Source organism: Lactuca sativa, chromosome 7, assembly GCF_002870075.4.
Source record: "Lactuca sativa cultivar Salinas chromosome 7, Lsat_Salinas_v11, whole genome shotgun sequence".
Lineage (NCBI taxonomy): Eukaryota > Viridiplantae > Streptophyta > Magnoliopsida > Asterales > Asteraceae > Lactuca > Lactuca sativa.
The window spans coordinates 128,569,037-128,641,125 of record NC_056629.2 but is presented as its reverse complement, the minus strand read 5'-3'; positions in this window follow the sequence as shown (position 1 = coordinate 128,641,125).

Sequence of the window (72,089 nt, the reverse complement as noted above, 5' to 3'; positions counted from 1 at the left end):
CTTTTCGGGTGATCGCGAGGGTAGGCAGGGTAGCCTACCAGTTGGAGCTACCTGCAGAGCTAGGGCAGATCCATGACATTTTCCATGTGTCACAGCTGCGAAAGTGTATAGCCGAGGAGTCGGCAGTAGTGCCATTAGAGGATATTCAGGTGGATGTGGGCCTGAACTACGTTGAGAGACTGGTGGTTATTTGGGATCGAAAGATCAAGTTTCTGAGGAACAAAGAGGTGCCTCGGGTGCAGGTCCAGTGGCAACACCGGAAGGGGTCAGAGCTTAGTTGGGAGCCGGAGCGCGAGATGCGTGAGCAGCATCCGGAGTTGTTATCAGAGTGAGACTTCGAGGGCGAAGTCTGATTCTAGTGGGGGAGAATTGTAACATCCGGATATCCAGGTACGGGAATTTGAGTATTTGACATTGGGGAATGAGGAGACTCGGCGAGTTGATGCCTCAACTTGTCGAGTAGGATCACGTTTTGGGGACCAGTTTAATGATGGGACTCGACGAGTCGGGTATTTGGACTCGCCAAGTCGGCGTTGTCAAGGAAAACCCTAATTGTCCGGGTTTGGGACCTATTTAAAGGCCCTTATGGCTTTCAGTGGCGGCCACCTACACCTTTGAGAGACTCCTATCAAACCAGATAGCTGAGAGAGTGAAGAAGAGCCATTTTGGAGCATTCTTGAGGTGTTTGTGCAATGGAGTAGTCATTTCCAGCAAAGGGAGGTCAAGGGGGTGTCGATTCAGAGCTTCTGAGCTTGAATCTTCACAATTGAGGTATCAGATCGTTCTCCCTTTTCTATTTTGGGTAAGATTGTTGATTTTAGGGTTTTCTAGCTTCTTTTATGGCTTGATTTGTGGAGTATAGTGTCCCATTGAGTGTGAAGCCATAGATCTGGACCCAAAGAGGTCCAGAGAGTCCCTTCCATCCTGCTTTATGCATTCTATTTGGAGTTTTGAGCTAGGGTTGTTATGTAATGGAGGGTTTCACCCAAATGAGCTTGTAGAACCTTGCATGAGTGCCCAAGGTTCGACCTTATCGTGGTTATTGGCTTTGAGGGAGTTAGATCTATGGATTGGTGAAGCAGATCTGACCTTAGAAGGTCAGATGAGGGTTGTCATTGGAGCAACTCGCCGAGTCCATAGGCAAACTCGACGAGTCGAGTCGAGGTTGCCCCGTATTTCGTTGCCGAGTAACTCGACGAGTGGAGAGGGAACTCGTCGTGTCTAAGAGGTTTAAAAAGAATTTAGAGAACCTGCATGGACTCGTCGAGTCACTCTTGTGTACTCGCCGAGTCTGGTCAATGTTGACCGTTGACTTGAGTTGTCTTATGTTGACTTTGGGAGTTTTGGTCAACAGAGGTAATAGAGGTCAGGGAGGGGTAAAATGGTCTTTTACCCATTACCTGACTAGAGAGGGAAAGAGTAATCGCCGGTTAATTAGAGTTGGGACTTCGAGTACTAATTAGAGATATTTTCCTTATGTGTTAGGCGGTGGCAAGTCCGAGGTTCGCATGTGCAGATAACTGCTTTCTGATTTCCAGGTGAGTCTTCTCACTATACTTTACCTAGAGTGGTAACAGAGTTATGTGACAGAGTTATTGTATGTGACGTGTGGCACCACATTATTTCTATGTGATTTATGTTGTGTGTATATCAGAGATAGGACAAGAAGGTCCACAGAGCTAGGACCAGAGGGTCCGCAGAGTTAGGGCCCAAGGGCCCATAGAGTTATAGCCTCGAGTGGCTAATATGTGCTATATGTGGTTTTTTTCGTATTATGTGCCAGTATATTTGTATGCCATTTATATGTTGAGATTTATTGTGATATGTGATATGCATGATTCAGAGTTAGTACCCTTGGGTCCATAGAGTTAGGGCTAGAGGGCCAACAGAGTGCTGGGACTGGAGGGTCCCACTGAGACCCACTGACCTGAGGGTCAACAGAGTTATAGCCTCGAGTGGCTAATATATGTTAGAGTGGTATTTTGGGGAACTCACTAAGCTTCGTGCTTACAGTGTTTTGTGTTATGTGTTTCAGGTTTCTCTCAGGATCACGGGACGACACCGGCTCGATTGTACCCACCAGAGAAAGAGTCATGTTTTGAGGATCCTGGTTTATTATGCAGGTGAAAATGGAGTTATGTTTTGTAATTCGATTAAAAATGAGATTTTACGCAAAGTGTTTTTAAGAATTAAACGATTATTTTTAAATAAAAAATTGTTTTGAAATTTTCGGTGTTACAATATTTTCTAATAAAAGTAGTCTTCTGCCAAGACTTGGTTACTTGTAAGTTTGATCGTTTGAGTGTGTAAAAGTTTTCCCAACTAGACTCATAATTATAAAAGTATAATTTGGACTTCATTTGAACAAAGTAAAATGGGAAAATAATGTATTGTTCTAGCAGTGTTACTGCCGACTGGATGGTAATTAACCAAAGACTCTAGGTAGCGATATGTATTTAATACACCTCGGAGAGTCTACTTTGCCCTTAATTCGTAATTTGCTAAATTAGGGTTCCGAATGTGAATATGTATGTAACCATGCGGATAGGCGATTGAATGTATCATGACCCTCCAGGTTATATGTAGTGTGGTAGTATGTTATCATCCCTGGTCCTAGTCGGCTCGGACTGTAGCTAGCAGTCGGGATGTGTAAGTGTCCGCCCTGTATAGATCTATACACGTAGAGCCTGCTCTCCCTCCAGGAGACTAAGGTTACACAGTGAAGGCGCAGTAAAGTGACGTAGGGAGAAATAGTGTATCACATTCTGTATTAGTATGTTCTGTTGTATTGGTGTGTAGTATACTACTTGGTATAATGTATTTAGTATTCTTCTGTTATAGCGTATAGTATTCTTCCTGTATAGTACTTAACATGTAGTGACTCATAATAGCACTAAATGTGGTAAGTATCATAGTAATGGTAGCGAGGAGTGGTAAACCATAACTATAACTATTATAGTTAACTGGCTTGTAGCAGTCGTTCTTGGATACTCATAAATATTGAAATAAACGAAGGGATTCATATCCAACACAAATACATACAATATATAACTAAGAATTCAACGACAGTCGGACAGATAACAATATACCCTAAGACCCCAATCAAACAAGAACAAGTAATAAGGCGAACTATCAGTCCTAAATCCTTCAAGTCTTATATAAATGTATTGGTGTGGATATATTTTAGAAACATAAGAAGTTTAAAAGAGTTTTGAAAATAGTTTTTATGACAATTTACATGAAAATGAGTTTGATGAACATTGAAAACAGTTTTTGAAGGCAAAATGGTGAAAAGCATAGAAATCCCTTTTTGATTGTAGGTTACAAATCACATGTGATTGATACTCTAAATTGTTGGATTTAACTTGTGCTCCCCCCATAAAAGCATTTAAAAACAATTGAAAGGTTAATTAAGGGCTATGAACTCACCTACAGCGAGTGGAGTGATGGAATGTCGGGTAGGATGCTAGGTGTCAAGTGAAGACTTGAACACACTCTATGACCCTAGAAACATATGAAGCCATATGTTTACATATAATTAGTGACTAGACACTAATTAAACACGTATATGCATCCTAGGGTGAAGAAAAACGCTTTGGTCAAGTGTTAGGAGGCTATTGAGTTGCAAGGAAGGAGTGTAAGGCCTCACTATATAATTTACTCCTCAAATACTCACCCTAGGTGAGTTTACGGTTGAGGGACCAATTCCCCCATGAGTTTACAACCGTAAACTCATGGGAGGAGTATATTTGTGTTCTTTAAGGTCTCTTGCATCACTAAGAAGGGTTCTAAGGTTAGATCCATGGCTTGGGAAGTGGTTAGGGTTCAAAAGGGGCACTCCCTTGGAGTTTGCGGTCCTTGGACCACTCCTTGGGAGTTTACGGTCGTAAACACTAGGGTTTACGGCCGTAAACCCTTGGGCACACCATTTCCTTTATATTTTGTGGTCCTAAGCTCAATCATACAAGTTTCTAGTCCATTATACATGCTAAGGAAAGAGTTAGGGACACCAAAACACCCTTTATGGTGTTTACGGTTTTGGTGTTTACGGTTCATGAATGTTCATGGACTGTAAACTCATGTTTACTCCCTTAAAGGCACAATTTTGGGTTTCTAACTTCATTCATGCAAGTTTCTATGTCATAGATAAGCATTTGGAAGGTTTTGGAGGGATTTTAGGGCTTCAAAACCCCCTTATGGGAGTTTACGGTTTTGAGGTGTTCCCAAACCGTAAACTCGAGTTTTTAAGGTGTTTGGGTGATTAAATCCTGAGTTTGCATGAATACAAAGCTAAATAACAACCTAGTGAGGATTACTTACGATTTTGGAGCTTGAAAGAGGTGATTCTTGACCAAAGCCAACTTCTAGAGAGAGAGTAGAGAGAGAAAGATTTAGGAGTGGGGGAATGCCTCAAATGAAGGCCACTCAACCCTTAAACGGAGTTTAAAATTTTACCTAATTAAATGGTCGTAACCTGGCTCAGTCGTAAACTAAAAATTTTTCCTAAAAACTTTGAGAGTATTACACGTGTTTTTATTTATTTCATTTCGACATTAAAATAAAATAAAATAAAATAAAACATTAATTGGTTTGTCTAACCCAAAGGTTAACGGAAATTTTAATAACAATAATAAAAATAAAAATATTCCATTAACGGAAATGGGTTACAGCGACAAAATAAATTTCGGGTTGTCACACCAGTTCCTCATGGAACTTCTGCCAAAAACGAGATGTAAACCTAATACCTCGATCAGATACGATGGAGAATGGAATACCATGTTGAGAAACAATCTCGCATATTTATAAATCGGCCAATTCTTGGCTGAAGAAGTCTCTCGAATGGCTAGAAAGTGGGTGCTCATGCCTAGATGGCCCCCGATAACCCATATCGCACCGAATCCCTTGGTCGTCTGGGGTAACTTAGTGATGAAATACATAGTCATATGTTCTCATTTCCACATGGGAACCTCCAAGGGCTGCAATTTTCCATGCGGCCTCTGGTGCTCGGCCTTGACCATCCAAAAGGTCAAGCACCTCTCGACATATCAGACTACCTCTCTTTTCATGCACGACCACGAATAACTAAGCCTCAAATCCTGATACATCTTAGTGGCTCTCAAGTGTATCAAAAACCTGGACTTGTGTGCCTCCTCCAACATAGTCTGTCTGATCCCATTAAAATCTTGCACCCAAAAACGTCCATACCGGGTCAATAATCCATCACTGTCAGTAGGAAACCTGTCAACCTCACCCCTGAGTCTATCTTGTTTCCAATTGTCCTTCTTGACTCCCTCGGCCTCAGCCTCCCTGATCAGATCAAGAAGTAGAGAATCATTTGATATCCTCATATGTAGACTCTCAATAGCAGAACAAGACATCTTGCGGCTCAAAGAATCAGCTACCATAGTCACTTTCCCTGGGTGATACAGAATCTCACAGTTATAATCCTTGACCACATCAAGCCACCTAAGTTGTCTCATATTCAGAGTTGGCTAATCCATGAGATATCTCAAACTCTTTTGATCTGTGATGATAGTACACTAGAACCCGTACAAGTAATGCCACCAAATCTTGTGAGGAAACACTGATGCTCCCAACTCCTAATCATGAGTTGGATAACGGACCTCATACAGCTTCAGTTACCGAGAAGCATAAGTAATAACTCTCCCACACTAGATAAGCACCGTTCCCAAAACAGTGATGGTTATTGTAACACCCATAAAACTCAAGCCAATTTAAAACTTTTTAAATCATTCTAAAACGAATAATTATTACAAATTTTTTTCAAAATAGTTTAATGTCAGGGTATCCCAAAATCAAATCATAAAAATATAAGGAGGTGCACGATCACACCTTCGCCTTCCCACGATCATCAGAAGTACCTGAAACATAATCAACAATTGTAAGCCCGAAGCTTAGTGAGTTCCCCCAATATACCAACGACATACAAACCACATCAATATCATATAAACAAATAGCATGCATAATGAGCCATCAGCCTGAGTGGACCGCCTCGCAGGGCCATCAGTCTATCTAGACCGCTCTCCAAGCCTTCGGCACGTCTGGACTGCCTCTTAGGGCCTTCAGCCTATCCGGACCGCTCGCCAGGCCTTCGACCTGACTAGTATGCCCTCCCGGGTCTGCAGTCTTTCTGGTCCGCCCAGGGTATGTTGATCTTCAGCACAAAGCAGTTCTGTCTCAACCCAACCCCCAAATCAAACAATCATGTGCACATAAATATCATACGCTAGCATATATAATAGTCAAACCGATCTAACAGATCACTAATCATAGCAACATCCTATAACCAGGATATAGACCTAACCGGTCACTAACATAGAATTATCCTATATACCAGGATACTGACCTACCAGGTCACTAAGCATATCACCATCCTAACTACTAGGATGCAAATCAATAAGCATATCATGCAATAAACCCAAATACAAATCCGAAAAGGGTCGACATTGGTGCCTTCGACCACGTTAGTATAGTAAGGAAAACTCACCCCACAAGTAGCTCGGGATGATAATGTCAAGTCCTCCAAATACAGCTCCAACTTAAACACCTACATCCACCAATGATCCACTTCCCTAAATCCCAAAATTACTAAAATACCCCCAGAAGTCAAACTGGTCAACCCTTGGTCATAGTCCAAGTCAACAGTCAAGGTCAACATTCCATGTTGACCCAACTCGTCGAATGTAGCCCACTGACTCGTCGAGTTCTTCCAGAACTAAAGAAATCATGAAAACCATAGTTGACTCACCAAGTTTCTAGGAACCTCGTCGAGTCCATGCGATGTCCAAATGTCGGGAAAAACCCTAACTAACTTATCGAGTCTTCTCACTGACTCGCTGAGTCCATGCAGAACCAATACAGGGAATATTCATCCAACTCCTTGAGTTGGCCATGCAACTCGTCGAGTCCCTTCAATCAATTTCTCATCTAGACGTTTTTAAGTTACCCCAAAGCTCCATATTGCAAATCTAACCTTCTAGTGCATGGTTTCCACGTAAAGTTGCAAAATTTACGTACATGCAAGGTCCTAAATGCCAAAACCAAGATAAGGGAGAGGTTTAAGCCAAAGAGAAGGGCCAAAGCTTGCTAAATTCAATAACTTTATGAGTATAAGGACTTAGAGGAGTCCAGATCACAATACCATAAATAACTCAAAAAACACACTAGAAATAGCTTTGAACCTTTGCATGAAGACATCTATCTGGGGGAAGTCAAGGTAACGAATTCTTACCTTTAAGATGATGCTAAGATGAAGTACAAATCAGATCCACAAGCTTCTTAACACTCAAAAATGTAGAGTATACGCGATTAGGGTTTTCTGAGCTCAAGAGGGACAACAAGGGAGGCAGAGGGTGGCTAATGACCCTTTAAATAGGGTGTAAAACCCTGGAAATTTTGTTTTCATTTTCCAGCTCCTACTCGTTGAGTTGGGGTCCTCCAACTCGTCGAGTAGACCTCCTATGAAACATCCCAAAAACACAGTCTAAAAATTTCGTTTAATTTAATAATAAAAACCACAGTCGATAAACATCATATAATAATCATACGCAATGTATCTCAAAATAATACAAATGTCAAGTATATTAGAGTATAGACATCGCAGGATGAAACAAATGGTGTGTGCACTACAATCTTCCTGAGCCCCTCTTTTAAAAACTGAGCACCTGAAACCAAAACCGAAAACTGTAAGCACGAAGCTTAGTGAGTCTCCCCAAGCTACCACATACCATACAATAGCACATAAAACACATACTGGGCCTTGCCCATGGCGTCGGACTAAAGTCCAGACTAACTAGGGCCTTGCCCACTGCATCGGACCGAATTCCGAAATAACTAGGGCCTTGCCCACTACATCGGACCGAGGTCCGGACTAACTAGGGCCTCACTCACTCCATCGGACCAAAGTCCGGACTAACTAGGGCCTCACCCACTACATCGGACCGAAGTCCTGAATAACTAGGGCCTTGCCCGCTGCATCGGACCGAAGTCCGGACTAACTAGAGCCTCGCCCCCTGCATCGAAACGAATTCCGGAATAAAACTAGACACAACATAAACATGATCATAAAATATAACATGATCACATATACATGCATGAATCACAAAGACATCAAGCATACAAACTACTTCTCAGACTATCCCGACATTGGACCCAAGTCCGGAAACTATCATCTAAATGGCCGACATTGTGGCCATAGACCCGCTCCTACTTGAAGGAAACTCACCTCACATTACTGGAGTCCTGCTGACAAAACCATAGATGCTGGATGACAAATTCCCGAATCTGTCAACATCAAAATAACACCCAATTAATAATTGGGTTCCACTACATAACTATAAATACATACTTTGGATAATTACTACATTACCCCAAGCTTGGCTTATTTAAGCCCAAGGCCCAATCCAAAGGCCTAAAAGTTCAACTATGGCTTAAAGCCCAAGATATGTCCCAATTTCATACAACCATCTAGCCCAAATAGACCATGCCGGGTCGGGTCAAGTACATACCAAATATAGTTATGGACTTAGACATTAATCCAACAGTCTCCCACTTGGATAAGTCTAAAACTATTATTGAGTATGACTTCAAAACCTAACTGGCAATCGTAGCTCTTAAAGCCGCTGTCGAACTTTGATCTTTTTCAACGAACTTGTCCATTAGATAAGGGATCATATATTCCTCCATTCTAGATATCATATAGATTGAGACATGGATAATAATCATTCTCTCAATCCATTTGTTGTTTCCCGATTTCCGATTCATGACGATTGACTGATTGAATAAATCAAATTAGTCCTGGCTTGGCCAAGCACTCACATGTGTCATCATTAAATCATCAAGGGGCCCACATATATCGCTTTTATCCCGAAGGTAAAAGGAATGGATAAACTTCGACTCATATGGCTTATTCTACTACTTGTTTAATCATACACAAAGGGACGTTTTATAACATCGAGTTACCAATGCGTTTTTGTGCAATCAATGTACTATCAACTCATAGTAACAACTCATATCTCTTGGTTTGAAGAATATAAGATATTATTGTCTCATGATCACTCGTGATAAAATCCATGAGGTGATTCAAATGAGCGCGGGTTGAATCCAATACTCAAAACTTATGAGCACTCATGAGTGTTGTAGCATAACTTTGTCCACCAACTTGGACCTCTACAAGCCAACCCACGACAGTCTTGATTCATATCTACTTCCAACATATGACCGACTGTGGATGGTTTGAATAACTTAGTCATTCCAGAAGAATAACCTAGTTATTATGGAAGTCAAAACATGCAAAGTGAAACACAAGAATAAATGAATCTAATATGGTATCAAAACCTATGAATATAAATAAAACACTTTCTATTTATCACCATATTGATTACTCATTATTCATTGTTTCGGTTTTATCAACTTTATACTTGAATTAAAACACTAGGTGTCCCATGCTCCAAGCATGCACACTATGTTTTCTAAATAATAGCTTTGCATACACCAAGTATGCATTCCATGTTTGTATATGATCTTTACTTTGTGAAATAGACCAGTTGAACATTGCTCCAATGATTCTCATTTGACAGTCCCAATTCCTTACTGCAAATGCAAGAATTCCAAATTCATGCCATTTACTGAAATCTGTTAGAATCTAAACTTTTATGCATTGATCCTCTTGTAATGATTATGCAAAATTCACAAAGACTTGGCAACAATCATTACAGAGTATTCCAAAGGAGATCATGTCACAACCCAAAACCATGAACGGCGGAAACGTTCTGGGGTGGAGGACGTCATGTACAGTATCACAACAATGAAAAGTAGTAAACAAGAAACAACATCATCCATTTCATTAATAATATGATTTTAATACAAGTGTGTTTAGTTAAATTATAATAGACACTAAAGTATAAAACAAAATGAGATATGAGTCTTGAACGAGCTCCATCTTCTCTAAACCTTGCATCGGTACCTGTCTACTGTTGACCTGAGGATACAAGTTATTTTGAAAGCGAGTATCAGCTTTAAGCCGGAGTGATCATAAGTATTTTAGTGTCATAATTTGTATGTAAGTATTTGTACGAATGAAATGTAAGTATTTGTACAAATGAAATGTAAGTATTTCTATGAATGAAATGTAAGTATTTGTACGAATGAAATGTAAGTAAAGAAAATGTTTGAACATCCTAGGAAAACCCTATGTTTCCTACTAAGAGCATCCTTCTATCAAGGCATCTTGTATCTGTGTGTGTGTGTGTGTGTCTTGTAAGAGCGTGTATTTTCCCAAATCGGACTATCATTATGAGAATATAGTTTGTACATTAATGTTTAAGTGACATGATCACTAAATGTATGTAAGGGTAAATTAATGTAGTACTGTAGTGTTGTACTATAGGAACTACTGTTGTACTAACTACCTTAAACCGGATTTATATCAAGGTATTATGTGATTAATTGTACCATACTATCGACTATGAAACACGACAATGTAAGTCGTAAAATGGTATGACGTTTGGCATCTGCAGACCTTCAGGTTCGGCTGTAGCTAGCAGCAAGTTGTAGGATAGTCAATCCAGTATAGGTCTATACGCAAACTCACGCTCTCCCTCCAAGAGACTCTGGCTACAACTCGGGCCATGACATTGAAGGCATGCTCCGATACAGTGGATCACATTTCTGTTAATGTATTCATGTATATGTAATGTATTGTTACTTGTTCTAGTATTGTTGTATATGTTCTCTTTCTCGTATAGTTGAATATGTTCTCTTTCTAGTATAGTTGTATATATTCTCTTTCTAGTATAGTTGTATATGTTCTCTTTCTAGTATAGTTGTATATGTTCTCATAGTAATAAGTACTGACTCATGAATGAACTGACTCGTTGTATGACATCGCATTCTAGTAATAGTTATAGTATCTTCGTAAACTACCCATATGGTAGCTTACTAGTAATGTAACTGGTACGTATTAACATGGAAGTATACCCTTGCTACCCAAGGGTATTGAATGAATTGGAAGAACCTTTATGACTATATATGTACACATGATATATAACTAATATTTAAACGACCTTCGGACGGATGCCCGATATCCCACCAGACCACATCTCAAGCGCGAAAAGGAAATAGGGTGGGCAGGCCTTCCTAAGCCTTTTAAACATTGCTTCTATAACTATACACTCATAGACATGCAATTGATAATAGGTATAACGAAGCTTAAGTAAATGTATTTGATAAGTATAAGAATTTGTAATACAGTTTGAAGCATAACAGTTTGATAAACAGTTTAAGTATAAAGAAACATTTGTTTCAAACACAATTGTAAATGAGTTTTAACTAAAACATACAGTGTAGAATGATAGTTTAAATATGAAGTTTTAAAAATATAAAACGTTTACGAAAATTATCTGAAGAAATCCGTTTGGTAAAACGGCTAATGAGTAGTAAATCGTTTGAATGCTGCTTATTAATCGCATGCGATTGATATAATAACTAGCATGATTCTGCTTGTATCCCCCCATAAAACATTTAAAAACATTTAAAACGTTGATTAAGGGGTATGAACTCACCTACTGTGAGTGGTACGGATGAACTGAAGAGGTAGGATGGCTAGGTGTCAAGTGAAGTCTTGAACACATGCTATGATCCTAGTTAACATATAATATCATATATATGTATCAAATTATTCTATAAACAATTAATAAACAAAGTCAATACACCTTAGGACATGCTAAACACCTTTATCAAGTGTTATTAGCCTCTAGGATTGCATCTAAGTGTTGTAGGGACAAGCTAGTGGGTGTAGGGTTCAAGAAAAACTCCATATGGGAGTTCACGGCCCTAATGTCACTAACAAATAAGTTTACGGTCATAAACTCACGAGTTCACGGCCGTAAGCTCATATTTACATGACCAATTGATGTTTGAGGCTCTATAAGACCCTAAGAAGCATTTCTACTTAATGGCATGGTCTTTGGAAGAGTTTAGGGCATCTTATAACTCCTTTGAGGAGTTCATGGCCCTGGGACCAAACCCCTTGGAGACTACGGCCGTAATCTCCCATGGAAGGGTGTTTTTGGTGTTTTCAAGCCCCAAAATTAACTAGGAACTAATCTAAGCTAGTCTTCAAGGCTTTTGGATGGTTTAAGGCACCATTTGACCCTATTGTTTGGAGTTCACGGTCCAAGAACTCCTTGGGCCGTGAACACCTTACTCTTGGTGTTTCAAGGGTGTTTTCTAGTCCTAAACACATTAGGGTACAAGTCCAAACTAGTTTCAGTGTTCAAGGAAAGGACTAGGGCATTATTTAACCCCTAAAGAAGGGTTTACGGTCCAAGAACTTCTTGGGCCTTAAACTGTTAAATCTTGATGATTTCCTATGATTTCTAGTGTATTAGACACATATCAAGCCTTATAACACACTAGGATAGAAGTACTCATGATTTGGGATGAAAGCCCGAAGATCCTTGAGAGAGAATTCAACTTTTCTCTAGTTGAAAATGTAACAAATGAAATGATATGGCTCAGAATCCTATATACACTCCTGGGGTTTTTGGCAGAAAATAATTTTATTCAGGCATTAAACTCTAATATCATAGAGTTTTGGAATAGTAGAATTGCACAATACCCTGGTGCATCCTCTCTCCTGATATCCCTTAAAGTGTAAATCCTGAAATACTCCAACTTATACCAAAAAGTCTGAAAATTTACTGCTACTATTCTAACTTCTATTGACTTGATATGGCTTGTACATAATGGAAATTTCAGGTTGTCACATCATCCCCCTGTTAAAGGGAATTTCGTCCCAAAATTAGAATTTAGGTAAGGAAGTAGGTAGGAATGATCGAGTTATGAGGTGGGGAACTTCCTAATCGATTGGTTCTCACGCCCCTAAGTGAAGGCGGGTCCTCATTCGGAATCCCAACGAACCTTCACTAACGGGCGACGGCGTTGCTTCGTCCGCTTGACCTCTCGGTCGAGGGTCACTACAGTTTTTCCATGAAGGCGAGGATCTTGCTAATCTCGATCTCGTCGAGAGTCCTGACGGAAAGGTACAGTTTCAAGATCAAGACGCGAAGGGTAAAACCTACGTTATTGAGTTTGCAGAGTAGATCTAGTCTGCGAGATATAGGAATGATTCGGGTAAGAATCTCGGAGGTCTTGACTATCTTGGATTTAGCTTTTCACGCGATGTGAAGCGTATTCAGCCATTCCCAGAGTGAGTTTTCCTAAAGGACTTGGTCTCTCACTTGGAATTTCCAAGGTTTCTTTTTCTTGCATAACTTCCCAGTCAAAGGCCACCCTCTACTGGGTCAAAGTTGTAAGGGTTTCTGTAATTTGCGAGGAGTTCTGGATGAACTATGACAGTAGGTCTGTAAGACCTAGAATTTGACAAAATTCTGTTGTTGTTTTCGGTGCCGACAAATTCTCAACGGTTTTGGATCAATTGATAGAGTACTCAAGGATTCCCATGTCACTAATAGTGCGTCTTCGGAATTTGACTCTTCAATTCCAAAACTCATGTTTAGGGAACTTCACGAAAAGTTTTCCTGAGGGTAATGTTTCCATGGCTTCCTTCTTACTACGAGGGTAGATAAGTAAGTCATTACATGGAGAATGATGAACTGATCCAAGTAAGGAAGGCGTACCCTACACATTAAGCTCATGAATGCTACGGGCGTATTGGTCCTATCCGAGAGGTATCACTACGGACTCGAAGTGTCCACATCGAGTTCGGAAGGTAGTCTTCAGGACATCCTTCCCTAACACTCGAAACTGCTGATATTCGGATCTCGGTCCATTTCTGAAAGTAATTCTTTCCTTCTGTTTGCTCAACCAATTCATCTATGCGAGGCAGAGACGACGATTCGAAATGGCAAATCTTGACGGAGTCCTAGATTTCCGAGGTACATACCATGTAATCCGTCAACCTCTGGAAGAATAAGACCGGAGCTCTCCAGGGTGAGAAACCTAGTCTTCCGATTCAATTTCTGTGTAGTTCGCTAAGTTGTCCGGACTGTCCTTGTATCTCTGTAGTTGTTTAGACTGTAGGGCGATCTGTTTACGGGAGTCATACTGGGTTCTAAGTTTTTTCACATGACGATGCGATTACTCGTAGTCTTGGGCAGTCTCCGTCCTGAAGTTCATAATAGAATTCATACATGGTTCAACGATCACAATCTCGTGTATACGAGTCGTATATAATTAAGATTGAAAAGATAGTCAAATAACTGATTCTTCTTTACGTCCACATCCTAATGAGGAAAGGAAGTTAAAGAGAAATCATAAATTCTAAACCTGTAGAACCTTGATTATATAACACCCTTATGTATACATTCTTCAGTGATCAATCAATCGTATGAATCTTTGGATTGAAGTTGATGAACTGTACGAGTGGTACTTCAGGGAGGTCTGCTGAGTTTTCTTCAAAAAGGATAAGAGATGTGAGGTACTTTATGCAGGAGTACTTCCGAGTTCTGCCATGACGGCTTCGCTAATCACGACATTTACTGAGAAAGAGATGTACGTATGAAGCTGATATTGAGTGGATCAAATTGAATCTAGTCGTATGATAATGTCGGAATCATAAGGAAACTTAAAGATATTAGATTTGAACATAAGGCGTTACAGACCAAACATAACTGTGCAACCATCAACAAAGTTTCAGTATCATAGGCTAATTACAAGACTATTGCTGTGAACAGGGTATACTATAAAAGATAAGTACACACAGCACGAGGATCCCTCTACTGGTGGGTTCTCGCAAAAGATATGACTCGAGTTACACTAGCTTTAAATAGTTTGAAAGCATACTTAAATACTGTCAAAAAGAAAGTGAACCTATGCTATAGCAAGGTTCGGGGTTCAAACTCCTCCTGTTCCCCCGTTGTTCTTCTCTGATGGGCAGTCCTTCTTGAAGTGACCCATTACACCACATAGGTGGCATACTCTAGAAGTTCCAACATTTGTGGTTGAAGTAATGTGCCGGATCGGAGTATTGCAGTAACGGATGGTGTGTCCCTTTTTGTTGCAGTTTAAGCACGACATTTCCCAACAAAGTCCATGATGGTGATAATTGCATTTGATGCATTTTGGGAGCTTGCCCGCATAAGGTATGACTGGGTTAACTGGGATACTAGAAGGAATGGCAGTGGGAGGTACAGATGTCGTGGCTGCGAAGGCTGCCACTGGTTATTGCCTTTTGTTCCTTCGTTGGGGTGATTTTCCCTTGACTCCCTCCCTGAACTTTCGTTTGCTATTCTTGGTCTTTAGGTTCAGAATGTTGTGGTAGTTCGTTGTTCCTGGGCGTACTTGGTTGTCACTTGGATTGGAATCGTTGATACCCATTCCGCCAACATTTGCGTTGTTAGCGTTAAGGTGGGTCGGAACAGCTACCACGGCAGCCAAGACTGCGACTAGAAAGGTAGTTGCATCTATATAAAGGGTAGGGGTTTCGTTGTTCGGGTGACTATTTCCGGATGGAGGCATGATTCTGCAATACGAAAGAAAAGGACCTTGTGAGCAATTTTGGGTTGACCCTATATGTACTTCGATTGTTCAAGAAAAGAGTAAGAGTATGTTTTCAACAGCTTGATCTACATCCCTATGATGCAGTCCTAGTAATGGGTGGAAGTAAGTTTGTAGAATGGTCTCAAGACGTTTGTCGTTCAAGCCGAGGTATCGTTGGTTGGTGAATAACATGATCCAACCACTAAAAGAGACATGGAAATGTCTCCAAAGTTAAATTACTATACTCCAATGACTTGACTAAAGCATGTTTCAGGTATACTCAAATGAAAGTATAATGAGAGTATTTGAATAAAGAAATGACACAGAAGTTAGCCGACTGTCAATATCTTTGATATTCATGACGTACAAGTTCAGAAAAAAATGACCTTTTAACAGGTCTTACATCGTATCTAGAGAAGATAGTTCTTGACAGCATAAAGGCCTAACTAAAGTACTTACAGGACAAGATAATTTCATAGAAAATGCCACATTGGGCATAGAAGGAAAAATGATTTTCTTTTTAACGAGGCAAATAACATAAGGCATCTACTACTGGCGAAGGTCATCCCTCTAGTGAACTCTCAGTTCAGCCAGTTGGCGTTCCATATCAAGTAGGTCTCTTTCATATACCCTCTAGCGTACGCATAATTCTATGACTTCGGCTCGTGTTTCAGCCAGTGCTTGAATCAGGGCTTCATGGTTTCTCTCAGATCTCTCACGAGCATCTTCTAGACGAATGGTGTGGAGGGTATGCATTCTCGCATCGGCGATAACTTCTATGATCTGATGTAGGGCTGTCCTGCCTTGAATATCATTTCGGGGCACTCTGCGGACCAAGATTGGCAAGATTCTGTCTGCTAAGCCCCCATTGCTCAGGTCATAAAAGCTTCGGTCACCATTAAATGGCATGGGCAGATCTTGTCCTTGGCTCCATCTTTCCAAACATTCCACCCACTCAGGCGTCGGGCCATGAAAAGGGAGCTGCCTGGGGTAGGTTGTCAACCTCGGGTTCAGAGTTAGCATCGTCCGAAGGGTCTTCATCGTGGTGATCATTCACAGGGATAGGATGATCATTCTCTGGTTCTTCTCCAAACCAACCAGCAATGACTTCGTTCGGAAGGTACTGGTTGTCGTGGGGATGGCGTCCAGCCATGTTATCTACGCGAGAATTGGGGTATGAAAATAATTATTAGATGAACTATCTAGATAATTATTTATAAATTATTCGTTAGTTACATCGCTATTTGTGAAGTGCATACCAGTTATATGTAATCGAAACTGGATAGACCTTTGAATAAGTGACCTTAACTCCAAATTCACACAGAATAGGGGTATATAAAGCAAAATTTTCACTGATTCTAAGTCTATAACATCCTAGTTACATATAACTTAGTGTATCCACTTAGGAACTATCAACTTAGTAATGAAGATCCCGTTTTAGTTCTCAAGTATAAAGTACCTATAGTATAACCAAATACTCCTATAGTATTTTAAGTTTAATGTTATGTTCTACTGTTCTCATTGTGGTATTGTTAAGATTTTAGACTTTTTGCAACCACACAACTACACTTAGGCACATGCTACTCAACCCTCAGATAATATAGTTGATCAGGCTATATCTTCCCAGTTTTGACTATATGTCTCTAAGTCCACCTATGTTGCCCAACAATCGTAATTCTTTTGTACTGTCCTAGTGACACTGATTTTAGTATGAATGCAGGCACGTATACTAAATTAAATATTTTACTATTTAAAGTATAAACTCTTAGTCAGAGTATTTTTAATCCCTATGTATTTATAGTTAGTATATCTTTTATGGGTTAATATACTTAATTCACTATAAACAATGCTCTGATACCAATCTGTCACACCCCAAAACCATGAACGGCGGAAACGTTCTGGGGCGGAGGACGTCATGTACAGTATCACAACAATGAAAAGTTGTAAACAAGCAACAACATCATCCATTGCATTAATAATATAATTTTAATACAAGTGTGTCCTGTCAAATTATAATAGACACTAAAGTATAAAACAAAATGAGATATGAGTCTTGAACGAGCTCCATCTTCTCTAAACCTTGCATCGGTACCTGTCTACTGTTGACCTGAGGATACAAGTTATTTTGAAAGCGAGTATCAGCTTTAAGCTGGTGAGATGATAAGTATTTTAGTGTCTTAATTTGTATGTAAGTATTTGTACGAATGAAATGTAAGTATTTGTACCAATGAAATGTAAGTATTTGTACGAATGAAATGTAAGTATTTGTATGAATGAAATGTAAGTATTTATCCGAATGAAATGTAAGTAATGAAAACGTTTGAACATCCTAGAAAACCCTATGTTTCCTACTAAGAGCATCCTTCTATCAAGGCATCTAGTATCTGTGTGTGTGTGTCTTATAAGAGTGTGTATTTTCCCAAATCGGACTATCATTATCAGAATATAGTTTGTACATTAATGTTTAAGTGACATGATCACTAAATGTATGTAAGGGTAAATTAATGTAGTACTGTAGTGTTGTATTATAGGAACTACTGCTGTACTGACTGCCTTAAACCGGATTTATATCAAGGTATTATGTGATTGATTGTACCATACTATCGACTATGAAACACGACAATGTAAGTCGTAAAATGGTATGACGTTTGGCACCCGCAGACCTGCAGGTCCGGCTGTAGCTAGCAGCAAGGTGTAGGATAGTCAATCCAGTATAGATCTATACACAAACTCACGCTCTCCATCCAAGAGACTCTGGCTACAACTCGGGCCATGAAATTGAAGGCATACTCCGATACAATGGATCACATTCCTATTAATGTATTCATGTATATGTAATGTATTGTTACTTGTTCTAGTATATTTGTATATCTTCTCTTTCTAGTATAGTTGAATATGTTCTCTTTCTAGTATAGTTGTATATGTTCTCTTTCTACTATAGTTGTATATGTTCTCTTTCTAGTATAGTTGTATATGTTCTCATAGTAATAAGTACTGACTCATGAATGAACTGACACGTTGTATGACATCGCGTTCTAGTAATAGTTCTAGTATCTTCGTAAACTACCCATATGGTAGCTTACTAGTAATGTAACTGGTACGTATGAACATGGAAGTATACCCTTGCTACCCAAGGGTATTGAATGAACTGGAATAACCTTTATGACTATATATGTACACATGATATATAACTAATATTTAAATGACCTTCGGACGGATGCCCGATATCCCACCAGACCACATCTCAAGCGCAAAAAGGAAATAGGGCGGGCAGGCCTTTCTAAGCCTTTTAAACATTGCTTATATAACTATACATTCATAGACATGCAATTGATAATAGGTATAACGAAACTTAATTAAATGTATTTGATAAGTATAAGAATTTGTAAAACAGTTTGAAGCATAATAGTTTGATAAACAGTTTAAGTATAAAGAAACATTTGTTTGAAACACAATTGTAAATGAGTTTGAACTGAAACATATAGTGTAGAATGACAGTTTAAATAAGGAGTTTTAAACATATAAAACATTTATGAAAATTATCTGAAGAAATTCGTTTGGTAAAACGGCTAATGAGTAGTAAATCGTTTGAATGCTGCTTATTAATCACATGCGATTTATATAATAACTAGCATGATTCTACTTGTATCCCCCCCCATAAAACATTTTAAAAAATTTAAAAAATTGATTAAGGGGTATGAACTCACCTACCGTGAGTGGTACGGATGAACTGAAGAGGTAGGATGGCTAGGTGTCAAGTGAAATCTTGAACACACGCTATGATCCTACTTAACATATAATATCATATATATGTATCAAATTAGTCGATAAACAACTAATGAACAAAGTCAAGACACCTTAGGACATGCTAAACACCTTTATCAAGTGTTATTAGCCTCTAGGATTGCATCTAAGTGTTGTAGGGACAAGCTAGTGGGTGTAGGGTTCATGGAAAACTCCATAAGGGAGTTCTCGGCCCTCATGTCACCAACAAATGAGTTTACGGTCATAAACTCATGAGTTTACCACCATAAGCTCATATTTATATGATGAATTGATGTTTGAGGCTCTATAAGACCCTAAGAAGCATTTCTACTTAATGTCATGGTCTTTAGAAGAGTTTAGGGCATCTTATAACTCCTTTGAGGAATTTACGACCCTGGGACCAAACCCCTTGGAGATTACGGCCGTAATCTCCCATGAAAGGGTGTTTTTGGTGTTTTCAAGCCCCTAAATTAACTAGGAACTAATCTTAGCTAGTGTTCAAGGCTTTTGGAGGGTTTAAGGCACTATTTGGCCCTATTGTTTGGAGTTCACGGTCCAAGAACTCCTTGGGCCGTGAACACCTTACTCTTGGTGTTCCAAGGGTTTTTTCTAGTCCTAAACACATTAGGGTACAAGTCTAAACTAGTTTCATTGCTCAAGGAAAGGACTAGGGCATTATTTGACCCCTAAAAAAGGGTTTAGGATCCAAGAACTTCTTGGGCCATAAACTGTTAAATCTTGATGATTTCCTATGATTTCAAGTGTATTAGACACATATCAAGCCTTATACCACACTAGGATAGAAGTACTCACGATTTGGGACGAAAGCCCGAAGATCCTTGAGAGAGAATTCGGCTTTTCTCTAGTTGAAAATGTAACAAATGAAATAATATGACTCAAATTCCTATATATACTCCTGGAGTTTTTGGCAGAAAATAATTTTATTCAGCCATTGAACTCTAATATCATAGAGTTTTGGAATAATAGAGTTGCACAATTCCCTGGTGCATCCTCTCTCCTGATATCCCTTAAAGTGTAAATCCTGAAATACTCCAACTTATACCAAAAAGTCTAAAAATTTACTGCAACTGTTCTAACTTCTATTGACTTGATATGGCTTGTACAGAATGGAAATTTCGGGTTGTCACAGATCAACTCTTTGGAAACATCCTTCTTGTATTAAGTTTCCTAATCTTATAGATTGAATACTTTCTAACTTTATATTCCATTTTGACTATCACTTCTAAACAGGAGTTGCCTCCTTACATATTATGTTAATATGGTCCTTCTAGAATTAACACTATACTTCCAACTGTCCTTGAGCAACCAATCTTTGTTAAACCTTAAATTGTCCTCAACAATTGATTAATCATTTTAGTCATATCCAATTATAGACCTTTTCCCTTCTTAATGCCCTAGGCATTTGGAAAATTTTAGAAATGATGAATATAGCATATGTAATCGATCCTATATCCAAAGCATATGGGACACGATTCATGATGTCTCACATAAAGACTAACCAGTCTTTTGCTATAACATTTCCATTTCTATTTGCCAAGTTCTCAGAATTCAGATTATGAAAAGGGATGCCGTAATCATAATCAAATTTTAGAACACAAATAATGGACCCATATACAGAATTTCCTTATGTTGAGCCATTCCAACATGAAATTCATATATATATATATATATATATATATATATATATATATATATATCCTTGACTAAATGATTAAAAACTCATGATCTAAGCTTATAGATTTGAGATGAAGTATAATTTCCTCTCCCTTAATTATAGCAAACCAACTCTTTCCCAATTGAAACTTTTTGTTTTCTATAATTAACATTGCTAACTTGCAATACTTATCATAATTATCATGCACCCACTAACATGATGATTATTAGCATAGCACTTATGTTCCCACTAGCTTTCACATGTACTCAGAAATTAGCTGACTTTCTTATCAAAGTTCAGATTTCTGATACCATATTGTTTTGATAAAACTTTATCAAAATCATACACCTCTTTTAGATAGCTCACAGGTGTGTATAAACAATTTTAGAACTATGAAAAGGGATGCTGTAATCATAGTCTCAATTGTTTAGACCATTTTTCCACTTCTCACAAGTCCATGTTAGTGTGCCGGTTAACCACACAGCTCCTCTAATGACTTGGAGAATGTAAATATCACAATTGCTATCCACTTCAAATCTACTTGGTGGAAGGGTTTCCTCACCATCATTTTCATGAATCGGAGAGAAACCTTATGACCCTTAGATTTAATGGTGTATGTGTTCTTATCCATGTGAATTATCAAAACCATAGTCACAAGAAACGGATAATGACAAATCCAAACTCATACGGACTGAACTCAATCTTAATTTATTGCCACCTGGCAGCTCAAGGCCTGCCATAGCTTCCAACTTGTTGTACAACCAATTGAGAACTCTAAGAACTCATATGCAAAGCCAACTTTAATTGGAATGGGCACAAAATATGTCAACACGATAGGTTATAAACCTCTAGTTGTGTGCTAGTGATGAAATACAGATTTTATTCTTGATTACATCTTAAAACCCTTTCAGGATCTTTTAGACTCCCACTGTCCTCTTGACATATAAGACCTTCTTGTCAGATACTCAAGAGGAAGTGTGGATTCTAATCAAGACAAACACTTTCACAAAATTGGCCGAAGTTGGTCTTTGTTTTATCCAAAACATCACAACTTACCAATTTCAAATGTACAAGAGTAGGAAACTTTTACTCTTACATTTGACAAGTGTTTTAAACCTTCTTTAAGACATGTCACTCAAGTTATGATCTTGGAATATAACTCTAAGAATTGTTTTATGAACGAAGTATGAATCATCTTCTTGATTTAACCACTTCAACAATTCATAACTCCTCTTCTTAGCTATCATAATGCACTTAGAGGATGAATTGTGATAAGGTCTCAAAATCATTAAGATGATCACAAAAAACTGATAGTAAAGTACTCTCCCATCTTTTTAGATTTGAGAAACTTTCATCTTTCTGCCTAAATTGATTCTTCTTATTCGCTCTATCAAACATTGGAACCTTTTTCCAATGTCTCAGAATTACACTTAAGCTTGTAAGTGTAACCATATTTACTGAGCTTTAGTAAATTATGAAGAATAATCTTATCAATCTTTTGTGGTGGACTTGACTAATGCACAAGAATGTGTACTCGATCCCTTAGTCCTTCACTTGACTCACATATACATGTGAACTAGGAACTAGTCTTAATTTTCCAAAGCTGAAAGTTCTCAATCATCATACTGTACAACTTGTGTGATTCCAAGTTTCGGTCCAATTGAAACTTGGGTGACGAGACTCTTTCCTTATTTGGTAAATTTAGACACTACCACAAATGAAAGAATCAAATTCATATTTCAAATCTTGCTCTTAATGGAATCTTATAAGCAACAAAGATTTTCACAAATACCATTGTAAGGATATTTTAAAGTAAATACAATCAAAAGATTTACCTTTTATTTTAAAACTTTGCAGAAAAACTTATCCTTACAATCCATATGAAAACTTGTTGTTATCTATTCCTAAGCAATATCTCATAACTCCTAAGAAGTAGCTCAAGAATCCAATCTTCAAACTATGCTCTAGAAATCCATCTACGTGATCAGATTCAACATATTCTTTCTTCAAGTTTCTTTACTTTTCTATGATTCTTAAAACATCACCATATGACCCAGTCACATCATGTATCAAGAATCTCAGAATAGAAACTTAGTAGATTTAGATAGTGGACTTTACTTGAATTAGAGTCAAACTTATTGACTTTAACATCCTTAGGTAAAACTTTGCAGCTTCGCAACCAATGCCCCTTTCCTTTGGTAATGGACCCTTGATAATGGGACTATCTCAGACTTAGCCTCTCTCTTTACCATTTGGTCAACCGAGTTGACTATGGCCAATCCCTTTCCATTGGGAAAAGAGAGCTTTACTGGATATCCAATGTCATCACTGTCAATGTCTATAAAGTTTTAGGAAGTTGATCTTAGCAAATAGATAAGATCTTTAAGGATCTTGTCATAGTCTATTTCATAGGATTTCCAAAGAAACTCACTATGTGACTTAGAAAGTGATTGAGCCACCAACTTTCTCAAGACTTGTCAATTTGTGACTACATCTCCAAGTTGTGATCACACCTAGACCTTGCCTTGCCAATAGGGCTTGAGTGACCTTAAACTTTTCGGGAACTTGTAGATTAGGGAGAATAATTGGAGGAGGTGAAAGAAGTCTGATTTCCATGGGATATCATCTTCATTTAGGAAAACTTGTTTCAAGAGATTTGGGAAAATCATAGATGTCTAAACCAGACATCCTTTTGGAGATATTCAAGATAGTTGATCTGAAGTCCTTAATATGACACCCAATATGAAATATTAAGGCTAGGACCTAACAAACTATTCTATAACTTAGAAGAGGAAGGTAGGTGAATGACGATTCACCAATTTCCACCAAGATAAACAAAATGTATTATTAGATTTTAATTGGATTTGAAACTCCTAGATCTTTTGAGATTCATTGAACTGTTCAATGGCATGTTTCAATCTCGAGTGTGCCCTTCCGGTTTTGTAACTGGGATGCCGAAGATCACAAAACAAGGTGTGAAGTAACCATGCAAATTACTTGGTACCCTTAAGTGTTTACCCCTCAATCGATGCGCCGGTTAACCACACACGCTCCATCGATACTATGATAAACATTAAGTTACCCTTTGCCTACCTTGTTAAATACGAGTTAGTATGCCGGTTAACCACACACGCTCCACTAACCAACTTAAACAAAGTGCAAAGTGTAATTTCATGGATTAGCACCTTATTCACATTTTCCTAAGTAACTAAGATTGGGTATTTATAAAAGGTTTAGTTACTTAGTATTTATCATTAATACTTTTAATAAAGGGAGAATTATAGTCCTTGTCCTACCCATTCGGCTAACGACCCTCCACCGGTCAAGGAAGCAGTGGGTGAGAGTGGACACCCATTAAACTGCCATTTTATAGGCAGTAACCTTATAACCCCTTATAGACCGGCTTCGTGAATGAGGCCTACTAACGGTAAGACTGACTTGCTCTTATACGTACATATATATATATATATATATATATATTATTAACTTATAATATTATAAAGTATAAGGGTTAAATTTTAACTTTTAAAATTCTAAGGGCTAACTTGGAATTAAAGTATTCATAAGTGAAAAAATTTTCAAATTCTAAAACCTGAGGGCAAGTTTTGAAACTATTCAAAACTAATTAATTCCATAACCTATGTGTTTAAAGTAGTTTTAATCCAAAAACTCTTCAAGTTCCCTAACTTGAGGACAAGTTATGGAAGACTTTAAACTAATAAAAGAAGTAACTTATCTTTATTTTATAACTTATGGAATTTATTAAGGTTACACATTTTATTACTTAATGAAGTGACTCTTGAACTTCCATAACTTGAGGACAAGTTATAGAGTCATAAAACCATTCAATGAGACAAGACTCTTCATTTTGTAACCTTTAACAATGTTTATGAGTTTTATGAAACTTAAATGTGACTTTTCATATAACTTGAGGACAAGTTACAAAAACACATTTTAGAATCAATTCTTAGATTAATTTGGATTGAAAACAACAATTTCACATAACTTCCTATTAATCTAAGCAACTCATAAGAACAAGATAATTCAAATCAAACTTTTTCATGTAATTAGTCTAAACCTTAAACTAATAAAAACATGAATCTATTGACAATTATCTTTGAAATTGGATTAGCATGAACATTACCACATCAAAAACAAGTTTATAAGTCAAAAAACATCTTAGGGTAATGTTCCTAGTCCAATTCCAACCAAAAAAGTCGAATATATGCTGTCTGGGGGTCCAACTCGTCGAGTGCACGAACCAACTCGGCGAGTTGGATGCATTTTCCCTTGGACTCGGTGAGTCCATTCATGGACTCGGCGAGTCTGTTAGGCAGACAACATCAAAACTCGATTTTGCAGCTACTTTTGCAATTATAACAAGAAAACAAGCCTAGGCTCTGATACCACTGTTGGGTTTTGAGCATTCTAACACTCCTATGGTGTACATGCAACCCTATAAACCTCAGATCTATGTTTTCTCTATTGTACATGCAAATAAGAACTTTCCAAGGCTTTAATCATAACTAGCATATTATGAAGCTGTTATACTACAAAGTAGTAGTTAGATGACATACCTTTTAATGTAGCTTGATGTCTTCAAGCTTTAAGAGCTTAGCCCTAAAAGTGTGGAAGCCTCAAATGGAATCGCAAATCACCAAGAACACCTTGGAAGACTTTAGAGAATATGGATACTTGGTTCTCTTTAGTAAAATCGGCTACCCCTTCTTACTGTACCCACACTAGTGCCAATTTCACTAACCAATGACATATTTATATAGTATGGAGGATTAGGGTTAAACCCTAATACCCATGACCTTTCATTTCCTAGGATCCATGGGTTAAACACTCCATGGACTATCCGTGAAAGGTTAGCCCAACCTAAATGAACTTGGCCCATTCCATGGAAAATGGTGTCATTCCATGGAAATTGTACTTTGCACCTTGCTAAGTCGTTAGTGAAGCGTGTGTTGTTAACCGACACACTAATCTGGGACTAACAAGGGTGGAAAAGGGTATCTTGATGTTAATCGTTGATCAATGGAGCGTGTGTGCTTAACCAGACATTGATCAAGTGATATGTAACATCAAGAGTCCCCAACACATTTCCATGGTTATTCACACCTTGTTTGTGATCCTTGGTATCCCAATCACAAACTTGAAGGGCATAATCAAGATTTAAACATGCCATTGAAAAGTTCAAAGAATCTCAAAAGAATCTAGGAATTTCAATTCATTTAAAACCTAAATCTTTTTGTTTTTTATGGTGGAAATTGGTAAATCGTCATTTACCTAACTTCAAATATTTAAATTTGGATTACGACATCCCTCTTCCGAATTGTAGAATATTATGTTGGGTCCTAGCCTTAATATTTCATTTGAGTGTTATATTAAGGATCCTTATCTAATCTAAACTTTGTCATTTTTTTCAGATGTCTTCTTCAAACAATGCTTCAACCCCAATCCCTTCCGCTCTTTCTCCCTCATGAACTTATGTGGGAGGGTCATTTTTGATGGATCGAACTTCATTGACTGGATTCGAAACATTTGAAAGGCCATTGGCTACGAGGACAAAGAATATGTCCTCGATAAAGAGTTAAAAGAGATTGATGAAAACACTGCTAATCTCGAACAAATTGATGAGTATAAGACTCATGAGAGGGACGCGACAAAAGTGTCGTGTATCATGATTGGTACCATGACCACTGAGCTTCAGAAGTCCTATGAGGACTTTTGGACTTATGAAATGCACCAAGATTTGATGGAAAGGTACCATCAAAGTACTCGGCAGGAAAGGTATGAAATCATTGCCTCCATGATCACGACCAAAATGATGGATGGAGAGTCCATCACGACCCACTTGCAAAAGATGCAAAGGTTTGTGGACTGCTTGCTGAAGTTGAATGTGAACTTCGATGAAGAGTTGGCTATTGACATTATCCTACACTCTTTACCTCCTTGTTGTGATCAGTTCAGAATGACCTATCATATGAACAAGGAGGAGGTCACTCTAAGAAAGCTTCAAGGTCTTTTGAGGATTGCTGAAAGCAATTTGAAAGGCAAGTATGTTGTACATACTCCTACTACTGTTGCCCCTGTCTTGTCAATTGGACATGGGAAGGGAAAGAACAGGAAGGCTCCTTCTAAGAGCCACAAGGGAAAGTCCCATGATGGATCATCTTCTAGTGGGACCAAAGTTGGTTCTGCTAAACCCTCTTCCAATCCAAAGGAAGCAAAATGCTTTCCTTGTCATGAAAAAGGGCATTGGAAATGAAGTTGCCCCAAATACTTTCAGAACATAAAGGATGGGAAGATCAAGCCCACCTTTGTAGGTATTTACACTAGTATATCTAATAACTCATCACATGTTAATTCTTGGGTCCTTGATACCAGATGTGGTTTTCACATTTGTTCTGATTTGCAGAGTCTAAAAAGAAGTAGGGCTTTGGAGCACAGGAAGATGAACTTGATCACGGGGAATAGGAAAAAGTCACCTCTCACCAATATTGGAGTTTAGTATTTATTTCTTAGTAGTGGGTTAAATTTAGAACCGAATAATTACTCGTCCGATATGGCGGGAAGTATTATTTCTTTTCATGGTTTGCATGAACAAGGTTTTACTTTTTCATTTAATAATGAGATTGGTAGTATTAATGCTTATTATAATGGTAAATTTTATTTTGAAGAATTTACATGTAATGGTATATATGAAACTGTGATGGTTATAGATAACTTAGTAAATAATGTGTTGCATATCGATTCGTCCAACGGTTTGGATAAAGCATGCTTATGGCATTGTCGTCTGGGACATGTCAAAAAGAAGCGCATAGAACAACTCCAAAAGGATGGAGTGTTGGATTCATTTGGCTTGACACATGTGAATCTTGTTTGCTTGGAAAGATGACCAAGTCACCTTTCGCTGGTTCTTGTGCAAGGGGTGAGGGTTTGTCGAATCTCATACAAACAGATGTGTGCGGACCTTTTAGATATGCCACAAGGGATGCTAACCACTTCTATATGACTTTTATTGATGATTATAATAGATATGGGTATTTCTACTTAATCAAGAATAAGTCAGAAACCTTTGAAAAGTTTAAAGATTTTAAACAAGAAGTGGACAATCAGCTGGGCAGGAAGATAAAGATGCTCCGATCCGATCGTGGTGGTGAATATCTTAGTATCGAGTTCCATGACTATCTTAAGGAATGTGGAATTGTTTCACAATTGACGCCACCAAGGACACCACATCTTAATGGTGTGGCTGAGAGATGCAATCAAACCTTGTTGGGCATGGTTCTATAAGGGTTATGATAGCCATAGTAGCATTTCATGATTATGAAATATGGCAAATGGATGTCAAGACCACTTTCCTTAATGGGAAATTGGTTGAAGATGTTTACATGAATAATCTAGAGGGTTTTATAGATGCAAAATACTCTAATAGAGTGTGTAAGCTTGAGAAATCCATTTGCGGATTAAAGCAAGCATTTCACAGATGGAATCTTTTTTCGATGAGAAGGTCAAAGAGTTTGGTTTTTCAAGAAGTGAGAATGAGTCATGTGTATATGTCAAAGCTAGTGGGAGTATAGTCAGCTTTCTTGTATTGCATGTAGATGAAATAATACTCATAGGAAATGACATCTGAACCTTGTAGGAATTTAAGTCCTGGGTTGGGAAGTGTTTTGCTACGAAGGACCTCGGAGAAGCTGCTTATATTCTAGGGATAAGGATATTGAGAAATAGGAGTAAAAGACTAATAGGGAATAATTAAAGTACCTACTTGGACAGGGTGTTGAAACCTTTCAGCATGGAAAACTACAAGAAAGGAGACTTACCTATCCATAGCAATACCAAACTGAGTAAGACTCAGAGTCCGAGTACTAATGCTGAGATAGCAGAAATGAGTCGAATACCATATGCTTCTGCAGTTGCTCGATCATGTATGCTATGACATGTACTCACCCTGATGTAGCCTTTTCTTTGAGCATGGTTATTAGATATAAAGGGAACCCTGGTAAAGCTCACTGGACTGTGGTAAAGAACATTCTTAAGTACCTGCGGAGGACTAAGGACCAGGTCCTTACCCTTGGTGGGATTGATGACTTGAGAGTGATAGGGTTTAGTGACGCCAACTTTTAGATGGACATAGATAATCTCCGCTCTCTGTCGAACTGGCTATTTACCTTAAATGGAGGAGTAGTAACTTGGAAAAGTTCCAAACAGGAGACTGTAGCCGATTCAACATTCGAATCAGAGTACATAGCAGCAAGTGAAGCGTCGAAGGAGGTGATATGGCTAAAGAACTTCATTGGAGACCTTGGAGTTATACCAGCTATAATGGAGCCTATGGAGATTTTTTGTGACAACGAGGGTGCAATCGCCTTAGCCAAGGAACCAAGGGATCATGGCAGATCCAGGCACATTAACATAAAATATCACTTCATAAGACATCGAAAAGAAGAAAGATTCCTCGTAATGAAAGGGGTATCGTCATAGGAGAACCCAACAGATCCCTTACGGAGGGACTAAGTAGGGTTAAGCACTTGCAGCACGCTAGGAGTATCAATCTGAAGGATGATGTTAGTTTTAATGATTAGATAGATATTTACAGACTTGTAATAGTTTAAATGTAATAGACATTTGATGATTGAATAAAAGGAGCTTTTATTTATAAGTAAAGTTACTGTCCTATGTCAATTTGTAACACCAAAAAAATTCAAACAATTTTTCGCATTTTAAAAACCATGTATTTTCATTTACATCCACATTTTAAAATATTGTATTGTCGCTATCTCAATACAAAACCCCCAAGATCATCGTTGGTACCTGAAACACCACGCATAACACTGTAAGCATAAATGCTTAGTGATTTCCCCAAAATACAACATAAACACATAACAGTCACTCAAGGTTGTAACTCTGTTGACCCTCTGCTCGAATATCTCTGTGGGACCCTCTTGGTCCCATAACTCTGTGGACCCATTGGTCCTAACTCTATAAACTCTGAATCATGCATATCACATATCACAATAAATCACAACACATAATATCATACAAATAAACTGGCATATAACTCTAGAATACTCTGTCACATAACTTTGTTACCACACTAGGTAAAGTATAGTGAGAAGACTCATCTCAGATGTCTTGGTATATCTTTGACTCGGTAGAAATATGATCTAGCCTCCGCCTAATCACACAAAGGAAATATCCACATAAATATAACTCTCGAGACTAGACTCAACCCTCTCTAGGTGAAATACCATTTTACCCCTCTATCAGCTCAAAGGCCACACTGTTGACCAAACCCTAAAAGTCAACAAAAGTCAACGGTCAAACTTTGACCGGACTCGTCGAGTGCACTTGTCTGACTCAGCGAGTCTACACGTGTCTACGGACTCTATTAGTCCCTCTTGGCACGTCGAGTCCCTCCCCTTACTCGACAGGTCACACCTGGCATCAATCGCGGGGCCACCCCGACTCAACTCGCCGAGTCTCAAGAACAGCTCGGCGAGTTCCGCCTTGAACTTCAGTCCCCTAACTCTCCCTGACTCACCTAGTTATTTCCCCAACTCGGCAAGTCTACTCACTGAGTGATTTATTGTAAACCCTCACCCTACTCGCCGAGTCTGATCTTTGGAGTCGGTGAGTTCATGCCATGCACAAACTCCAAAGACCTCCTGAGGTCAGATCTGTTCCTTTAATCCATAGATCTGACCTTCCCAAGCATGATAATCGCGTAAAGCTCAGACCTTGACACTCATATAACATCTAAATGGTCTCACTTGGTGATTTAGCCCCAAAAATGACATCCTAAGCTCATGGCTCCTATAATAACTCATAAAGCTCCAATAGTTAAGGTCTCTAGACCTCTTTGGGTACAGATCCAAAGCATAGACTCGAGAAGGGACCAATTACTCCACTTATCCATCCTCTAAAGCGGTTAGAAAACCCTAACTCTAAGAATCAACACCAAAACTGAAGAAGGTCCGAATAATTACCTCAATATGAACTCTGTGAACTCTGAAGTCACTAAAATCTCACCTCCTTTAGCCTCCTCTTGTATTGGTCACCTCTTTCTTGCAAATACACCAACAAAAAGATCATGAATTGCCTCTCCTTCCTCACAAACGCTCTAGATCTCTTAGGATTTCTCTCTGGGGTTTGGTAGCTGCAAATGGCGGCCATAAGGGCCTTTAAATAGGTCCCAAACCTAGAAAATTAGGGTTTCATTAAACAGCGTGGACTCACCGAGTCCACTCATGAACTCGCCGAGTTCGGCTGTGAACCCGGATACTTATCCGCGACCATACTCGGCGAGTCTAAACACCAACTCGCCAAGTCCCCTCTCAATCTCCAAAAATAAAAGGAATAATTAATGTACATGGGATTCCGGGTGTTACAATTCTCCCCCACTAGAATTAGACTGCGTCCTCGAAGTCTCACTCTGCAAACAACTCTGGATACTGCTCCCGCATCTCACGCTCCGGCTCCCAAGTCAACTCCGACCCTTTCCGATGCTGCAACTGGACCTGCACCAGAGGCACCTCTTTGTTCCTCGAAACCTTGATCTTCCGATCCCTAGTCGCCACCTGTCTCTCAATGTAGTTCAGGCTCGCATCCACCTGAATATCTTCTAATGGCACCACTACCGACTCATCGGCTATACACTTTCTTAACTGCGACACGTGGAAAGTGTCATGGATCTGACCCAACTCTACAGGTAACTCCAAACGGTAGGCTACCCTGCTTACCCTCGCGATCACCCTGAAAAAGGATCGATATATCGGGGCCCCAACTTGGCCCTCTTCCTGAATCGAATCACTCCTTTCCAAGGAGAGACCTTCAGGAGCACGAACTCGCCGACCTGAAACTCAAGCTCGGACCGGCTCCTGTCCACATAACTCTTGTGACGACTCTAAGCGGTCAACAACCTCTGTCTGACCTGCTGAATCTGCTCCATCGTCTGAAGTATGATCTCGGTACTACCCATCACACGCCGCCCTACCTCTCCCCAGCAAATGGGGGTCCGACATCTCCTCCCATACAACAGCTCAAAGGGTGGCATACCAATGCTCGAATGATGGCTGTTGTTGTACAAAACCGCTGCCAAGGGCAAGTATGTGTCCCAACTCCCGCCGAAATCCAACACACATGCTCGGAGCATGTACTCGAGCGTCTGAATCATCCGCTCACTCTGTCCGTCAGTCTGTGGGTGGTATGCGGTACTAAAATGTTGTCTCGTACCCGATTCCTCATGAAACTTCTTCCAGAATCTGGAAGTGAAACATACATCTCGATCTGAGACAATCGAGATCGGCACTCCATGCCGCGATAACAGCTCTCTCACGTACATCTCTACCAACCTCTCCGTGGAAGAGCTCTCAATGATAGCAAGGAAATGAGCACTCTTCGTCAACCTGTCCACAATCACCCAAATTGCATCGACAGCTCTCGTAGTGCTTGGAAATTTGGTGATGAAATTCATGGTAATCTGTTCCCATTTCCACTCGGGAATCTCTAACAGCTGCAGCTTACCATGTGGACGCTGGTGCTCGGCCTTAACCCTACGACAGGTCAAGCATCTCTCCACAAACCATGTGACATCCCTCTTCATACTAGGCCACCAATACTCCCTCTTCAGATCTAAATACATCTTAGAGGCCCCGGGATGGATCGATGAGCCCCTTCCATCAAAATGGTACACGTCCCGCCCATAAACGGTACCCAAATCCGATCTTGAAATGTCATAAGCCCCCGGCCATTGGTAACGAATTCCGATACCAGCCCGACAACTCGCTCTCTCTTCTGGTTTTCTGGCCTCACGGCCTCAGCCTGAGCCCCATGAATAGCGTCCAACACCAGAGTCATCACTGCCTCAATCTTGGCCGGATCCACCAATATCCCTTTCTGGTTCACGAGGTGCCCTAGGAACTGGACCTCTCGCAACCAAAAATCACACTTGGAGAAATTGGCATAAAGCCTCTCCAATCTCAAGACTCCGAGGATATCCCTCAAATGCACCTCATGCTGCTCTCTGGATCTCCAATACACCAATATGTCGTCGATGAACACGATCACTAAGTGATCCAACATCAGTCTGCACACTCTGTTCATGAGATCGATGAACACCGCCGGTGCGTTGGTGAGTCTGAAAGGCATCACCATGAACTCGTAATGCCCATAACGAGTCCGGAATGCTGTCTTCTCGACGTCCTTATCTCGCACCCTCACCTGATGATATCCAGACCTCAAATCGATCATGGAGAACCAAGATGCTCCCTACACCTGATCGAACAAATCGTTGATCCTTGGCAACAGGTAACGGCTCTTGACCGTTAGCTTGTTCAACTCCCGGTAATGAATGCACATCCGGTGTGAACCATCCTTCTTCTTGACAAAAAGGATAAGCGCCCCCCATGGCGAACTGCTCGGCTGAATAAAACCCTTCCCCAGCAGCTCCAGGAGCTATAAGGATAACTTATGCATCTCTGGAGAGGCGATAAGACGCCTTGGCGATAGGCGCAACTCCCGGAACCAAATCGATACTGAACTCTACCTGCCTCTCCGGAGGCACACCCGTCAACTCCTCTGGAAACACATCCGGAAACTCACGCACTATCGGGACCTCATCAACTGACTTCGGTCTCTCTGAATCAACCCTCGCATCCATCACATATGCCACAAATCCCCCACAACCCTGCTGTAGACTCTGTCTCACTCTGGCGGCCCAACAAAATGCTGACCCAGCACGTGTACCCTCGCCGTACACCGTAAGAACCCCCCTACTAGGGTCTCGTATGGTCACCAGCTGTCTCTTGCAGTCGATAACCGCTCCCACTCTGCTCAACCAGTCCATGCCCACGATGAAACATACATCCCCCATCGCAATAGGAACCAAATCAATCGGAAACTCGACGCCGCAAATCTCGAGTACACATCCTCGGATTAACTCGGTGGCATACACCGTCCTCTTGTCAGCTATGGAAAACCTCAGAGGTCGACTCAATACCTCTCGACTAATACTGATGTGCTGACTAAAAGCCAAAGATACAAAAGACCGACCCGCGCCCGAGTCAAATAACACCAAGGCAGGTACATAATTCACAAGAAAAGTACCTACGCATAACATAAAATAAACACTATACCCCAACATCAAAATAAATACAAGAAAGGATACATAGCAGCCACAACGTCGGGCGCAACATGGACCTCCTCCGCAGTCAGCTGAAAGGCTCTCCCTCGTGCCTTCGGTACCTCGGCCTTCACTAGACAGCTCTCAGCAGCTCTAATAGCAGTAGGGGCAAATCCCTGAGGTGCTCCCTGAGCTGTCCCTCGCAACTGTGGATACTCTGCCTTGCGGTGTCCGGTCTGGTTGCAGTGGAAACACACTGCAAACCCCTTGGGTCAATCCTTGGCCATATGCCCCTCCTTGCCACATTTGTAGCAAGATCCCTCTCTACACACCTCATCGTGGCTGTTGCCGCACTTACAACAAGTGCGACCCTTCTGACACCCAAATCTCGAATCAACAGGCTTGGCCCGCTTGGCTGCCAGCTGAGACTGCGCCCGTCGCCGATCCCTCCCCTGAGACTCAGCCTCCTCCATAGCCTAAGTCTCTAGCTCTATCTCCCTCTTCCGAGCATTTTCCTAAAGCTCAGCAAATTTTCGGTACGTCGAGTTTGCCACGAACTCTCATATATCCCTCCTCAAAATGCTCAGATATCGGCTCATACGTGCCTGTTCGGAGGACACGTGCTCTGGGCAAAACATCGCCCGGTCATGGAACATCCTCGTAATCACTGTGACAGACTCAGTACCCTGCTTTAGGGTCAAAAACTCCTGAGCCAAATGCTCCCTCTCCACCTGGGGAACGTACTCGTCTCGAAACATAGCAGTGAACCTCTCACAGGTCTCTGCAGCAAGCTCAGCAGGCGTATAATGTGCCGTCACAAACTTCCACCAGTCCTTCACTCCAAGCGAAGCTGGTTCAGCGCGAACCGGACTCTCAAATGCTCAGGAGATGAGAAAGTAAAGAAAACACCCCTCAATGTCTGAAATCCACCTCATCGCTGCAATCAGGTCCTGGGTCCCATCAATCTCCGGTGATTTTGTGTTGCTGAACTCCCGGAACAGCAACGCATCACCACCCTGCGGTCTAGCCGCAACTATAGCTGCAGTGGCCGTAACATCAGAAAGAGCAGTGTATCATTCGTCAAATGTCTCTATCAGGGTGGTCTTGATAGACCCGAACATCTCTGGAATCTCAGTGCGGATGGCAGCAGCCACCTCATCATGAATCATCTGGCGGAGCTCCTCGTCGCTCACACCCCTCCACTAGTCCCTGGTCTATGGCGCGTTCCCACCATGATACCTCTCTGAAATACAACACAAAATATCAAGACTCGCTCGAGCGTTCACACACTCGATACCCCCAATGCTAATTGGTTCCTGTTACCCTAAGGATTCTTACTTTGGTTATGCACTGGCTCGGTGCCTTCGGTAGTACGGGCCCAATACTACGGACCACACCGACTCAGCATTCATCCCAAGTCCTCCTCCCAGAGTCCCAGATTTCCAAGCACTCTACTCTTTTAAACATGTGCTACTAACAAGTAGATATGTCATAAACACCACGCTGCTATCTAAACACTCTTAAATATTTCTAGCAGCAAAAGCCCCTAGACTAATGCATCATATATCAGGCCACTCTAGTCCTAATAATAATACCTACTCTACTCTAGCATGCATATCATAATTCGTCATATAGCATAACATAACATATCTGATAGCACTTATTGAAAGGGTATTTTGGGAAATCACCGTTCGGGCGCTGGCTGATCGTACACACGACTCTGCTCTGTTTATCTCAAAACTCTTTTTACTCTTTTCAAAAAACGTTTACTTTATTACAAAAATTCTTCTCAAATCCTCAGTTTGAGTCTAGATACGCCCGAAGATGCATCTGAATCCCTCAAACCAGGGCTTTGATACCAACTTGTAACACCAAAAAAATTCAAACAATTTTTCACATTTTAAAAACCATGTATTTTCATTTATATCCACATTTTAAAATATTGTATCATCACTATCTCAATACAAAACCCCCAAGATCAAAACATATGAACTCCAGTGTGCGTGTGTACGTGTCATGCCGGCACCTTCCCGCGATCATCGCTGGTACCTGAAACACCACACATAACACTGTAAGCATAAATTCTTAGTGAGTTCCCCAAAATACCACATAAACACATATCAGCCACACAAGGTTGTAACTCTTTTGACCCCCTGGTTGAATATCTCTGTGGGACCCTCTTGGTCCCATAACTCTGTGGACCCACTGGTCCTAACTCTGTAAACTCTGAATCATGCATATCACATATCACAATAAATCACAACACATAATATCATACAAATAGACTGGCATAAAACTCTAGAATACTCTGTCACATAACTCTATTACCACACTAGGTAAAGTATACTGAGAAGACTCACCTCAGATGTCTCGGTATATCTCTGACTCGGTAGAAATATGATCTAGCCTCCGCCTAATCACACAAAGTAAATATCCACATAAACATACCTCTTGAGACTAGACTCAACCCTCTCTAGGTGAAAGACCATTTTACCCCTCTATCAACTCAAAGGCCATATTGTTGACCAAACCCTAAAATCAAGAAAAGTCAACGGTCAAACTTTGACCCAACTCGTCAAGTGTGTCAAATTAATTTCTAAGTCCATAACTATAATTGTTAAGGCTTGACCCGACCCGGCATGGTCCATTTGGGTTGCATGGCATCATGCACTTGGATAGACTATAATGAGAGAAATAAGACACTTATGGTTATTAATATATTATAAGTTCTAGTATATTAATAATAATAATAATAATAATAAGATTATTTAATTAGTATTGATCAAGAATTAATCTAGGATTAATTAAGTGATCAAAAGAAGACTAATGCTCCATACTTGTATAGTGGGCTAATGCTCCATGGATAATCAAGTTGGGCTAAAACCCATAGGATGGTCCATGGATGATCCATGGTGTATTTGAACCCATGGATCCAAGGAAATGGCAAGTCATGACAATTAGGGTTTACCCTAATTGTAACACTATATAAAGATCTTATTCTTGACAAAATCGACCACTTAGTGTGAGTAATGGAAGGGCTAGCCGATTTCATGAAGTTTAGATTTCTCTCAAGTTATTCCTAGTGTATTTGGTGTTGTGTGAACCATTTGAGGTGTCACACTTGGGGCACTAGGCACTCAAGCTTCATGAAGACTTTCTACATCAAAGAGGTATGTATTCTATCTTGTTACTCGCATTGTTTTGTATGCTAGTTTAGGATAATACCTTGGAAGTTCTTATTTGCATGTATAATAGAGAAAACATACATCTAAGGTATTTAGGGTTGCATGTACACTTAGGAGTGTTAGAATGCTCAAAACCCAACAGTGGTATCAGAGCCTAGGCTTGTTTTCTTGTTATACTTGCAAAAGAAGCTAGAAAATCGAGTTTTGATGTTGTCTGCCCAGCAGACTCGCCGAGTCCAAGGAAAAATGCATCCAACTCGCCGAGTTGGTTCGTGCACTCGACGAGTTGGACCCCTAGACAGCATAAATTCGACTTTTTGGCTGGAATTGGACTAGGAACATTACCCTAAGATGTTTTTGAACTTATAAACTTGTTTTTGATGTGGTAATGTTCATGCTAATCCAATTTCAAAGATAATTGTCAGTAGATTCATGTTTTGTATTAGTTTAAGGTTTAGACTAATTAAATGAAAAAGTTTGATTTGAGTTATCTTGTTCTTATGAGTTGCTTAGATTAATAGAAAAGTTGAGTGAAATAGTTGTTTTAAATCCAAACTAATCTAAGAGTTGATTCTAAAATGTGTTTTTGTAACTTGTCCTCAAGTTATATGAAAAGTCACATTTAAGTTTCATAAAACTCATAAAAGTTGGCAAAGGTTACAAAAATGAAGAGTCTAGTTCTAATTAAATGGGTATATGACTTCATAACTTGTCCTCAAGTTATGGAGGACCAGGAGTCTCTTCATTAAATAATAAATAAATAAATAAAGTGTAATCTTAATTAATTCCATAAGTTATAAAATAAAGGAAAAAGTTAATTCTTTTATTAGTTTAAAGTCTTCCATAACTTGTCCTCAAGTTACGGAACTTGAAGAGTTTTTGGATTAAAACTACTTTAAACACATAAGTTATGGAATTAATTAGTTTTGAATAGTTTCAAAACATGCCCTCAAGTTTTGGAATTTGAAAAGTTTTCACTTATGAATACTTTAATTCCAAGTTAGCCCTTAGAATTTTAAAAGTTAAAATTCAACCCTTATACTTTATAATATTATGAGTTAATAATATATATATGTATAAGAGTAAAGTCAATCTTACCGCTGGTACGCCTCATTTACGAAGCCGGTCTATAAGGTGGGTATAAGGTTGTTGCCTATAAAATGGCAACTTAATGGGTGTCCACTCTCACCCACCGCTTGCTTGACTGGTGGAGGGTCGTTAGCCGAACGGGTTTGACAGGACTATAATTCTCCCTTCATTAAAAGTATTAATGATAAATACTAAGTAACTAAACTCTTAATAATACCCAATCTTAGTTTCTTAGGAAAATGTGAATAAGGTGCTAATCCATGAAATTACACTTTACACTTTGCTTAAGTCGGTTAGTGGAGCGTGTGTGGTTAACCGACACACTAACTCGTATTTAACAAGCTAGGCAAAGGCTAACTTAATGTTTATCATAGGATTGACGGAGCGTGTGTGGTTAACCGGCACATCGATTGAGGGGTAAACACTTAAGGGTACCAAGTAATTTGCATGGTTACTTCACACTTTGTTTTGTGATCCTCGGCATCCCAGTCACAAAACCTGAAGGGCACACTCGAGATGGAAACATGCCATTGAACAGTTCAATGAATCTCAAGGATCTAGGAGTTTCAAAACCAATTAAAACCTAATAATACATTTCGTTTATCTTGGTGGAAATTGGTGAATCGTCATTCACCTACCTTCAAATATTTTATAGCTTGGATTACGGCATACCTCTTTTAAGTTATAAAATAGTTTGTTGGATCCTAGCCTTAATATTTCATATTGGGTGTCATATTAAGGACTTAAGATCAACTATCTTGAATATCTCCCAAAAGATGTCCGGTTTAGACATTTATTATCTTCGCAAATCATTTAAAACAAGCTTTCCTAATGAAGATGATGTCCCATGGATATAATACTTCTTCACCTCTTCAAATTATTCTCCCTAACCACAAGTTCTTGAAAAGTTTAAGGTCACTCAGGCCCTATTGACAAGGCAAGGTCTAGGTGTGGTCACATGTTGGAGATATAGTCACATATTGACAAGCCAGGAGAGTTGGGTGTCAAAGTCTTGAGAAAGTTGGTGGTTCAATCACTTTCTAAGTCACATAGTGAGTTCCTTTGGGACACCTATGAAACAGACTATGACAAGACCCTTAATGATCTTATCTATTTGTTAAGATCAACTTCCTTAAAACTTGATGGGCATTGACAATAGTGACACAGGAAATCTAGAAAAGCATTTTCTTCCCAATGGAAAGGGATCGGCCATAGTGAACTCGGTTGACCAAATGGTAAAGAGAAAAGTTAAGTCTATGATAGTCCCGTGTACCATTATCAAAGGGCCCATATCTTTATATTGCCAAAGAAAGGGGCATTGGTTGCGAAGCTGCCAAATTTACCTAAGGTTGTTAAAGTCAATAAGTTTGACTCTACTTTAGGTAAAGTCCACTATCTAACTCTGCTAAGTTTCTATTCTAAGATTCTTATTACATGATGTGACTGGGTCACATGTTGATGTTTTAAGAATCAAAGAATAGTGAAGAAACTTAAAGAAAGAGTATGTTGAATCTGATCGCATAGATGGATTTCTATCGCATAGTTTGAAGATCGGATTCTTGAGCTACTTCTTAGGAGTTATGAGATATTGCTTTGGAATAGATAACAACAAGTTTTCATATGGATTGTAAGGATAGTTTTTCCGCAAAGTTTTTAAAATAAAAGAAAAAAATTGATGATTTTATTTATTTTAAAATATCCTTACAATGGCATTTGAGGAAAAATTGTTGCTTATATGATTCCATTAATAGCAAAAGTGGAAATATGAAATTGATTCTTTCATTTGTGGTAATGTCTAAATTTACCAAATAAGGAAAGATTCTCATCACCCAGTTTCAATTGGACTGGAACTTGGAATCATGCAAGTTGTATTGCATGATGAATGAGAACTTTCAATTATTGGAAAAATTATGACTAATTACTTGTTCACAAGGATGTGTGAGTCAAGTGAAGAACTAAGGGATCGAGTACACATTCTTGTGCACTGATTAAGTCCACCACAAAATTCGTCATATTTTACTAAAGCTCAGTAAACATGATTATACTTACAAGCTTAAGTGTAACTCTGAGACATTGGAAAAGGTTCCAATGTATGGCAGAATGAATAAGAAGAATCAAATTAGGCAGAAGGATAAAAGTTTCTCAAATCTGAAAAGATGGGAGAGTACTTTAGTATCAGTTTTGTGATCATCTTAATGATTAAGAAACCATAGCACAATTAGTTCTCTAAGGAAATCTTAGTGCATTCTTATGACTAAGAAGAGGGATCTTGAATTTTTGAAATGGTTAAATCAAGAAGATGAGTCATACCTCGTTCCAATACAAGTCTTAAAGTCATACTCCAAGATTGTAACTTGAGTGACATGTCTTAAAGAAGGTTTAAAACACTTGTCAAATGTAAGAGTAAAAGTTTTCTACTCTTGTACATTTGAAATTGGTAAGTTGTGATGTTTTGGATAAAACAAAGACCAACTTAGGCCAATTTTGTGAAGTGTTTGTCTTGATTAGAATCCACACTATCTCTTGAATAACTGACAAGAAAGTCTTATATGTCCAGAGGACAGTGGGAGTCTTAAAGGTCTTGAAATTCTCAAGAACTAATCAAGAATAAAACCTGAAGTTCTTCACTAGCACACGACTTGAGGTATATAACCTATCGTGTTGACATATCCTGTGCCCATTCCAGTTAAAGTTGGCTTTGCATATGAGTTCTTAGAGTTCTCAATTAGTTGCACAACAACTTGGAAGCAATGGCAGGCCCTTGAGCTTCCAGGTGGCAAGAAATTAAAATTGAGTTCAATCCATATGAGTGTGGATTCGTCATTATCCTTGTCTTGTGTCTATGGTTTTGACAATTCACATGGATAAGAACACATACACCAGTAAATCTAAGTGTCATAAGGTTTCTCTCCGATTCATGAAAATTATGGTGAGGAAACACTTTCACTAAGTAGATTATAGCTAGATAGCAATTGTGATATCTGCATTCTCAAAGTCGTTAGTGGAGCGTGTGTGGTGTACTGGCACACTAACCTGGACTTGTGAGAAGTGGCAAAAAGGTCTAACCATTATGATTACGGCATCCCTCTTCATAATTGTTTAGACACACAAGTGTGCTATCTAAGGGAAGGTGTATGATTTTGATAAAGTTTTATCAAAACAACCTAGCATCAGAAATCTGAACTTTGGTAAGAAAATCAGCTGATTTCTGAGTACATGTCAAAGCTAGTGGGTGCATAAGTGTTATGCTAATAATCATCATGTTAATGGGAGCATGATAATTATGATAAAGGTTATAAGTTAGCAATGTTAATTATAGAAAACAAAAGGTTTCAATTGGGAAAAAGTTGTTTTGCTATAATTAAGGGAGAGGAAATTATACTTCATCTCAAATTTAAAAGCTTATATTGAGGTTTTAATCGTATTTAGTCAAGGATATATATATATATATATATATATATATATATATATATATATATATATATATATATATATATATATATATATATATATATATATATATATATATATATATATATATATATATATATATATATATGAATTTCATGTTGGAATGGCTCAACATAAGGAAATTCTGTATATGGGTCCATTATTTGCGTTCTAGAATTCGATTATGATTACAGAATCCCTTTTCATAATATGAATTATGAGAACTTGGCAAATAGAAATGGAAATGTTCTAGCAAAAGACTGGTTTAGTCTTTATGTGAGACATCATGAATCGTGTCCCATATGCTTCGGATATAGGATCGATTACATGTGCTCTATTCATCCTTTCTAAAATTTTCCAAATGTCTGGGGCATTAAGAAGGGAAAAGGTTTAGAACTGGATATGACTAAAAGGATTAAACAATTGTCGAGGACAATCTAAGGTTTAACAAATATTGGTTGCTCAAGGACAGTTGGAAGTATAGTGATAATTCTGGAAGGACCATATCGACATAATCCGTAAGGAGGCAACTCTTGTTCAGAAGTGATAGTCAAAATGGAATCTGGAAATGTTTCAAAGTTAGAATTATCAATCTGTGTAAGATTAAGGAAACTTAATGCAAGAAGGATGTTTCCAAGGAGTTGATCTCCTTTGGAATACTCTGTAATGATTGTTTTCAAGTCTTTCTGACTTTGTGCATAATCATTACAAGAGGATCAATGCATATAAGTTTAGAATCTAACAGATTTCAGTAAATGACATGAATTTGGAATTCTTGTATTTGCAGTAAGGATTTGGGAGTGTGAAAAGAGAATCATTGAAGTTATGTTCAATGGATCTAGTTCACAAAGTAAAGATCATAGACAAACATAGTATGCATACTTGGTGTATGGCATGACTAGTGTTTAGAAAACATAGTGTACATGCTTGGAGCATGGGACAACTATTGTTTTAATTCAAGAATAAAGTTGATAGCTGAAACGGTATACAATGAATAATGTGTAATCATATGGTGATAAATAAAAGGTGTTTTATTTATGTTCATAGGTTTTGATACCATATTGGATTCAATTATTATTGTGTTTCACTTTGCATGTTTTGACTTCCCGAATAAACTAGGTTATTCTTCCGGAATGACTAAGTTATTCAAACCATCCACAGTCGGTCATAAGTTGGAAGTAGATATGAATTAAGACTGTCATGGGTTGGCTTTTAGAGGTCTAAGGTGTTGGACAAAGGCCTACAACACTCATGAGTGCTCATACGTTCTGAGTATTGGATTCAACCCGCGCTCATTAGAATCACTTCATGGATTTTATCACGAGTGATCATGAGACGATAATATCTTATATTCTTCAAACCTAGAGATATGAGTTGTTACTATAAGTTGATAGTACATTGATTGCATGAAAACGCATTTGGTAACTCGGTGCTATAAAACGTGTCTTTGTGTATCATTCAACAAGTAGTAGAACAAGCCATATGAGTCGAAGTTTATCCATTCCTTTTACCTTTGGGATAAAAGCGATATTTGTGGGCCCCTCGATGATTTGATGATGGCAAATGGAAGTGCTCGGCCGGGCCAAGACTGATTTGATTTGTTCAATTAGTCAGTCGTCATAAATCGGAAATCGCGAAACAACAAATGGACAGAAATAATGATTATAATCCATGTCTCAGTCCATATGATATCTAGAATGGAGGAATATATGATCCCATATCTAATGGACAAGTCATTGACAAAGGTCAAAGTTCATCGACAAGGTCAGAGTTCGACAGAAGCTTTTGAGAGCTACGATTGCCAGTTCGTTCCTGAAGTCATACGTAATAATAGTTTTAGACTTATCCAAGTGGGAGACTGTTGGATTAATGTCTAAGTCCATAACTATAATTGGTAAGACTTGACCCGACACGGCATGGTCCATTTGGGTTGCATGGCATCATGCACTTGGATAGACTCTAATGAGAGAAATAAGACACTTATGGTTATTAATATATTATAAGTTCTAGTATATTAATAATAAGAATAATAAGATTATTTAATTAGTATTGATCAAGAATTAATCTAGGATTAATTAAGTGATCAAAAGAAGACTAATTAAATATATGGGTTGATTGTGTAAATTATCCATACTTGTATAGTGGGCTAATGCTCCATGGATAATCAAGTTGGGCTAAAACCCATAGGATGGTCCATGGATGCTCCATGGTGTATTTGAACCCATGGATCCAAGGAAATGGAAAGTCATGACAATTAGGGTTTTCACTAATTGTATAACTATATAAGCATCTTATTATTGAGGAAAAATCGGCCACTAGTGTGTGTGAAGAAAGGGCTAGCCGATTTTGGTGAGTGTAGAATTCTCTCAAATCATTCCAAGTGTTTTGATGATTGTGATTCCATTTGAGGTGTCACACTTGGGGCACTAGGCACTCAAGCTTCATGAAGACTTTCTACATCAAAGAGGTATGTATTCTATCTTGCTATAGTCATTGTTTTGTATGCTAGATTAGGATAATACCTTGGAAGTTCTTATTTGCATGTATAATAGAGAAAACATAGATCCAAGGTATTTAGGGTTGCATGTACACTTAGGAGTGTTAGAATGCTCAAACCCCAACAGAGTGCACTTGGGCGACTCGGCGAGTCTACACGTGTCTACTAACTCTCTTAGTCCCTTTTGGCATATCGAGTCCCTCCCTTTACTCGATGGGTCACACCTGATATGAATCGAGGGGCCACCCCGACTCAACTCGCCGATTCTCAAGAAAAACTCAGTGAGTTCCGCCTTGAACTTCAGTCCCCTAACTTTCCCTGACTCACCGAGTTATTTCCCCAACTCGGCAAGTCTACTCACTTAGTGATTTACGGGAAACCCTCACCCTACTCGCCATGTCTGATGTTCGGACTCGGCGAGTTCATGCCATGCACAAACTCCATAGACCTACTGAGGTCAGATATGTTCCTTTAATCCATATATCTGACCTTCCCAAGCATGATAATCACGTAAAGTTCAGACCTTGACACTCATATAACATCTAAATGGTCTAACTTGGTGATTTAGCCCCAAAAATGACATCCTAAGCTCATGGCTCCCATAATAACTCATAAAGCTCCAATGGTTAAGGTCTATGGAACTCTTTGGGTCCAGATCCAAAGCATAGACTCGAGAAGGGACCAATTGCTCCACTTATCCATCCTCTAAAGGGGTTAGAAAACCCTAACTCTAAGAATCAACACCAAAACTGAAGAAGGTCTGAATAATTACCTCAATATGAACACTATGAACTATGAAGTCACCAAAATCGCACCTCCTTCAGCCTCCTCTTGTCTTGGTCACCTCTTTCTTGCTAATACACCAACAAAAAGATCATGAATGGCCACTCCTTCCTCACAAACGCTATAGATCTCTTAGGGTTTCTCTCTGGGGTTTGGTAGCCACATATGACAGCCATAAGGGCCTTTAAATAGGTTCCAAACCCAGGAAATTAGGGTTTCATTAAATAGCCTGGACTCGCCGAGTCCACTCATGAACTCGCCGAGTCCGGCTGTGAACTTGGATACTAATCCGCGACCATACTCGGCGAGTCTAAATACCAACTCGCCGAGTCCCCTCTCAATCTCCAAAAATAAAAGGAATAATTAATATATCTGGGAATCCGGGCGTTACACAATTTTATACTATTGTTTCATGTAGAAACCTGACATTTCAGGACAATGTAATGAACTAAAGTCAAATATTGTAACCTGCTTTTGATAATAAAAATAGCATAAAAATGAAATGTTCAAAAATCTCAATTAAGATGTAGTAATTGGTAGATATCGTAACAAGGTTTTCAAAAATATAGAGAACACTAAAATCCGAGTTATAATGAACAAGTTATGACGAATCGAAGATCCGCAACAAAACCGGTAAAACACTGTTAAGCATAAAACGCTAAATTTCAAAATAATAATTTTTATCCTTAGGTATCTAAATGAAAGTCGTAGATATCATTAAACAGTAAACGTACATCAAAAGAATCTCCAAATCTGATTTTGTATGACGAAGTTATGATTTTTCTAAGTTTCGGATACAGAAGTAGACATCTAAAAACTCGAAATAGAGATCGAGCGACTTTTAGCCGACACAACCTAAACGAGAATTGAAGATCTCGACAATTAGTGCAATGGTAAAAAGACAGACGAAAACGAACGTCGGATGAAGAATTTATGGATTTTTAACGGACTTCCCAGTCCCAGCTTCTTAAAACTATAATATTAAAAATAAAGTCAAAGTTAGCCGATGGAGTCTAAACGAAAGTTGTAGAGCATAATCTCACCTACGCGTGGATATAAAGAACGTCAAAATCAGAAATCCTATGTGAGAGATATGAATCTCTGAAATTCAGGACATGAAACCCCACACTGTCAGAAAACTCACAACATGAACCAAAAGCTCACGACGTGAGCTAGTAACTGATGTATGGTAGAGACGGGCTATTAGACGACGAGTCTACAAAATGGATAAGATCAAAAATCACGATGTGGGCCACTCCATGCTCACGACATGAACTCCAAAAATCCACCCTATAAATAGAAACCGAAGGTCTCGAGTTTAGGCAGCTCAATTCTACTCTTCTTTCTACTTTTACTCCGTGTTAAGCATCCCGAGACTACCCTGACGCCCCGGTTACATGTCCAGGCCCTGATAGAAGCCCGCAGTCCTGAAGTTCCCGAGAAACTTGCTTCTTTCCAGTCGAAGTTTTGCCCGAGTTAAACATCGTCTTCATCAAACCGTCACTCTTATGAAGTGAGTTCATACCCCTATCACTACACTTTCAAATGATTTTAAACACTTTTAAGTGGGGGGGGGGGGGATACAAGTAAACACATTGATAAACTCGTATGAAAACATCAATCTTTTGCTATACTTTTCATATTGTTGTTATAACTATCATACGAAAATCTTGGCATACAAAACATCTTACGACACCACTTCACCCTCTCGGGATGAAATGTGTTTAGAAATAATAACACGCTTTATTTATATGTTTGCCTAGCATTTGATGACAAGGGTAACCAGTTCAACTATAACATTACATATAGATAAGAAAATACATATCATTATTTTGCCTTTAACAACACTATAAAAAGGGTAATCATTTCGTACATAAACATATACATTTCAAAAATGCGGACTTAATTGAGAATATGTGCATCATTCGTCTTCATCGTACCTACCAAGGTATACAAGAAAGCCCTATTTTATAACCAGAGTCTCTGTGAGAAAAACGTGATAAGTGTGTATCGATCTATACGGGACTGATGATCCCTCACCCTGGGTGTTAGCTACAGTCGGACCGGCAGGTTAAGGGTGGCAAGTGTCATAACATTTCGACACCGGAGGAACGTCGCTATAGGCAAATGCATCATAGTACGGTTATGAAAGCTCACGGGATAGACAATTATTATGGTATTTTGTTTTTACGGGAAAAGTAATATTATAGTTATTTTTACGTGAAAATACAAGCTTCCTATAGTTTTGTTCACTAATAAAACCATACACCATCATTTTAAGCATGACATATTTAATTACAAGTTACAGTCTTGGGCATTTAAGACTGCTTCTCACTGTTAGGAAAATATAGGATTTTCCTGGTTCAATACATTCATTTCATACAAACAACAATTCATAACTTATTTTATAAGAAAATATCGGATTTTATGGAAAACAAACATGAACTTTCGAATGGCATACATTTACACAAATATCTACTTATGAACTCACCAACTTAATTGTTGACACTTTTTCTTTAAAATAACTTGTATTCTCAGGGATTCGTTATACACCAGGTTAGCAACTACTTTTGGGGACTAGTGCTCTGGCATTAGTAACATCTTTTGGAACATCATATTGTATTTGACTTTTGAAACACGTAATACAACAATCATGTAAACTTTTCAAATATATATTTTGGTGGTGTGTACTTTCTTTACTATTCAATTGTTATGATACTATACATGACGTCCTCGGCCCCTGAATGTTTTCGTCGTTCAGGTTTGGGGGTGTGACAAATGGGTATCAGAGCATTGTTTATAGTGAACTAAGTATATCAAAACCATTTATGATATACAACTATCAACACAAATGGGGAAAACACTCTCATTAAGAGTTATACTTTTAAAAATATAGTTTTATTAAGTGTACACATGCATACATTACTTAACAGTGAGAGTATCATAAGGAAAACAATATAGAAGTATTATAGATGGGTTGTGCACTACAGGTATGCCTTGGAATATGTAATCGGGACCGGGATGAATATAGCTTGATCGACTATATTTATCCGAGAGCCGACTAACATATGTCAAGGAATAGTTGCAGTGGATGACAAGTCTAAAACTTACCAAACATATAATCTTCAGAATCAAACATAACATTTAGAACACTATAGGAGTATTTTGTAAATGCAATAGTCTAACCTTGATGTTCAAACTTATATGCTTTAGTTCTTCCACAAATCTCATATCCTTATTCTCATACAGACACAATGGCAGGATTTCACTTACCAGGGGACCCTTACTACCCGAACCAAGGTAATGGAGGCTGGGTAGAAGATGATGTAGAAGAGGATCCCGAGGAAATTATGGACGAAGAGGAAGAAGAAGAGGAACCCATGGAGGAAGAAGAAGAAGAGGAAGAGTCAGAGGGTACCAATACACAACCCAAAGTGTACAATCCCCCACCAGCTATCCCACCTCCTGTAATCAAGAGAGGTTTTCAAGGACCAACGCCAATGTGGGGGAATCTCATACATCACTGGAGCCAACAACATGGAGTTTGCCCTCCATATGGAATGTGTAGAGACTTTTACAATGTTAGTAACGGAGGTTCACTCGACAGAGCACTCCCTGTCATTGTGGATAAGATAGCTCTCCAAACCGATCAGGCGAGAATTTCGATAAACCGGATCCGGGAAGTCAATGTAATGGCGCAAATAACCAGGGTAGACATTCTTTGCTTGGACCGATTACATGATGAAACCCGAACCTACATCGGACACTCAGGGCCAAATGGATGTTGCCCTCGCTGAAATAGGGGAAATGAGAAAGCAACAAGCCATCCTTGAAAGGTGGGTAATGGGAGCCAAATACTCTGACACGGAGTCTAGTAATAAGCCCAGTACGCGTCGCAAGTAGTGCTTGCACAACTCCAAATTTTGTTATAGACTAGGACCACGACTAAATGTTTTACTTTTATTAACTTTCTGTACGATAGACCTGTAGATAAGGTCAAATTTTCCCAACATTTCTATGTATCCACTAGATATATATATATATATATATATATATATATATATATATATATATATATATATATTAAAGTATTTTCTTTGCGTGTTAATTCCTTGGATATCACACATATCATAGGTTTATCTGTTATTATATAAACTACTATTATGAATCGAACACAAATCACAGTTTAAGTCGAATCTTAAGACATGAAGAATCTAAAATAGTTAACCTTTTAACACTCGAATTTCAATCATCAAAGACTTATTGTCTTTCATTGTTAATTCTTTGGCAGCAAGATGCCTCCTCGCAATTATGGCAGACACGTCAACAATGCAACACCAACACCACCGCCATCGCCTCCACAATATGATCCCGTCATGGTATAGGCTGCTATCACTGCAACAGTAGTAGCTGCTCTTATGAAAATAAACTCTAACGGCGCTGGCGGAACTGGAAGCAGTACCAACCACTTGAATCATGGCACTGGGCATGGTCATACCAGGGAATGCACATACAAAGAATTTTCAAATTCGAAGCCAAAGACTTTCAACGGGGTAGGATGAGTCATTACACTTATGCAATGGTTTGAGAAGACCGAAACGGTCTTCGAGATCTGTGCATGCCCAGAAACAAGAAAGGTGAAGTTCGTTACTTGCACTTTCTCTGATCGAGCCCTCACCTGGTGGAAGGGCCATGTGAAAGCCCTATATCTCCCAGTTCCTAATTCCATGAGCTAGAAGAATACTACCCGAGGGGCGAAATCCAAAAGTTAGAATAGGAGTTATGGAACATAAGGATGACTGGATCGGACCTAGCCACTTACACGACCAGGTTTAGTGATTTGTCACCCTTGTGCCCAGGTATGGTAAACCCGGAACCAAAGAAGGTGGAGAGGTACATTTGGGAATTGTTACCCCAGATCCAAGGGCATGTCCTGGCTTCTAACCCAATCACATTTGACAGTGCGAAGCGCTTGGCTGAACGATTGATTGATCATGGTGTTAAACATGGTACTATTACCGCTGCTTCTAAGCCACCGAAGGAAATAGAGGACCACAAGAAACCTTGGAACAAGAGAAAGGGACAAACCACACAGGAAAACCCTAAGAAACAACAAATGTTGATAGTCCATGCTGTTACTGTGCCGACCACCCCAACACCAACAAATCCGTACATCGGCAGCCTGCCGAAGTCCAATAGATGCAACTTCCATCACCACAGACCCTGCCGTGAAATGCAGTGCACTAGGTGCAACAGGAAGGGATACCTTGTCCACTTCTGCAAGGAACCAACCCAACCGGCCGCAGCCACAAATGTCGGAGTAGGGCGTACTTGTTACGAATGTGGAGCAACGAGGAACTTCCGAAGGGACTGTCCGAAAGCAAACAATGGGAATGCTGGTGGAAGAGGCTGAGTATTCGCCATGGGCCAAGAGGAAGCCATTTTCGATCCAATGGTGGTTACGGGTACGTTTCTCCTTGATAACTCTTATGCATGCATTCTATTTGATAGTGGAGAGGAGAGGAGTTTCGTGAGCCACTATTTTAAAAATCTACTCACACAAACACCCCAGTCATTAAGCAAAACATTCATAGTAGAAATACCTAACGGAAAGACAGTAGGCGCTAAAGAAATATACTTAAAATGTACCCTCGCACTAAACAACAATTCTTTTCCAATCAACCTCATGCTGGTTTCAATAAAAAGTGCTGACGTTATCATATGCATCGATTGGATGAGTTCTCATCGTGCGGACATTTTATGTTACGAAAAGGCTGTTCACCTTAATTTGCCGAATGGTGAAACCCTTGTTATGTATGGCCATAAATAACAAGGAGTAAAAGACATCAAGAGGGTGCCTAATGTCTATGGTTTTCCCGATGTCTTTCCTGAAGATTTTTTAGGAGTACCTAAGTAACATCGCTAAATTAGGGTAAAGCTAGTTAACCCTTCTCCTTTTCCCAAGTTGTCAAGTTAAGACCCTTAAGTAAAATGTTAGGCTTGTGAGTATGGTGAGCGTACTGAGAAGTACACTGCGCGTACTCGCGCGCATAATTTGGACGCGGACTCACCGGCCTACGCTGGGCATACCCAGGGTAGCGTTGGGCGTAGCGAGCCCAAGTGTAAACCCTAATTTGGGGCTTATACACTATAAAAGGAATGCTATGGCTTTGATCTCAGCCTCCATTCCAGAGAGTGAAACCCTAAAAGAGAGTCCTCCTTCGTTTCTAGCTAGTGTGCTGGTGTTTCTAGCTAGTGTGTTGGTGTTCTAAGCTTCTAAGTGTTATTTGAAGGTGGTGGAAGAGAAGAAGAGGAATTTTGGAAGCTAGAAGTTTGAGGGAAAGAGTAGATCCGAGCTTTTCAGAGGTTGGAGCTTCTTCCTGAGGTAAAAAGCTCAAATCTTGCCTTGTCATTTGTGTTGTGTGCTTTTTAGACCAATTTCTAGGGTTTTTGGTCCCAAGATGGAGACTTTATGAGCAAATGGTCTCCATTGGCCTAGATCTATCATATTTCAGGACTATATGAGTTGTATGTTCATAAAACTGCAATCTTGGACGTAAATATTGAGCCATGCATGAGATCTAGACCTTTGGAGGAGAAAGAAAAGGTGTTAGAGGGTGTAGGGACCTTTACATCCATGAAAAGGCTTAAAGGTTCCGACTTTATGGGATAAGAGGCGTTAGGAGAGTCAGATCTGGAAGTTGAAGGAGTGTCTTAACCGTTTAAGACCAAAATCCATGGAATGGCTGAAACTAAGACTTACGTAGGGTGTAACTCTCAATACACGCATCGTAAGGGGTTGAGACCCCAATTGTGGTTTGCCAGCGTATGCCCCGTGTATAGAGAAGGTATGCGCCGCATACTGCCTCCTGTTGACTTGTGTTGACTTTTTGGGCTTTGGTCCAACCTTTGGACTTTTGGGTCAGGGAGGGGTAAAATGGTCTTTTAGCCTTATGTGGAAATTGTAGAATGGATTTAATCTATCCTTGAGAGCCTTTATTTAATTGGGAGTATTGTTATGTGTTTAGGCGGGGGCTAGACCAGTGTGATCGAGTGCAAGACTATCCAAGATACCGAGGTGAGTCCTCTCACTATACTGTACCTAGAAGGGTATCTATGTGTGATCGGAAGGTCTTGTATGCTATGAGATATAAATGTTATATGCTGTTATGTGATATGTATGTGTTACGTACGCTATGTATGATAAGGACCGGAAGATCAAGATGATATGGACCGGAAGGTCAAGATGATATGGACCGGAAGGTCAAGATGACATGGACCGGAAGGTCAGGAGGTACGGACCGGAAGGTCGATACGGGTAGGACTGGATGGTCTACCAGGATTCGAGACGGAAGTCCCCTGAGACACTTGGACTGTAAGGTTCCACAGAGTTATGGCCTGCAAAGGCGTATGTGTTGTATGTGGTATTTTAGGGAACTCACTAAGCATTTATGCTTACAGTGTTGTGTGATGTGTTTCAGGTACCAGTGAGGATCGCGGGAAGGCGCCGACTTGATCAGTACACACACACGAGGAGTTTTACGTATTATGATCTTAGGATGTGATGATAAGTGTTGTTATGTGATACAATGACAATTTTATAACAATTACGAATGAAAGTGTGTTTTTAAAATGTGAAAAATTGTTTTGAAATTTACGTCGTTACAAGTTGGTATCAGAGCCTTGGTTTGAGGGATTCGGGTGCAACTTCGGATGTATCAGAACTCAAACTGAGGATTTGAGAAAGTTTTTCCTAAATAAATAATTTTTCTAAGAGACTAAAGGATTTTGGAAAAAGGCAGAATGGAGCAGTGTGTATGATCAGTCAGCGCCCGAATGGTGATTTCCCAAAATACCCTTACATTATGTGTTATGAGATATGTTATGATATGATATGCATGCTAGAGTAGGCTAGGTATTCATATTAGGACTAGAGTGGCCTGATTCGTGATACCTTAGCCTAGGAAGCTTTCTGGTGCTTGAGAGTGAGTAGATAGCAGTGAGGAGCTAATGAGAGATCTACCGAAGGGTATCCTATGCTAGCAAGGTGTAGAGTACTTGTGATTTGGGATTGAAGGAGGAGGACTTGGGGTGAATACTGATGCGGTGTACGCGGTAGTATAAGGGCCCGTACTACCGAAGACACCGTATCAGTGCGCATTCTAAGTAAGAATACTTAGGGTACTAGGGAACAAGTAGGGATGTGTTATCGAGTGCGAGTATGCTCGAGAGGGTATCTGATATTTTATGTTGTATTTCAGAGAGACATCATGGTTAGTACACGCCACACACCTGAGAGCGGTGGTGTTAGCGAGGAGGAGATCCGCAGGCTGATTCATGAGGTGGTGGTTGCTGCCATCCGAGCTGAGATTCCAGAGATGTTTGGGTCTATCAAGACCACATTGATTGAGACCTTTGATGAGCGGTACGCAGCAGTGACTGAGGCTGCAGCTACTGCATTTACTGTCGCGATTACTGCTGCCAGGCCTCAGGGAGGTGACTCATTGTTGTTTCAGGAGTTTAGCAACATGAAGCCACTAGAGTTTGATAGGACGCATGATCTAAGTGTCGCGATGAGATGGATTTCTGATATCGAGGGATACTTTACAAGTGTTCTTGTCCAGAGCATCTGAGGGTATGGTTCACGCTGAACTAGTTTCGCTTGGGAGTGAAGGATTGGTGGAAGTTCGTGACGGTGAGCTTCACTCTTGCGGAGATTTCTGAGGTGACCTGGGGGAGGATCACCACCATGTTCAGAGAAAAGTATGTTCCCCCTTGTGGAGAGGGAGCGGTTGGCTCAGGAGTTCTTGACCTTTAAGCAGGGTACTGATTCGGTTACTGTGATTACCAGGAAGTTTCATGAGAGGGCGATGTTCTGCCCTGAGCAAGTGTCTACCGAGCAGAAATGCATGAGCCGATATCTGAGCATTTTGAGAAGGGATATTCAGGAGTCTGTATCGAACTCGACTTACCGGACATTTTCTGAGCTTCAGGCAAATACCCGGAAGAGGGAGATTAAGTTGGAGACTCAGGCCAGGGAGGAGCCCGAGTCTCAGGGGTTGGACAGGCGGCCAACATAGTCTCAGCGGGCAGCCAAGCGGGCAAAGCCCGCCGATTCGAGATCTGGAGTCCAGAAGGGCCGCACTTACGAAATGTGCGACAAGGGACACGATGGGGTTTGTCGATCTGGTGCTTACTACAAATGTGGCAAGGAGGGCCATATGGCCAAGTATTGTCCAAAGGGATTCATGGTTTGCTTCCATTACAGCCAGACGGGCCATCGGAAGGCCGAGTGTCCGCAGCTACGGGGGACAGCACAGAGAGCACAACAAGGATTTGCCCCTGCTGTCGTGCGCGCTACTAAGGTTCGGCCGGTGAAGGCTGAGGCACCAAAGGCTCGTGGGAGAGCCTTCCAGTTGACAGCGGAGGAGGTCCGTGCAGCGCCCGATGTCGTGGTTGGTATGTATTCTTTCATTTATTTATGTTGAGTTTGAGGTGTTGTGCTTATATTATGATATGCGTAGGTACTTTTCTTGTCAATTTTGTACCTGCTTTGCTGTTATTTGACTCGGGTGCGATTCGGTCATTTGTTTCCTTGGCATTTAGTTAGCACATCAGTATTCGATGAGAGGCATTGAGTCGACCTCTGCAAGTTTCTATAGGGGACGAGCGAGTGGTGTATGCTACGGATGTGATTCGAGGATGCATACTTGAGATCTTCGGTGTGGAGTTCCCGATAGATCTGGTCCCGATTGCGATGGGGGACGTATGTGTCATAGTGGGCATGGATTGGTTGAGCCGATTTGGAGCTGTTATAGACTGCAAGCGTCATTTGATGATGATACGAGACCCTAGTGGGGGAGTACTTACGGTGTACGGAGAGGGTACCCGATGTGGGTCAGCTTTTTGTTTGGCTGCCAGAGCGAGACAGAGTTTGCAGCAGGGTTGCAGTGGGTTCGTAGCCTATGTGATGGACACACGAGTGGCCGCTGAGAGGCCAAGTTTGATTGATGAGGTTCCGATAATGTGCGAGTTCACAGATGTTTTTCGGGTGTGCCTCCCGAGAGGCAAGTTGAGTTCCGTATCGATTTGGTTCCGGTGGAACCACCTATCACCAAGGCGCCTTATCGCCTTGCATCACTAGAGATGCAGGAGTTCTCCTCGCAACTTTAGGAGATGCTGGGGAAATTAAGGTTTTATAAGACCGAGTAGCTCACCTTGGGGAGCGCCGATCATTTTTGTCAAGAAAAAGGATGGTTCACACCGGATGTGCATTGATTACTAGGAGTTGAACAAGTTGACGGTCGAGAACCGTTATCCGTTACCGTGGATCGATGATATGTTCGATCAGTTACAGGGAGCGTCTTGGTTATCCAAGATAGACTTGAGGTCGAGATATCACCAGATGAGGGTTCGAGATGAAGATATCCAGAAGACAACATTCAGAACTCGTTATGGGCATTACGAGTTCGTGGTGATGCCTTTTGGGCTCACCAATTGTGACAACCCGATATTTCAACTCTATGTAATGACCTAAAAAGTCAATTATTGTAACCACTTTTGTGATAATGAAATTAACTTCGAAAATAAAATGTCCAAAAAGTTTCTATTTAATTACCTACTGTGATAGATGTCTTTAAACCGTGATTGTACGTAAAAAGAACGCCCAAATCCGACTTTGTATATTGAAATTCTGATTTTTCCAAGTTCGGCTTAGCGGCAGGCAGCTAAAAACTCGAATCAGAGATTGAGCGACTTTTGGCCGGAATGGCCTAAACGAGAATCGAAGGTCTCAACAATGGTAATTCAGCGGTAAAAGGTCTGGCAAAAATCGACGTCAGATAAAGAAGTTATGAATTTCTAAAGAAATTCCTTAAACATGACCTTTTAAAAACAAATAATAAAAATAATTTCAGAATTTGCTGACAGAATCTAAACGAAAGTTGTAGAGCGTAGTCTCACCTACGCGTGGGTATAAAGACCATAAAAACGGAATTCGTATGAAGAAGATATGAATTTTAGAAGTTTATTAATTAAATTAAATATAAATTTAATTATAATTGTTTGGTATTATCCGAAGGGAGTCAGCAGATAGGGCCGAAGTACGCCCTACGTAACCTCGTACGCCCCGCGTACTCAAGGCCTAGGCCTCGGATCGTCCACGTCCCGACCTATGCGAAGCTACCCCTTGTCCCATCCGAAATTTGAGGCAGTCGAGGACTCGGTCATGCATGACGTACGCGTACGCCCCGCGTACCGAGGCGGTTCCAGCCCCTATAAAAGGGATGCGAGGGTTTCGAAGAAAGGGCTCCATTTCTCTCCTCTCTTGTGCGTTCTTGCCTCTTTTTCTGTGCCCGTTCTAACCCGAAGCCCCGGTCATTTTTCTCAAGTCCCGAAGGTCATTTTTACTCCCGAGATTCCCGAGAATCCCGAGGAAATCCGTTTCCCGAGACGAAATTCTGCCCGGTTTCCATCTCGTTTTCTTCAAACCTTCAGGTGAGTTCATACCCCTACAACCACACTTTAAATGCTTTTTAAACACTTTTAGGAGGGGGGGGGGGGGGGAATACAAGTAAACACATGACTAAAATCGTGTGAAACATCGATCTTTTGCTATACTTTTCATACTGTTGTTTTAACTATCTTATGAAGTCATCATCATGCAAAACACCTCACAACACAGCTTTACCCTCTTGGGATACAATATGTTTTATAAATAGAAATAATGTTTTATTTATACGTTTACATACAAATACATCACATCAAGGGTAACATTCTTTACTAAATCATTTTATGCATTCAAAGAACTTATGATTTATGCTTTGTCAAACATTGTGAAAAAGGATAAACTTTGCATACAATACTACTACTTTAATATAGACTTGGTTAAGAATCCGTGAGACGTGTACATCTTCAAATAATACCTTTTTGCTAAAAGGTACCGCTACAAGTCATGTCTATAACTAGAGTCTCCCGTTCGGAGAACGTGTCAAATGGGTATAGATCTATACAGGAAGTCATGATCCCGCGCCCTGAGTGTTAGCTAGAGTCCGTCCTTTGGGGTGACAATTTGTCATAACACTACGATGCCTGAAGAACGTCGCTACAGGCATATTATGTTTAGTATGGCTATAAAACTCATCGGATATACAATTATTATAGTACTTCTGATTGATGAATGAGTAGCTATTAAAACTATTCTTCATCTACCAAAATGCAAATCTTCTAATAGGTTTTATTATATAAATCTATGCTTCAACCTTCTAAAGTATGTCATTTGCTTTCGGTTTTTAGTCTGGGACATTAGGCTAACTATTTCTTTAGGAAAATATGGGATTTTCCTGTATACAAAACAAACAACTAATAGGAAAATAAGGGATTTTCTTGATTCAACTATCTACATTATTCAATACAAATATTCTCATGCATTTCACACTTTTATAAGAAAATAAGGGATTTTCTTGGAAAACATACACTCAATTTGGAATGGCATACAAATTTTCTAAACCACTTATGAACTCACCAACTTAATTGTTGACACTTTCTCTTTGAAATAACTTGTATTCTCGGGGAACCGCTAAGCAGGTTTGGAAATCAACTTTTGGGGATTAACGCGCTGGCGTTAATTACATCTTTTGAAAGATGTTTATGTATTTATCTTTTGAACATGTAATGAATACAATTATGTAAACATTTTTAAAACCTTTATATATGTATGGTGGTGTGTACTTTCCTTTCTATGAACTGTTATGATACTGAATATGACATCCTCCGCCCCCGAACGTTTCCGCCGTTCTGGTTTGGGGGTGTGGCAGATTGGTATCAGAGCCTTGTTTATAGTGAATTCTGTATATCAAAACCATTTTTGGTATACAACTATAAACTCAACTGGGCAAAAACACTCCGAGAAGAGTCATACTCTTGAAATTAATTTTTTTTAAGCATGCACTCATTTCATACTAATAACAGCTTCATATCGGATCATTTTAGAAGTATTATAAATAAGTTGTGCAGTGAAGGTACGCCTTGGGACATGTAATCGGAACTGGGAAGAATATAGCCTGATCAATTATATTTGTCCGAGAGCCGACTAACGTGTGACAAGGAGTGTCTGCAGTGGACAACAAATTTAAAACTTATCAAAAGCATATCGTTAAATAATACTAAGGGAGTATTTGAGTATCAACAACCATTAAAATTAAGGGTAAATTTCATGTGCTCTAGCTTATAGTAAATTCTTAACCCTATTCTCATACAGACTCAATGGCTGGATTCCATCACCCCAATGACCCCTACTACCCCAACCAAGGTAATGGAGGATGGATCGAAGAAGATCCCGAAGAAGACGAAGAAACTATAGAGTTGGATGAAGGAGATGACTCTGGTACAGATTCAGAGCTAGAGGTTATCAATCCACCGGCCCCACAACCTCCCTGCTATGTGGGGAACTTCCAAGGACCCACTCTTGCATGGGGGAGTCACCTCCACCATTGGAGCCAACAACAAAACCTACGCCCTCCCTACGGCATATGCCGAGACTTCTACGATGTCCGCGGCGGAGGTTCAGCTGATCGGGCACTACCAGTAATGGTGGGCAAGCTAGCCAATCAGTCCTACCAATCCGGAGTTCAAGCTAGCCGGATTCGGGATGTCAACATAGAAGTACAGGTTCATACTTCTGACATCCGTAGGCTGGATAGAATTCATGACAATGCCCAACTCCAAACCGAGGCATTCCAAGCACAAATGATTGCAGCCCTAGCCGAATTAAGGGAACAACAAGCCGCTTTTGATAGGCGTCTAATGGAATCAAAGCAATCGGATGCGGAGTCAAGCTCCAAGCGCAACCTACGTCGTAAGTAGTGCTTGCCAAAATTTCAAATTTTGTTATAAATTAGGACTTCGGATAAGAGTATTATTTTCTTTAAACTTTCTGTAATCGGAAACCTTTCGAAAGGTCAAAAACTTTTGTCTAAACTCGGATGTAACACAACTATATGTTTAATATGTATAGAGCATATCTCTTTCGTATGTTAATTATGTACAGTTCATTCAATTCATAAGTATATCTATTCAAACTCCATTTGTAAATCAAGCTCAAGACCCTGTGTTGGTCAAACCAAATTCTTGAACTATTAAAAAAAGTTAACTCAATATCATTCAACTCTTAACCACCAAAACTTATAATCTCTCATTTTCTTTTGGCAGCGCGATGCCTCCTCGTCCAAACCTAAGGCCCAGACCGGGCACGGCGCCACCACCACCTCCACCACCAACGTATAATCCGGCCATGGTCCAGGCTGCTATCACAGCAGCAGTAATAGCAACTCTCTCGCAAATAAACTCCAATGGAAATGGAGGTACAGGAAGCAGCACAAATCATTCCGATCGTGGCACTGGTCATGGTCAAGTAAGAGAATGTACTTACAAGGAGTTCTCCAACTCAAAGCCAAAAACTTTTAATGGCATTGGGGGAGTCATTACACTAATGCAATGGTTCGAAAAGACTGAAACAGTCTTCGAGATCTGCTCATACCAAGAAACAAGCAAGGTTAAGTTCGCTGCTTGCACCTCATAGATCGAGCCTTCACTTGGTGGAAAAGCCATGTGAATTCTATGACTCTCACTGTCGCCAATGCCATGAGTTGGGAGGATCTGAAGGTTCTACTACTGGAAGAATACTGCCCAAGGGGCGAAGTGCAAAACCTTGAGCAAGAGCTCTGGAATCTGAAGATGACTGGGTCTGATCTAGTCGCCTACACAGCTAGGTTCAACGACCTCGCTGCATTGTGCCCTTCCATGGTCAACCCAGAATCAAAGAAATCTGAAAGGTACATTTGGGGGTTGTCACCCCAAATTCAAGGGCATGTCCTAGCTTCCAACCATATTAACTACAACAGCGCTAAACGCCTGGCTCAGCGACTCATCGACCATGGGGTAAAACAGGGTACCATTGCAGCTACCGCCAATCCATCTAAGGAGGCACAGGGCCAGAGTAGGCCTTGGAACAAGAGAAGGGGACAAATCCTACAGGAGAACCCTAAGAAACAACAAGTAGTGGCGATCCACGCTATTACTGTACCTACGAACACTACCCCCACAAGCTCATACAATGGGAAACTTCCGAAATGCAACCAATGCAACTTCCACCACCACGGTCTCTACCGTGACGTCCAATGCACTAGGTGCAATAAAAAGGGGCATACATCACGCTACTGCAAAGAGCCGACACAACAATCCGCCCTCGCTGCTAATACCGAAGTAAGTCGTGCCTGCTTTGAGTGCGGTGACACGGGGCACTACCGCAGGGACTGCCCGAAGACAAACAACAGGAATACCGGCGGAAGGGGTCGAGTATTCGCAATGGGACAAGATGAAGCCATTGCAGACCCCACTGTTGTTACGGTTACGTTTCTTCTCGATAACTCGTATGCATGCATTTTGTTTGATAGTGGAGCGGAGAGAAGTTTTGTGAGTCACGATTTTAAAGGCCTGCTAAAGCCATTACCAGAATCATTAAGTGAACAGTTTATAGTAGAAATGGTCAACGGTAAAACCGAAGGCACTAAGGAGATATACTTAAACTGTACCCTAACTCTAAATGATAATCCCTTTCCAATCAACCTCATTCCAGTCTCGATTAAAAGTTTCGATGTCATCATTGGCATGGATTGGCTTAGTTCTCATCATGCTGACATTTTATGTTACGATAAGGTCGTTCGCCTTAATCTACCAACCGGCGAAACTTTCCTTGTCTTGGGTGACAAACCTAGTACCACTCTTCGTATCATCTCAAACATCCAAGCTCAGAAGTGCCTACGCAAGGAGTATCACGCGTTTTTGGCACATGTCGTGGATGTGAAACGCGAAGTCCAGGACGTCAAGAATGTGCCTAACGTATGCGATTTTCTCGACGTTTTTCCCGAGGACCTTCCAAGAATACCACCCGTGAGACAATTCGAGTTCAAAATCGATCTGATTCCCGGAGCTACCCCAGTAGCCAAAGCGCCCTATCGGTTAGCCCCGGAGGAGATGCAAGAGCTATCCAGCCAACTGAATGAGCTACTCGGAAAAGGATTCATCAGGCCGAGCTTCTCGCCTTGGGGAGCACCCGTATTATTCGTGAAAAAGAAGGATGGATCATTCCGGATGTGCATCGAATACCGAGGACTCAACAAACTTACCATCAAGAACCGTTATCCCTTACCCCGAATCGACAACTTATTCGACCAACTCCAAGGAGCCAACTACTTCTCCAAGATCGACCTGAGATCAGCATATCACCAGCTGCGAGTCCTAGAGAGTGATGCTCCCAAGACGGCCTTCCGAACGAGATACGGACATTACGAGTTCGTAGTGATGCTGTTCGGACTAACCAATGCCCTGGCCGTATTCATGGACCTAATGAATCGGGTATGTCGTCCATTCTTGGATAAATTTGTGATAGTATTCATAGACGACATACTCATTTATTCAAAGAATAAAGAAGAGCATAGTCAACATCTGAGACAAGTCTTAGAGACGTTACGAACTGAGAGACTCTATGCAAAGTTCTCGAAATGCGAGTTTTGGATTAGAAGGGTGGACTTCCTCGGTCACGTGGTCAGCAAGGAAAGAATCCACGTGGACCCATCAAAAATCAAGGCTATCAAAAATTGGTCTGCACCAACTACACCAACAGAGATTCGCCAATTTCTAGGTCTTGCTAGTTATTATCGAAGGTTCATTCAGAACTTCTCCTACATCGCAAAGCCTCTTACCGCCTTAACTCAGAAAGGGGTGACCTACAACTGGGGAGAAAAACAAGATGCTGCATTTCAAACCCTGAAACAGACCCTTTGCAGTGCGCCCATTCTTTCTCTTCCAGAGGAGACCGAAGATTTTGTGGTGTATTGCGATGCTTCGAAGCAAGGGCTGGGCTGTGTACTAATGCAGAGAGGAAAGGTTATTGCATATGCCTCGCGACAACTGAAAACGCATGAAGTCAACTACACCACTCATGACCTAGAACTTGGAGCAGTGGTCTTCGCTCTGAAAATCTGGAGGCACTACCTATACGGGACCAAGTGCACCATCTTTACAGACCACAAGAGCCTTCACCACATCTTCGACCAGAAGGAGTTAAACATGAGATAGCGACGTTGGGTTGAATTGCTCAACGACTACGAATGTGAGATTCGCTATCATCCCGGAAAGGCAAACGTCGTGGCCGATGCCCTTAGTCGATCCATTCGCACCTGTCAGCACAAGTGAAGGAGGCTCAAATAGAGGCCTTGAAACCCGAAAACGTGACAGGTGAGACCCTTAGGGGGATGGACAAGAACCTAGAAATCAAGAGTGACGGAGTACGCTACCTCATGAACCGAATCTGGACACCCAAGTTTGGTGGGTTCAGAGAGGTAGTTATGGGCGAAGCACACAAGACAACATACTCAGTGCACCCAGGGTCAGATAAGATATATCTGGATCTCAAGCAACTCTACTGGTGGCCAAACATGAAAGCAGAGATTGCTACCTATATGAGAAGTGTTTGACTTGCGCCAAGATAAAAATAGAACACCAAAAACCCTCGGGTCTACTCCATCAACCTGAAATACCTGAGTGGAAATGCGAACAGATTTCCATGGACTTTATAACGAAACTGGCCAAAACTCAGGGTGGCCAAGATACTATTTGGGTGATCGTCGACAGACTAACCAAGTCCGCTAATTTCTTACCGATCAAGGAAACTGATAAGATGGAAAAACTATCGAGAACCTACATCCGAGAGATCGTACAACTTCATGGGGTGCCGATGTCTATCATCTCAGATAGAGACAACAGATTCACTTCCAGATTCTGGAAATCATTGCAAAAATCCATGGGAACAAGGTTGGATATGAATACAGCATACCACCCACAAACTGATGGACAGAGTGAGAGAACGATCCAAACCTTGGAAGACATGTTGAGAGCGTGTGTAATCGACTTTGGTAAAGCGTGGGATGTTCACTTACCTTTAGTCGAGTTCTCTTATAACAATAGTTATCATACTAGTATCAAGACTGCTCAATTTGATGCCCTTTACGGCCGTACGTGCAGGTCACCTCTGTGTTGGACGGAAGTAGGCGACACGCAGTTGGCAAAAGGTCTAGTCCCTGATAGCACCCTCACTGGTCTGGAGATCGTCAGAGAAACGACTGAAAAGATCGTTCAAATACGAGAACGACTGAAATCCTCGAGGGATAGGCAAAAGAGTTATGCCGACAAAAGACGAAAACCCTTGGAATTTCATATTGGAGACCGTGTACTGCTAAAGGTCTCACACTGGAAGGGCATGATACGCTTTGGAAAGCGTGGGAAACTAAATCCTCGGTACATTGGACCCTTCGAAATCATTTCAAGAATTGGTCCAGTGGCTTACAAACTCCAACTTCCAATCGAGCTTAACAAAGTACATCCAGTATTCCACGTATCGAACCTAAAAAAGTGTTTGTCCGACGAAACACTAGTAATTCCACTCGATGAAATCGAACTTCACGAAAATATTAACTTTGTGGAAGAACCCGTCGAGATCATGGATAGGGAAAATGAACGAACTAAGCAGAGTCGAATACCAATAGTAAAGGTTCGCTGGAACGCTAAGCGAGGACCTGAATTCACATGGGAACGAGAAGATCAGATGCAACAAAAGTATCCGCATCTTTTCGTCAGCCCCTAAAACTTTTCTTTTGTATTTAATGTCGGGACGAAATTCCCTCTAACGGGGGGATGATGTGACAACCCGATATTTCAACTCTATGTAATGACCTAAAAAGACAATTATAGTAACCACTTTTGTGATAACGAAATTAACTTCGAAAATAAAATGTCCAAAAAGTTTCTATTTAATTACCTACTGTGATAGATGTCTTTAAACGGTGATCGTATGTAAAAAGAACGCCCAAATCCGACTTCGTATATTGAAGTTATGATTTTTCCAAGTTCGGCTTAGCGGCAGGCAGCTAAAAACTCGAATCGGAGATCGAGCGACTTTTGGCCGGAATGGCCTAAACGAGAATCGAAGGTCTCGACAATGGTAATTCAGCGGTAAAATGTCTGGCAAAAACCGACGTCAGATAAAGAAGTTATGAATTTCTAAAGAAATTCCTTAAACACGACCTTCTAAAAATAAATAATAAAAATAATTTCAAAATTTGCCGACGGAATCTAAACGAAAGTTGTAGAGCGTAGTCTCACCTACGCGTGGGTATAAAGACCATCAAAAACGGAATTCGTATAAGAAGATATGAATTTTAGAAGTTTATTAATTAAATTAAATATAAATTTAATTATAATTGTTTGGTATTATCCGAAGGGAGTCAGCAGATAGGGCCGAAGTACGCCCTGCGTACCCTCGTACGCCCCACGTACTCAAGGCCTAGGCCTCGGATCGTCCACGTCCCGACCTATGCGAAGCTACCCCTTGTCCCATCCGAAATCCGAGGCAGTCGAGGACTCGGTCATGCATGACGTACGTGTACGCCCCGCGTACCGAGGCGGTTCCAGCCCCTATAAAAGCGATGCGAGGGTTCCGAAGAAAGGGCTCCGTTTCTCTCCTCTCTTGTGCATTCTTGCCTCGTTTTCCGTGCCCGTTCTAACCCGAAGCCCCGGTCATTTTGCTCAAGTCCTGAAGGCCGTTTTTACTCCCGAGATTCCCGAGAATCCCGAGGAAATCCGTTTCCCGAGACGAAATTCTGCCCGGTTTCCATCTCGCTTTCTTCAAACCTTCAGGTGAGATCATACCCCTACAACCACATTTTAAATGCTTTTTAAACACTTTTAGGGGGGGGGGGTGGGGAATACAAGTAAAAACACGACTAAAATCGTGTGAAACATCGATCTTTTGCTATACTTTTCATACTGTTGTTTTAACTATCTTATGAAGTCATCATCATGCAAAACACCTCACAACACAGCTTTACCCTCTTGGGATACAATATGTTTTATAAATAGAAATAAGGGTTCGAGATGAAGATATCCAGAAGACAACATTCAGAACTCGTTATGGGCATTACGAGTTCGTGGTGATGCCTTTTGGGCTCACCAATTGTGACAACCCGATATTTCAACTCTATGTAATGACCTAAAAAGTCAATTATTGTAACCACTTTTGTGATAATGAAATTAACTTCGAAAATAAAATATCCAAAAAGTTTCTATTTAATTACCTACTGTGATAGATGTCTTTAAACCGTGATTGTACGTAAAAAGAACGCCCAAATCCGACTTTGTATATTGAAATTCTGATTTTTCCAAGTTCGGCTTAGCGGCAGGCAGCTAAAAACTCGAATCAGAGATTGAGCGACTTTTGGCCGGAATGGCCTAAACGAGAATCGAAGGTCTCAACAATGGTAATTCAGCGGTAAAAGGTCTGGCAAAAATCGACGTCAGATAAAGAAGTTATGAATTTCTAAAGAAATTCCTTAAACATGACCTTTTAAAAACAAATAATAAAAATAATTTCAGAATTTGCTGACAGAATCTAAACGAAAGTTGTAGAGCGTAGTCTCACCTACGCGTGGGTATAAAGACCATAAAAACGGAATTCGTATGAAGAAGATATGAATTTTAGAAGTTTATTAATTAAATTAAATATAAATTTAATTATAATTGTTTGGTATTATCCGAAGGGAGTCAGCAGATAGGGCCGAAGTACGCCCTGCGTAACCTCGTACGCCCCGCGTACTCAAGGCCTAGGCCTCGGATCGTCCACGTCCCGACCTATGCGAAGCTACCCCTTGTCTCATCCGAAATTTGAGGCAGTCGAGGACTCGGTCATGCATGACGTACACGTACGCCCCGCGTACCGAGGCGGTTCCAGCCCCTATAAAAGGGATGCGAGGGTTTCGAAGAAAGGGCTCCATTTCTCTCCTCTCTTGTGCGTTCTTGCCTCTTTTTCTGTGCCCGTTCTAACCCGAAGCCCCGGTCATTTTTCTCAAGTCCCGAAGGTCATTTTTACTCCCGAGATTCCCGAGAATCCCGAGGAAATCCGTTTCCCGAGACGAAATTCTGCCCGGTTTCCATCTCGTTTTCTTCAAACCTTCAGGTGAGTTCATACCCCTACAACCACACTTTAAATGCTTTTTAAACACTTTTAGGAGGGGGGGGGGAATACAAGTAAACACATGACTAAAATCGTGTGAAACATCGATCTTTTGCTATACTTTTCATACTGTTGTTTTAACTATCTTATGAAGTCATCATCATGCAAAACACCTCACAACACAGCTTTACCCTCTTGGGATACAATATGTTTTATAAATAGAAATAATGTTTTATTTATACGTTTACATACAAATACATCACATCAAGGGTAACATTCTTTACTAAATCATTTTATGCATTCAAAGAACTTATGATTTATGCTTTGTCAAACATTGTGAAAAAGGATAAACTTTGCATACAATACTACTACTTTAATATAGACTTGGTTAAGAATCCGTGAGACGTGTACATCTTCAAATAATACCTTTTTGCTAAAAGGTACCGCTACAAGTCATGTCTATAACTAGAGTCTCCCGTTCGGAGAACGTGTCAAATGGGTATAGATCTATACAGGAAGTCATGATCCCGCGCCCTGAGTGTTAGCTAGAGTCCGTCCTTTGGGGTGACAATTTGTCATAACACTACGATGCCTGAAGAACGTCGCTACAGGCATATTATGTTTAGTATGGCTATAAAACTCATCGGATATACAATTATTATAGTACTTCTGATTGATGAATGAGTAGCTATTAAAACTATTCTTCATCTAACATACTGCAAATCTTCTAATAGGTTTTATTATATAAATCTATGCTTCAACCTTCTAAAGTATGTCATTTGCTTTCGGTTTTTAGTCTGGGATATTAGGCTAACTATTTCTTTAGGAAAATATGGGATTTTCCTGTATACAAAACAAACAACTAATAGGAAAATAAGGGATTTTCTTGATTCAACTATCTACATTATTCAATACAAATATTCTCATGCATTTCACACTTTTATAAGAAAATAAGGGATTTTCTTGGAAAACATACACTCAATTTGGAATGGCATACAAATTTTCTAAACCACTTATAAACTCACCAACTTAATTGTTGACACTTTCTCTTTGAAATAACTTGTATTCTCAGGGAACCGCTAAGCAGGTTTGGAAACCAACTTTTGGGGATTAACGCGCTGGCGTTAATTACTTCTTTTGAAAGATGTTTATGTATTTATCTTTTGAACATGTAATGAAAACAATTATGTAAACATTTTTGAAACCTTTATATATGTATGGTGGTGTGTACTTTCTTTTCTATGAACTGTTATGATACTGAATATGACGTCCTCCACCCCCGAATGTTTCCGCCGTTCTGGTTTGGGGGTGTGACACCAATGCACCGGCATTGGTTGGAAGACTAAGGTTTTGAGGAACAAGGAAGTGCCCCTGGTTCAGGTCTAGTGGCAGCCTCGGAGGGGGTCCGAGCTGACTTGGGAGCCGGAGTCGGAGATGCGGGAGCAGCATCCGGATTTTTTTTCGGCATGACACTTCGAGGGCAAAGTCTAGTTCTAGTGGGGGAGAATTGTAACATCCTGAAATTCGGGTAAAGCTAGTTAACTCTTCTCCTTTTCCCAAGTTGTCAAGTTAAGACCCTTAAGAAAAATGTTAGGCTTGTAAGTACATTGAGCGTACTGAGGAGTACGCTAAACGTACTCGCGCGCTTAATTTGGACGCGGACTCGACTAGGTACGCTGGGCGTACCCAGCGTTACATTGGGCATAGCGAGCCAAGGTGTGAACCCTAATTTGGTGCTTGTACACTATAAAAGGAAAGATATGGCCTTGACCTCAGCCTTCATTCCAGAGAGTGAAACCCTAAAAGAGAGTCCTCCTTCGTTTCTAGCTAGTGTGCTGGTGTTCTAAGCTTCTAAGTGTCACTTCAAGGTGGTGGCAGAGAAGAAGAGGCCATTTTGGAAGCTAGAAGGTTGTGGGAAAGAGTAGATCCAAGCTTTTCAGAGGTTGGACCTTCTTCTTGAGGTAAAAAGCTCAAAGCTTGCCTTGTCATTTGTGTTGTGTGCTTTTTTGACAAATTTCTATGGTTTTTGGTCCCAAGATGGAGACTTTATGAGCAAATGGTCTCCATTGGCCTAGATCTATCATATTTCAGGACTATACCTTTAGAGGGTGTAGGGACCTTTACATCCATGCAAAGGCTTAAAGTTTCCGACTTTATGGGATAAGAGGTGTTAGGAGAGTCAGATCCGGAAGCTGAAGGAGTGTCTTAACCGTTCAAGACCAAAATCCATGGAATGGCTGAAATTGAGACTTACGTTGGGCGTAACTCTCAGTACGCGCAGCGTAAGGGGTTGAGACCCCGATTGTGGTTTGTCGGCGTACGCCCCGTCTACAGAGAAGGTACGCGCCGCGTACTGCCTCCTGTTGACTTTCGTTGAGCTTTAGGGTTTTGGTCAAACCTTTGCACTTTTGGGTCAGGGAGGGGTAAAATGGTCTTTTACCCTTCTGTGGAAATTGTAGAATGGATTTAATCTAGCCTTTGAGAGCCTTTATTTAATTGAGAGTATTGTTATGTGTTTAGGCGGGGGCTAGATCAGTGTGACTGAGTGCGAGACTATCCGAGATACTGAGGTGAGTCCTCTCACTATACTGTACCTGGAAGGGTATCTATGTTTGACCGGAAGGTCTTATATGATGTGAGATATAAGTGTTATATGTTGTTATGTGATATGCATGTGTTATGTATGCTATGTATGATAAGGACCGGAAGGTCAAGATGATATGGACCGGAAGGTCAAGATGACATGGACCAGAAGGTCAGGATGTACGGACCGGAAGGTCGATATGGGTAGGACCGGAAGGAATACCACGATTCGGGACGGAAGTCCCCTGAAACACTTGGACCGGAAGGTTCCATATAGTTATGGCCTAGGAAGGCTTATGTGTTGTATGTGGTATTTGGGGAACTCACTAAGCATTTATGCTTACAGTGTTGTGTGATGTGTTTTCAGGTACCAGTAACGATCGCAGGAAGGCGCCGGCTTGATCAGTACACACACACAAGTAGTTTTACATATTATGATCTTGGGATGTGATGATAACAGTTGTTATGTGATACAATGACATTTTTATAACAATTATGAATGAATGTTTGTTTTTAAAATGTGAAAAATTGTTTTGAAATTTACGTCATTACAACCTCCTGCAAGAATAGTCGAATTCATAATCGACTTAATTCCTGGAGCCACCCCTGTAGCCAGAGCATCGTATCGTTTAGCCCCAGCATAGATGCAAGAATTATCCAGTCAACTGAACAAACTGCTCAACAAAGGATTCATCAGACCAAGCTTCTCACCTTGGGGACCACCAGTGTTGTTCATGAAGAAGAAAGACGGATCGTTCAGAATGTGCATCGACTACCGAGATCTAAACAAACTCACCATTAAGAACCGGTATCCCCTGCCACGAATAGACGATCTGTTCCATCAACTCCAAGGGGCAAATTACTTTTCAAATATCGATCTGAGATCAGGAGATCACCAGCTACGAGTCCTGGAAAGTGATATTCCTAAGACGACTTTCCGAACAAGATACGATCACTACGAATTTGTAGTGATGCCTTTTGGACTAACCAATGCACCCGCCTTGTTCATGGACTTAATGAATCGGGTATGTCATTCGTTCCTGGATAAATTTTTGATCGTATTCATAGATGAAATACTCATTTATTCAAGGAGTAAAGAAGAACATGGTCAGTACCTGAGACAAGTCTTAGAGACACTACGAGCAGAGAAGCTTTACGTAAAGTTCTCAAGGTGCGGGTTTTGGATTAGGAAAGTGGACTTCCTAGGTCACATGGTCAGCGAAGAGGGGATCCATGTGGACCCTTCCAAAATCAACGCAATCAACAATTGGTCAGTACCGAAGACGCCAACCGAAATTCGCCAATTTATAGGCCTTGTTGGTTATTACCACAGATTCATACAGAACTTCTCTAGCATTGCAAAACCCCTTACCACCCTGACTCAAAAGGGTGCAGCTTTAAACTGGGAGAAAAGCAAGATGTTGCATTTCCAACTCTAAAGAAAGCCCTATGTAGCGCACCCATTTTGTCTCTCCCAGAGGGGACAGAAGACTTCGTAGTATATTGCAATGCATCCAAGCAATGGTTGGGTTGTGTGCTAATGCAGTGAGGAAAGGTTATTCCTTACACCTTGCGACAGCCAAAAAAACCCAAATTCAACTACACCACTCATGATCTAGAGCTTGGAGCAATAGTGTTCGCTTTGAAAATTTGGAGGCACTACCTATACGGTACAAAGTGCACCTTCTTCACAAACCATAAAATCCTTCAACACATATTCGATCAGAAGGAGCTAAGTATGAGGCAGTGGCATTGGGTTGAGCTACTCAACAACTACTAATGTGAAATTCATTATCACCCGGGAAAAGCTAATGTAGTGGCGAATAACCTAAGTCGAAAGGAGGACTATGGTCGAAGAATGAAAGAATTAACCATGACAATCCATTCACATATGTCAACGCAAATCAAGGAAGCCCAACTAGAATCCATGAAACCAGAAAACATGGCAGGTGAAGCATTTAGAGGAATGGACAACAATCTTGAAATCAAAAGGAACGGATTTCGTTATCTCATGAATCAAATATGGACACCGAAATTTGCTGGATTCAGAGAAGTTTTTATGAATGAAGCACACAAGACTCGATACTTCGTACATCTAGGTTCAGATAAGATGTATCTGGATCTCAAACAACTCTATTGATGGCCAAACGTGAAAGCAGAGATTGCTACCTACGTTGGTAAGTGCTTAACTTGTTCCAAGATCAAAGTAGAACATCAAAAACCCTTAGGCCTACTCCAGCTGCCCGAAATACCGAAATGAAAGTGGGAGCAGATTGCCATGGATTTCATAACCAAACTACCCAAGACACAAGGTGGTCACGATACCATCTGGGTGATCGTTATAGAAGTCCTTGGGAACTAGGATAGATATCAATATGGCCTATCACCCACAAACTGACGAACAGAGTGAGAGAACTATCACATTGGCATCAAGACTGCTCCATTTAAAGCCATTTATGGCCGCAAGTGCATATCACCTCTATGCTGGGCGGAAGTGGGTGACACGCAGTTGGCGAGAGGTTTAGTCCCTGATAGCACTCTCATTGGCCCGGAAGTCATTAGAGAGACGACTGAAAAGTTCGTTCAAATCCGTGAACGATTGAAAGCCTCACGAGACAGGCAAAAGAGTTATGCCGACAAGAGACGAAAACCTTTGGAATTTCAGGTTGGGGACCGTGTCCTACTAAAGGTCTCACCATAGAAGGGCGTGATACGCTTTGAGAAGCGTGGAAAACTAAACCCAATATACATTGGACCCTTTGAAGTTATTACAAGGATTGGTCCGGTAGCTTATAGACTTCAACTACCACTCGAACTTAACAACGTACACTGTGTTTCATGTGTCTAATCTGAAAAAGTATTTATTTGATGAAACTCTAGTAATTCCACTCAAGGAGATCGAATTGAATGAAAATCTTAACTTTGTGGAAGAACCCATCGAGATCATGGATAGGGAAATCAAACGAACAAAGCAGAGTCGCATACCAATAGTGAAGGTTCGCTGGAATGCTAAGCGGGGACCTGAATTCACTTGGGAGTGAGTAGAGCAGATGCAACAAAAGTACCCGCATCTATTCCCTAGTCCATAAACACTTACTTTGTAAATAATTTCGGGACTAAATTCCCTCTTTCAGGGGGATGATGTAGCAACTTGATATTTCAGGACAATATAATGAATTAAAGTCAAATATTGTAACCTAATTTTGATAATAAAAATAGCGTCAAAAATGAAATGTTCAAAAATCTCAATTAGGATGTACTAAGTAGTGAATATCATAACAAGGTTTTCAAAAATGTAGAGAACACTAAAATCTGAGTTATAACGAAGAAGTTATGACCAA